The sequence below is a fragment of the Phodopus roborovskii genome, unplaced genomic scaffold (genome assembly GCF_943737965.1).
Source record: "Phodopus roborovskii unplaced genomic scaffold, PHOROB, whole genome shotgun sequence".
In the NCBI taxonomy this organism is placed as follows: Eukaryota; Metazoa; Chordata; class Mammalia; order Rodentia; family Cricetidae; genus Phodopus; species Phodopus roborovskii.
Genome location: NW_026126559.1, coordinates 1,237,116 through 1,291,873, shown reverse-complemented (window position 1 = coordinate 1,291,873; position 54,758 = coordinate 1,237,116). Strand labels below are relative to the sequence as shown.

The window sequence follows — 54,758 nt, the reverse complement described above, 5'->3', positions numbered from 1 at the left end:
TATAAATATAATAAAAAGATAAACAAAAAATGTACAAATAGAAACCATCACAAAATGAAATTAGCCATTCTGAAGCTGAGGTGCTTTGTGCTAGAGTTTACACTTTCAGTATGGAATGTGTTTGTGTGCACTTACCCACCACCAAAACAAAAATAAAACAAAACAAACAAAATGAGGCAGCCACGGCAGGGTTAGAACTAACAAAGCAATTGGCTTTTATTATATATCTTTTTCTCTTAGCCATGGAGCTAAGCCCATATTGAAATACATTTTATAAAATCACCAACTGTTAAATTATACTGGATAGTTTTGAAATTCTTGTCATTGTCAAAACCACAAATACCAGTATGTCCAGTGTTGAGGTTCCTGAAAGTCCAGGGGAACCCAGACTGCTAAACACAACAAAGAAATGGATTCTCTGTATCCTCATCACCGACAGTTCCAGGAATTCTAAAATATTGTAGCTTAGTGTATAAAGCTATACCTAATGTATACAAATCTTTATTCTAACACAGTTAACAGTCTCTTAAAGGAATTGTGTATGTGCATAACCAGGCTTTCCTAGGAGTAAAGAGAACTGTCACTATCATGGGCACTCTCTCCCAGTTGGTATAAATCAAAATGTCTGAGAATCAATTTGCCCTCCAATGGCACAATTCGAACGACAGACAGAAGTGAGCTTATTTTGTCATTTTGTTTCAAATATCATATTGTATTAAAGAAAACATTCTTCTCAGTCATAGGTGTGATGGGGCGATGAGTGACATCTCACTGTCCTTCCTTTGATAAATCTGTTCCCTTGGCAGCTTCTAGTGTACCTTTAGAAAGAAACTTCAATTCATCGTTTACAGAGTCGATTTGTGTATCGGAGCCAGCACAGATGCATTTTAAGTGTGTGTCTATCTTGAGATTCTCAGAGGAGGTGAAAGCAAAGAACAGAATAATGTCCTGAATATTTGGAGAGCTCAGATGGGGTCCAAGACACAGAATGTAGCTGTCATCATCATGATCTCCTGAATTAAGTTTCCCAAGTATGTCTTTTATCTGTGTATTTATGTTTGCTCCAGTGTTGCTGACAAGTAGAGGCCTAATGAGGTGGAATGAAATGCTAAAGGTAAAGATACATATACAAGTTAGCTGACTTAAAAATTAAAAATGTGAAGTCCTTAAGGAGAGGCTCATGGGAGGTTCTCAATTTTAATCCATCTCCCCTGTTGTCTATGGCATGTATCTTTGCATGGATTGTTGAGCTACTACCAACCTACATTTTGAGGTCTTATTTTTTTCCTTGGTTTCTGTGATAATTTAGGCATACTACTGACTAAGAATTTATGTTAGGGACTGTAGGTCTTATCTTCCTGAAGCAAGGGACATTTTGATAGGAACTGTCTTTTTCTCCCCTCTTTTTATTGGATTTTTATATTTAAAACAATTTTTAAATTTAAACATGTTTTGATCATATTCTTTCCCTCCCCCAAGTCCTTCCAGATAATTTTCCCATACCCACCTAAATTTAAATTCTTTCTCAAAAAGCAAACAACCCCCCAATACAACAAACTCCTCCAAAACCAAGAAAACAAAATACACCCCCCAGAACAAAAGAAAGGAAAAATCAAACCTTAAGTCAAATTGGCTATTGGTTTGTTACTGCCATGAACTTTGTGCCACCATTGCACTGAAGGTAGTGAACCAATATAGATACAGGGTCTGTGGCTGGCTTGCTGTTTATGGTTCCTTTTTGGTAGCATGAAGTGTATCTTCATGTACTAAAGATGCTGGAATGGGGGGATGAAGGTTCTGTGTAGACACTAGCTTGACATCTCCATTTTCAATGCTTTGTGTAGACATTGTTGTTAGCAATGGAGTCTTGTCAGTTTGTAGAAAACAATCTATAGTCTTGTAATAGCCTGGGTTGTTTGTTTGGAGATTCCTGTGAGATCCCTTTGGCTAACAACTCAATTATATGCAACCCAGTTCCGATACTGGAAGTTTCACTGGGAGACAAAAGATGGCCAGCTGGAATGCTTGTCTCTTCCATTATTTGGTGATTTCTTTTAGATCACCATCATATATGTATCTATTTTAAGAAATTTCTACTGTATTAGGTTTTTATACTACCCCTCAAATGCCTCTTAACTTTATCTGTGTCTCCCTGTATTGCCTCCCACAACCCTTTTTGCTCTCCCCCTTCCTACTTTATCTCATTCCCTCTTAGTCCCTAACTCTATACTTACCTCTGTGGTTCTGTGGACTTGGTTATCACTGATTTCACAGCTAATATCTACATTTAAGTAAATATATACTATATTCATATTTTGAGTCTAGGATTCCTCACTCAGGATGTTTTTTTTCCTTAGTTCTATCCATTTGTCTGAAAATTTCATGATTTCATTTTTTTTTAATGGCTGAGTAATACTCCATTGTATAAATGTACCACATTTTTTTTACCCACCCATCTATCTATCCATCTATCTATCTATCTATCTATCTATCTATCTATCTATCTGTCTAGGAACATCTAGATTGTTTATAATTTCTGACTATAAAGAACAGAGCAACAATCAATATGGTTGAATAAATGTCTCTGTGGTAGAGATGAACATTCTTTGGGTATATGTCAAGAGTGGTATGGTTCTTGAGGTAGATCAATTTCCATCTTCACGAGGAACCACTACATTGATTTTCATAGTGACTGTATGGGTTTTAACTCCCACAAGGAGTGCATTAGTGATTCTGTTACTTCACTTCCTCACCAGAGTGAGCTGTCACTTGTTTTATTGACCCTAACCATTTTGACAGGTACAAGATGAAATTTCAAAGTAGTTTTTATTGCATTTCCCTGATGGTTAAGGTTGAGGAGCTGCCTTTTTCTTTTTTTTTTTTTTTAAACTGTCTGGGGGCCCATTAGCTCCTCCTTGTTCAGGTCAGCTGTCTCTGTGGGTTTCTGTAGCCTGGTCTTGTCCTCCCTCTCTGTATCTGGATTCCAGTTCAGCTCAGTGTTTAGCTGTGGGTGTTTGCTTCTGTTTCCAACAGGTACTAGATGAAGGCTCCATGATGGTGCATAAGTTAGTTGTGGATCTCATTATCAGGGAAGGGCATTTATGGTAGCCTTTCCACTGTTGTTCAAATTGTTAGTTGGGGTCAGTCTTGTAGGTCTCTAGACATTCTTTAGGTTCAGTTTTCTCTTAAACCCAATAATGGCTCCCTCTTTTATGTTCTCTCTCTCTCTCTGTCTCTCCCTCCCCCTCTCCCTCTCTCTTCTGTCTTCTATTCCTCCCCTGACTCAATCTTCCTAGTCCTATGTGCTTTCCTCTCCTCCCCTTCTCTTTCTCCTAGCTCCTTCTCCACTCCCTGCCCCCCCCACTCCCAATATGCTCAGGAGATCTTGTTCCTTTCCCCTTCTGTGAGGGAGCTTGTATGAATCTTTTAGATTCCTCCTTGTATCCTAGTTTCTCTGGCGGTGTGAATTATAGGCTGGTGATCCTTTGCTCTATGTCTAAAATCCATATATGAGTGAGTACATACCATATTCCTCTTTTTGTGACTGTGTTACCTCATTCAGGATGGCTTCTTCAAGTTCCATCCATTTGCTTGCGAATTTCAAGATTCCATTGTTTTTTTTCCTGTTTAATAAAATGTTTATTTAGGATGTTAAGACAAGATAGGTCATGCAAGAGCCCAGTTTAAAAAAGAATGTAAAAAGAAAGTAAGGAATGACAATTGATATTGCCAATTAAAAAAGATTGTCAATCATTTTATCACCGAAAGTTATATATATATATATATATATATATATATATATATACACACACACACACACACACACACACACACACACACACACACACTTGAATCTGACATGGTTGTAGTGATCCTTGGAATTTGTGACTAAAAGTGACAGATAGCCATTTGTTTTTCATTCCTCTGGAGTTGAATCCTCTGTCCAAAATAGCTTTCACACCCACCCTCTTCACAGTCAGAAGGAAGGAGGCTCAGAGCCTCCAGGTGTGGGGGCTCTCTACACCATATGGAGAAACTTTAGCTGCCTCTTCTCAGCAGGGATGAAAGGAGAGCATTTGGCGAGCATAGGCTGACACTGTTTGCAGTGGGAAGCTCAAGTTTTGATAATGAAAACTGTAGGACTTGCCAGCCATCCTCCCAGACCTGAAGTGTAGTGTTTTGACATCTGGGGAAGGATTTCCAGGGCAATGAGGACTGGTTTGGGCAGAAACACCAAATGGAACACAGCATCTCAGATTTCAGAGAAACATAACTCATCTTTTGGCAAAGAAATGAAATAAAATAAATAGCATGAAAATTTGACAGTTGTTTGAATAATCTACCAAGTGTTGAGGAGTATAATTTCATTGTAGGCACAAAGAATCGCCCGTCTCAACGAATTAAAAAAAAAAAAAAGAAAAGAAATAAAAAAGGCTTGTACAAATTGTCATTTTTGGAACTGCCCCAGTTCATCTACACATTGAATTTATTAACACAGCATTAAGTTTCTTTGTGTTAAAAACTCTTTGTACATAGTAATAAAAAAGATAAGGCAGGATGCAGTGGACTGAGCCTCCTGGTCCCTTCCTCTGTATCCCCGAAGAGCCACCAGGGAGTGGCTGCCGCAGAAGGAGCCATCTCTGCTTCTCTGCACTGAGCATCCCACACCTGCACTGTAGTGAGAATCCTGTCCGAGCACCCTGAAGGACAGAGGCTGCTGATGGTCTTTGGCATTTACCACTGGCAGACTGAACTTCTTTCCCTTGAGTACTTTTGTAATGTATAAGTAACAGAAGTCGCAGTAGAGAACGGTCTGGACAACACCAGCTACCACAGCAATGAGGTCAAAGAAACCCTCAAAGTAGAAGCGCCAGATCCAGTTGACGAGGTACAGAGCACGGTAGAGACCCAGGAAGAAGAGGTAGTGAGTGGTGATGGTCTCAGCCTCACCGGTCTTGCTGATCATAAAGAGCTATGGAAGGATGGCCACTGACTCCCGGTAGATGGAGAAGATCCATAAGATCTCAAGAGGAGAGACGTCATGGTTGACTAGAAATGAGAGGCCTCCCTCAGGAACCACCAGAAACTCCACTCCAAAGGTATCATGATTTCCATCATAGGTGGCCTTAAATTTCATGTTGATCAGGTACACCGTGGCATAGGAGCAGGCAATCATAGATTTATAGCAAGTTTCATAGATTTATTATATAGTGAAATGAACGAAGTAAAAAGATCCAGGTAATGCGTTGTGATGACCAGTGCAAACAGAATCTGGCTTTTCCCAGAAATGCCTGCACAGGCGCGCGTCTTCCAGATCTTCAGCAATAGGATGACGATGGCCGCCAGGTGGGACAGGTCCCCAGTCAATCGGAAGATGTTCAAGGCGGTGGCGGTCCGCAGGTTGCAGTGGCCCCAGGGCTCCGCAGCGACTCGGTGACAGCCCCTGAGAGAGAAAGCAGTGAAGGATGGCAATTCCATTTTTTTCCCCGGCAGAGTAGTATTCCATTGTGTAAATGTGCCACATCTTCTTTATTCATTCTTCAGATGAGGGGCATCTAGGTTGCTTCCAGGTTCTTGCTACTACAAATAATGCTGCTACGAACATAGTTGAACATATGTCTTTGTTGCATGGATATGGATCATTTGGGTATATGTCTAAGAATGGGATTGCTGGGTCCTGTGGTAGACTGATTCCTATTTGAGAAACTGCCTTCTTAAGATCTCTTTTTTAACTTTCCCTCCATGGAGGAAGTTCTTAAAAGGAAGGGAGTCCCTGGGAAAGATGAGAGTACTGTCAAGGAGAACTCATGGGATTGTTGGCACTTATACAGCAGCCACATCTTTGGGAATTGTGATACTAGAAACCATTATAGAATCTATACAGAACACATTGAACACTGAGATCAAATAAAGTAACTTTAACTCTGTATGTAGCCTCAAAAAGGGATTATTTAACTAAACATAAGAACCATACTTTCTTAGTAAACTATAGGATGAATACTTGTTGAATTGGTTGAGTTGTTTGAGTTTAAAAGTTTAACCAGTCAGAAGTATAACATTCCATTTGGAGTTACTTCTTCCTTGTACATAGCATAGACCTGCCTTTGGGAAATCAAGAATGGCTGGGAAAGTACTCCAGGAAACATATCTTTTTCTATTCCAGTAATGAAGACATAATGTATAGTCTTTTAATGCGTGAATGGGGATCCTTGATGTTTTGTTGTGTCATCTTACCTCTCCTTTTTCTTACCTCCCTCTTCCTATTCTCCTTTTCTCTTTCTTTTTTTTGTAAAATTTTCTTTTTTTTTTCTTTCACCTTTTTTCTTTTTCTTTTATATAACCAAGTCCATTTAAATGAAAACAAACATTTATAGACAATATTTGGGAATTTGGGCGTTGTTCTTTCCAAATTACTTCCTGCTGGTAAGGGGCGCTATCAAGGGGATTCGAAGAAGATGCAGAAATCCTGGCTGTAGTCTGTAAGGCTGCTTTGTCCAGCTGTTTTGAATGTAGGATCACCTGGTACTCTGTTTCAGGCAGTCTGGCTTGATCAAACCACATTAGTCTGGAAGGAATCCACATCTTTTCATTATCTGTGGAAACAAAAATAGAAATCCTTTTCCCCAGTAACTTGTCCTTGAACTTAAATTTTTGGAGTCGAAGCATTTATTTATTTATTTATTTATTTATTTATTATTTTACATGTCGATCCCAGTTCCCTCTCCCTCTCTCCTTCCTTCCCTCCATCCCTCCCTTCCTCCTTCCATCCTTCCCTCCCTCCCTTCCTCCCTCCCTCCTTCCCTCCCTTTTACCCTCTCTGCCCTCTCACATGCACTCTAACCACCCTCCCCTCCCATCCCCCACCCCAATTCCATATGTAGGGGAATGCCATCCAGTTGGAGTCATGTAGATCTGACAGGTCATGTGAAGTAGGGACTAGGGCTTCTCTCCTGTCTCTAGGTTAAGGCAGTTATCCCTCCATGGGGGATGTGTTCACAAAGTACTTTTGTACACCAGGGATACATCCTGGCTCCACTGTCTGAGGTCCCTTAGACTGCTCAGTCCTTCAGGGGGGCCTAAGTCAGTCCCATGCTGGCTTCCCAGCTATCAGTCTGGTGGCCCGTTAGCTCCTCCTTGTTCAGGTAAGCTGTCTCTATGTGTTTCTGCCACCTGGTCTTGTCCTCTCCATCTGCATCTGGGTTCTACTTCGACTCAGTGTTTATGTATGGGTGTTTGCTCCTGTTTCCATCAGGCATTAGTTGAGGGCTCCATGGATAAGTTAGTTTTTCTTCTCCTATTATACTTACTTTTTTTTAAACTGACAAAATGACACATCTCTTGGACATTCCTCCTGGCCACCTGAAACTTTGTTTTCTTTGACTGACATCTCAGTACAACTTCTTTCTTCCCCAAGACCATTCTATTCTCTACTTCAAGACCATTCTATTCTCTACTTCCGTGAATTCTAGTTGTCAAGATTTTGTATACACTTGTAACGAGTAAGGTTTTTCTGCCTGCCGCTGGTCTTGTCCTGCCGTGCCAGCCCCAAATAATACACAGAGACTCTGTATTTGATACAATACTGTTGGCTCGGTTACTTGTTTCTTATCGGCTAGCTCTGCCTTTAATTATTAACCCATTTCTGCTGATCTATGTATTTTCACATGGCCTTCTCTTACTGGGGAGGCGGCTGGCGTCCAGCTCTCTCCAGACTCTCCATCTTGACTCCTCCTTCCTACTTCCTATTTCCTCCTTGTCTCCTAGTCCCTCCTATCTTCCTTTCCTATTGGCCAACAGTGCTTTATTATTAACCAGTATGAGAAACATATACAGAATGACATCTCCTATCATACACTTAAGTGAGATCATGTGGAAATTTTCTTTCTATGCCAGGCTTGTTTCACTTAGTACAGTATTCCCCAAGTTCATCCATACTGAAATGGCAGGGTTTTTCTTTTTTAGAAACATTTCAGCAATAGCCCATCATATGTATTCCCATTGGTTGGTACCATGCCTTGCTATTGTGAGTATGAATAATGTTGTTATGAGCTGAGAAATGAAGCCTGGTCTTGTTTTTTTGTTAATTTCATAGGCACTTATTTAGTAGTGGGAGTGCTGAACACAAACTGAATTTGAAGGAACCTCAGTACTGTCTTCTTTAATTTCCATCAGTAATATGAAAATATTTTTTTCTCAATTGTCACCTGTACTTATTATCACTTATCTTTTTGATGATAGCCTCTCTTACCAGCCTGAGGTAGTATATCCCTGTCATTTTGATTTTCATTCAGTTAGTGATTTAGTGATGTTGAACCTGTTGCGTATTTATCCTATTTTCATTTTTTAATGTTTTTAATTGATTCTTTGGAAATTTCACATCATGCACCCCAGTTCCACTCATTTTCCAGTCCCTGTGTATCTGCTCTTCATTCTCTATGGCATTCCCCCACAGAGGAATGCTTAAAAAGAAATAATAAAAATAAAATCAAAATAAGAAAAAAATAAATACAAGTAAGAATATTAACTAAAAACAATCAAATGAACAAGCAGAGAAAAACAAAAACAAAAAATCAAAACCAAAACAAAGAACAAAAATCCAAACACAAGCTATCAAACAAAAGTGTAAACCCCCCCACCACACTTCACTCCTCTGTCTTTCCTGCCTTTTCATTCATCTTAGTGGCATTGGGAACTGCTGTGTATCATGCAATATAACCCTTTGTCCAAACAGCTTTACTTGCAAATGTTCATTATATAATGTGTTGTTGGTCAGGTTCAAGGCCTCTGGCTTTTGGTTCACCATCAACACTGGATACTCACTGAATCTCCTCTCAGATATTCTGCTATTGCTCTGAATCATGGAGATCTTGCTACCATAGTTCTACAGGATGAGTCCCTTCTTGCTCTCCATCAGGTCATAAGTGAGGTAGATGTTGGGAAATGCCAACTCAAAGCCCTGGATATGTGCCTGGGTGACATCTGAGTTGATCAGTGCTGGCTGCTTGGACCACCTCCCCTCAGGTGAGGGGCAGAACCAGCTCTTGCACATTCATTGTGACACCAGCTTTCCCAAGTGCTGGGGACAAGCTCTCCTATGAGGGTTGATGCTAGCTCTCCTGTGCAGTGGTCATCAAGTCTTCTATTAGGGGGTAGGTGACTCTCTTTAGGCCAATGCTGAAATGGCCCTCATACTTCAATACATGGTTCACATGGGCCCCTGTGCTAACACAGGCAATGGGCACCAACACAGATCCCAGCTTTATCAGGACCGTGGACCATCAGAAGTAGCTTGGAGCCCCAGGTGGCAGCACAGGCTTTCCAGATCTGCATGGGCCCAGAAGAAGTATAGTCCCTGGACTCCAACATGGCCCCAGGTGGTGGCCTGGACTCTGGGTAATCCTTTGGACTTTGATGGTAACAGGAGCCATGGACAACAACACAGATCCTAGCTTCAGTAGGGCCACAGACCCAGATATGACCCTCTGCAGCAGACACCAGAGACACCATAACTCCAGGTGTCAGCACAGGCGACTCAGATTGTCATTGCTCCAGCATTGGCTTGCCTCTCAGACCCTAACATGGCCATGGGTATTGGCCCAGAACCAGGCATCTATGTGACCTTTGGTAGCAACACAGACTATGGTTGTCAACACAAACCCCAGCTATAGTAGGAACACAGACCCAGACATGGTCCTTGGCAGAAGCCTAGGCCTGGATGTCACCATGGCCCTGGGTGGCAGCATAGATCACTCAGATAGGCATTGCCCACCCCAGCTGCAGGGTGGCCCTCAGACACTAATATGTCCCCAGGTGGCAGCCCAGGCCCCAGGCATCCTCATGGCCTTCAATGGTAATTGGTTCCATGGATGCCAACACAGACACTGACCAGTAAGGCATGTGTTTATCTTCTTTTAAGAAATATCTTATTTATATTTTTTCCCTTTTAGGAAGTCAGGTGTTTTCTTGTTACTGAGTTTTTGAGTTCTAAAGAATGTATTTTGTACACTAAGCCTTTATTTGATATAACTGTTTTCTCCTGTCTTGTAAGTTGCCTCTTGTTTAATTGTTTCCTTGGATGTGCAGAACACTTAAAATTTGTTGTAATCACATATGTCTATTTTTGTTTTCATTACTTATGACCATGAGTACACACATAAAAGCCCTTCCACAAACAAAACAAACAAACAAACAAAAACCCTTAAACAAAACTATTGCTCAGGTTCAGAGTCATCGAGCACCCTTCTGTTTGTTTTACTACAGTAATTTTGCCTTTTCAGGCGTTACATTAAAATCTTTAACCTATTTAAGTTAGGTGTGATCAATCTGGAAAACAATGGTCTGGTTTCCTTCTACATGTAGCTATTCAGTTGTCCTGCATTTTATAATTATACTGATGGAGCTTTTCTAACAGGAGGGATAGTTTAGACCTCTCTGGCCGCAGGTCGTTGGTGATTTCAGTAGGTCATCTTTATCATTATAGATGGTTGTAGGTCACCACGTGGTTGCTTTTAATTGAACTCAGGACATCTAGAAGAGCAGAGCAGTCAGTGCTCTTAACCTCTGGACCATCTGTCCCAGGTCACCTTTGTCAAGTGATCTTGGCTGTGCCTTACTGATAACCAGGCTTCTGTGTTACTTCCTGTCAACTCTCTCAGCTTTGTTCTTATTGTTGATTCTCTGAAGTATAGTCTATCCTTCTAAGAAGTTCTTCTCAAAGTGTAATTTAGAATGGATTCTTGCTGCATGCAATCAGGAGAACTGACTGGACTGAATAATAGTAGGTTCTGGATGTTACCATCTGTCTATCCTTATTTGACCTAGTCTACAAGGGCTAGTCTCTATTCTAGCTCTTGATTGGAACTCTCCCAGGCTAATTCATTTCTGCAGTGATTTTGTGCTCTGAGTGTGTGTATGGCCTTATACTTCACATTTTGTCATGTCATAACTGGTAATTTAAAAAATTCAGAATTAAGCTAATTTATTTCAAATTCCTAATTTTATCAAAAGCTCCTCAAGGGGGTAATCTTTTTCTCTATCCTTTCTCCCTTTCCTCTCTTTTGTACAACTTTGTATAAGACTTGGTACAGCAACAACCATAAGGTTGGAAAATGCCTGCTTTAAAAAAAATAGCTCTGTGTCCTCGTGCTTTGTGGATTAACTAACAATTGTATTAAGCTGATGTCCCCCTGCGTTGGAATTGTCTGTTTGGGTTTACAGCTGAACAAAGACACTGATATAAACAGATAAGATTGAGTGTGACCACCCGAGCTAATGGACTTGGATTTGACCTTGGAAAATGTTCCTTGGGTTAGCTGTATGAGCAAGGTCAGCTTACCATGCTCATTAATCAGCGAATAGAACAAAAATGAACAAACAAAACAATAGCAGGGACCTTTTCTTCACAGTTGATCACAAGCTAATTCATGCTGTTACTTTTCCTACAGCTGAGAGAATGCTGGGGCACCTGGACAGACCAATGTGGTACTAGAGAGAGGATCTGGCAGATGCTGCCTGGGTTATTTTCATCATGAACTCAGGAGTTACACAGAGATTCTGTCTATATTATTTGCTACTTTCAAAAAAGAACATGAAGCCACATTGTGATTGATATAGACTTTTATTGTTCATGTGGGATTCAGGCATCCATGGGCCCATGCAACATTTTGGAAATTCTTTACTTTGTAAGCACAGTGGCTTTGTAAGCACTATTGTGTTAGGGTTTTTTTTTTTTTTTTTTTTTTTTTTTTTTTTTTAACCACCGTGCTAAAGACTAGAGAGAATTATCTTGGTTCATAGTTTCAGAGGTTTCTGTCATGTTTGTCTAACTCTTTTTGTTTCAGGTGCTGTGAGACAGAACTTTGTGCAGAGTTCATGGTGAGGGAAAGCTGATCATGTCACGGTATCCAAGAAGAGGGGATCCAGAAGTTGTTAGGGGAAAACATGTCTCTCAAGAGCAGTCCCCCAATGACCTACTTTCTCTAACTAGGCTCCCAAGTTTCTACCACTTCCTGTCAGCCCATTAAGCCACAAATCCATGCATGGAGTGATCCACTCATAAGAACAGAGCTCTTACAATTGAGTGTTTCAAGTGTGAAACTTCTAGTCACAGAACTTTTGGGACATCATCTGAGATCCAAACAGTAACACCTTTGGATGCTGAAAACACCAGAATTGCGATTGTTCTAAATGTCTTTGATCTGGACTCAAGTGACTCAGATTTGAGTTAAAAAGCCATGATAGTTAAAAAAAAAAAAAAAAAAAAAAAAAGGAGACGCCTACAAAGAATGCCTTCTAGTAATGAGTGCTATGGGGACAGTCTTAGCATGACCCAGCTTCTGCAGGGCTGTTGGTTCTAGAGGGCAGCCTCAGTGTGGTCCACCATCTGCAGGGCTATTGGTTCTAGGGGGCAGCCTCAGCATAGCCCAGTGTCTATAGGCCATGTTAGTTCTAGAGGGAAGCCTCAGTGTGGTCCAGTGTCTGCAGGGCTGTAGGTTTTTCAGCAACAGTGCTGAGGATATCAGCAGTTTAAAAAAGGTTTTTTTTTTTTTTTAAATTCATCCATTTTGATTTTATGTGTGTGAGTGTTTTGTCTGCATGTGCGTCTGTACACCATGTGTGTGCAGAGCCTGCAGAGGTTAGAAGGGAGTCATATCCTCTATAACTTGAATTACAGTTCATTGTGAGACCCCATGTGAGTGCTAGGAATTGAACCTGGGTCCCATGAAATAGAACTTGGTGTTCTTACCTGTTGAGCCATCCCTCCATCTTCATTAGAAGTTATTTTAATGAGATTCAGTTTTACCGAACTTAGAGGATTTTCTTTTGGTGCTCTATGTAAAACGTTTTTTTTTTTTTTTTTTTTTTTTTTTTTTTGCCTACTCTAAGAATTACTAGTCTTCCGTGTTTTATTCTATAAGTTTTATCATTTTGTCTTTAACATTTGTGTCTGCAACCTTCCTTAAATTAATATTGTCTATTGTATAAAATATGAGTCAATGTGCATTTTTTTCTTGTTTTAGTATGAACATTCAATTGACCATATTCAATAGTTTTCCTCCTATGGAATGGCTGTGGTCTCCTGGTCCATGTGTGTATAGGTTAGTTATGTTGAAATCTCTCTATTCTGTTGCATTTGTCTTTTTGTCTACCCTTCAACCAATGTCCCTCTGACTGTTATAGGTCTCACTGTCCAATTGTGCATGTTTTTAAGCTCTGTTGTCTTCATATCCAAAATCTTCTAATAAACTAGTTTTGTGATCATACTATACAGATCCATTTTACTTGCCACTGACAATCTTGGCAAAGGAATTAAGTATTTCCTAAACCCAATCTATACTTAACCATGATCTCAAATTCACGTATTTGTCTGAATAATCATTAAAATTAGATGAGTTAAACCTAATGAAAGAGATGGTTGTTTCTAAGAAAGCTTGTGGGTCATCATTGTTGGATAAAGTGTTGTGTGCATGTGTGTGCACGCGTGTATGCATGTGTATGTGTGTGTGTGCGTGTGTGTGCATTTTCAAATCCATTTCATTTGACTGTTGAGAAAACAGTGAAATTATTATGATGCTGAATTCAGTGGATGATTGATATTACCCTTATCTAGATGATGAGAAGGCTATATCAATAGAATATTCTCATACATTAGGTGTTTGAAATGATCAATTACTGCTTCTTTATTTGCACTCACCCCTATAACTCTACGTATCTGATGTAACACTACAAAGTCAGTTAAACCAGGGGGTCAAGGTCAAAGGCAATAGAAACTAATGGTTTAGTTGTTGAAGACAGGTGAAATATTTTCAGCCAATTGGAATTGGGTACTCATGTGCAGAGTCTGATTAGGACTAATAGAAAGTGAAACCTGTCATGCACATTGGGATAAGAGTGAAGTACTTGAAAATTATGCCCAAGATAAGTGATTTTCAAAACATTCTAGAGAGTACTAACATTATTTTGAGTGCTACCAGTGGATTCATTCACCAAAGTCAATTTCTTTTATTACTCATTTGTGAAAATCAGGGCTTCTTTCTCCCAAGTACCATGTATGTTGTTCTTTGAAAGGAGCTGTGATGAATATAGTCATTGATGCCCTGACCATGGGCAAGTTGATACCTTCCCTTATTCTGGTCTGTATTGACTTATAAGGACACCCTCTTTTTTTCCTCCCAGTTTGGTTTTGCATTTCTCTCTCTGCAGAACTGGGGGCTGGCACCTCATAGGAGCTTACATGTGATTTATCTCAAATAATCAGAGAGGCAAGAAAGACTAATAACTTAATCTTTGGTGAAATATGTTTTTTCCCTGTATATAATTGTCTTTGTATTTTCTGCTTATCCCCAGCTGACAGCATTTTAATTAAAAGTTAAGGTGAGAGAACATGGGGAAGTCTGTGGAGGAGCATGCTAGCTTTGTGTTTAATCCTATTGTGTCACACAATGCTTTAAGCCTTGTGGTAAGCAAGTAGAGAATTAGAAGTGTGTGTGAGAGAGAAAAAAAAGTCAGAAACAAAGTGGGTTAAAAAACACACAGAATAGCTTGCATATTCTTGCATTTTCAGAAAAGACTCAGAATTTGTGAACAAAATCTTAAGATGGCTCAGTGGGTAAAGGCACTTGCAACCAACATGTTGATCCCCAGAATGCACTTAGAGGTGGAAGATGAGAACTGACCCCACTAGGTAACTTTCTGATCTCCACACTCTGTACCACGGCACACACACCCTATCCACTTGCGTGCACACAATGATATTAAATGCATTAAAATATTTTTTGAAAAAGGAGTGAAAAAAGACTATCACAATCGTATTGAAATAGAGTATATACATATACACATATATGTATGTCACCACACATAAACATACATGCGTGTATGTATTTACTCCACATTGATAGTTATAATTATATAGTTCCTTGTATAAATCAAATATAAATTCCAAATGTGAATGCCATTGAGTAAAATAAAAACATAGCAAAAGCTCAGTTCCACTAACCACTCTGTCTTGTTCTAGAGTTCTCATTCTGGAAATCATTTCCTAGGAGTCCTTACACACAGGTGTTTGCAGGACTCCAGCTGGAGAAGAATGTTTATCTGTATTTTTTCATCATGTGGATCTCTCTGTTCAGTGTTACAGAAAAACAGACACCAGGATAGCTAGAGGAATCCATTCCTATCTCTGCCCCCACAACTCACCCACTTTTATCTGTTTCTTAACTGTGCCCCTGGTGCAGATCTTCTAGGATCATGTTTGGTGGAGTTTTCCCATCTTTTCTCTTTTTCACACTACAGGCTCACTACAACCTTCTGTACACCAAAGCTTATTTTCCAGGTTGGCTCAGTTCATAAACAGACACAAGGTAGAAGAAATGAGTATTTTCTCTCTTATCTGATATGGTGTCACCAAAGGCTTCCCTGGACCTGACAATTCTCTGTGTTGGTCAGTCTATTGTTTGCAAGAACTCATGCTTTTTGTATTTTCTCATCCTCGTTATAGTTCAGATACTTGATCTTGATAGCCAACAAGAAAAGTTTGCTTTTTTTTTTTTCTGGAAAAAGTTCAGCAATAAAAAGAAAAGAGGTAAGGTTTACAGAATGTGTTTTGTTTAAAACCTTCACAAATTCTATTTTTAAAAATAAATTGTATTTTGTTATTATGATTTGCTTATGTGTATTATGCCCACATGCATGTTTGTGCACCACATGTGTACAGTGTGTCCAGAAGCCAGACGAGGGCATTGGATCCCCTGGGACTAGTGTCACTGATGGTTATGCATTGCCATGTGGGTGTTGGGGATTGACCCTGGGTTCTCAGGAAGAGCAGCCAGTGCTCTTAACTCATAATCCATTGCTCCAGTCTCCTCGTGGATTTCAAATGCTTATAAATTGGCATAGATTCTCAGAAGATGTTCTTGAATTTATGTGTCACCTAAATATATGGGATACAGAGTTGAGCTGATTGGTAATTATGGGCTTCTCTGTTTTGACTAATAGGTGAACATTTGATTTTTGTGAGAAGTACTTGAGAGAAGGCACAGGAAGAAGTTCTACGTTGAAATCTGCAAGCATTCATTGCTACATCTAAATCCTGGAAAGGACACTGGATAGCAGTATAAGATGTACTCTGTAATGCCTTAGAACCCCTAATCTCTGAATTTTCTATTTATTAACATCAAACTGATTTCAAAGTTTTGTGAAAAATCTAGAATCCCGAATTTTCCTCATTGGTATACAAGTTTAGGTAGGGGGCTAATAATCTACTGCTTCACAAATTCCTTGCCATTGCTGATGCCAGTGAATCAAAAGAGGGGAAACACACGTGCACTCATGCACACATACACACACCACTACCACCACTACCACCACCACCACCACCACACAACACCATTAGCAACAACAACAAACAAAAGAAAAACAAAGTAACAGAACCTACTACAAACACTACTCTTTGCTGTCTCTCATTAATGGTCTCAATTCCCTGGTAAAAAGACTTATATGAACAGAATCGATGTGAAAACAGGATCAGTCCTCCTGCTTCATCCAAGAAACATATTTTAACATTAAGGATGAACATCATTTCAGGGTAACAGGATAGAAAAAGGTATTTCAAGCAAGAGGATCTAAGAAGAGAACTAGTGTAGATAATCTGACAAAATAGTATTCAAACCAAAAGTAATCAGAAGTTATAGGGAAGAACACTAATACTCATTAAAGGAAAAATGTACCAAGAAGATTATTAATACATATGTACCTAAAACAAGAGCTCCCCAATTCATAAAAGAAAGACTACTATAGCTTAAATTCATATATTGACCCACATATAATGATTTTAATGCTCCAGTCTTTCCAATAAATAGAGCATCCAGAAAAAACTAAATGGAGAAATACTGGAGCTAACTGACATTATAAACCAAATGGACCCAATAGATATTTACAGAATATATCACCCAAACACAAAGGAATATACCTTATTTTCAGCACTTTATGGAACTTTCTCCCAAACTGACCACATATTCAGTCAAAAATCAAATCTCAATAGATAAAAGAAAATTTAAATAACACCCCACTGATGGGAGATGTCATTCTGTATATGTTTCTCATACTGGTTAATGAATAAAGCACTGTTGGCCAATAGGAAAGGAAGATAGGAGGGACTAGGAGACAAGGAGGAAAGAGGAAGTAGGAAGGAGGAGTCAAGATGGAGAGACTGGGGAGATGAGATGCTGGCCCCTTTCCCCAGTAAGAAGACCATGTGGAAATAGTAGATTAACAGAAATGGGTTAATACTTAAGACAGAACTAGCTGATAAGAAACAAGAAACAGGCCAACAGAATTATATCAAATACAGAGTCTCTGTGTGTTATTTGGGGCTGGCGCGGCGGCGGGACAAGACCAGGCGGCAGGCGGAGAAAACCCTACTCCTTACACCCCACATCCTGTTTGATTACCACATATTAAATCTGGATACCAACAACAACAGAAGTAACAGAAAGCTTACAAATCTATGGAAACTGAACAATTCTCTACTGAAAAAAATGGGTCAAGACAGAAATTAGGAAATTGAAGACTTTCTAGAACTGAATGAAAATGAATACACAACATACCCCAAATTATGGGACAAAATGAAGGCTGTTCTAAGAGCCAGTTCATAGCACTGTTTACATAAAAAATTGAAGTGTTCTCATACTAGTAACTTAACAGCACCCCTGAAAGGTCCATAACAGAAAGGAAAAAAAAAAAAAAAAAAAACATACCCAAGAGGAGCAGAAGGAAAGAAATAAACCCAGAACCAAAATCAATAAAATAGAAGAAACAAAACAAAACAAAAATACAACACAAACAAACATTGAAACAGAGTTGATTCTTTGAGAAAAATCAGTTATTGACAAGCCCTTATCCAATTAACTAAAATGCAGAGAAAGAAGATCTAAATTAACAAAATTGTAAATGAATAGTGGGGCATAATAAGAGGCACCAAGGAAATCCAGAGAATCATAAGGACATAATTTAAAATCCTACATTCTATCAAAGTGGAGGATCTAAAGGAAATGTAGAATTTTCTTGAATCCAAGAATACATCAAAAAGATCATCCAACATGATCAAATAAGTTTCATTCCAGAGATGCAGGGAGGGCTCAACTTATGTAAATCAATAAATGTAACCCACAATATAAACAAACTAAAAGAAAAACAAAACAAAGCAAAACACATGATTATCCTATTAGATGCAAAAAAGGGCCTTTGACAAAAATCTAACACCCCTTCATGATAAAAGTCCTGGAAAGATTAGGGATACAAGAGACATACCTGAATATAATAAAGACAACATACAGCAAGTTCATAGCCAACATCAACTTAAATAGAAAGAAACTCAAAAGCAATTTCACTAACATCAGGAGCAATACCAGGTTGTTCACTCTTTCCATGCCTATTCAATATAGCACTTGAAGTCTTAGACCGATAAGGCAACTGAAGGCTATCAAGGAGATACAAATAGGAAAGGAAGAAATCCAACTGTCTTTATTTGCAGATGATATGATAATACACGTAAGTGATGCTTGGTAAATTCCTACAGCTGATAAACACTTTCAGTAAAGTAGCTGGTTACAAAATTAATTCACAAAAATTAGTAACCTTCCTATAATAAAAATGACAAATGGTCTGAGAAGGAAATCATGAAAACTGGTCTGAGAAAGAAATCAAGCTTTCACAATAGCCTTAAACAATATAAAATATTCTGGGGTAACTATAACCAAGCAAGTGAAAGACTTGTACAATAAAAACTTCAAATGATTGAAGGAAAATACTGAAGAATATGTCAGAATATGGAAATCTCTACCATGCTTATGGATTGATAGGATTAACATAGTAAAAATGGCCATCCTACGAAAAGCAACCTATATATTCAATGAGATTTCTATCAAAATTCTAGTACAATTCTTCATGGATCTTGAAATTTTCAGCTTCATTTGTAAACACATGGAACCCAAGATAACTAAAACTATCCTGTACAATAAAAGAACTTCTGGAGCTGTAACTATACCTGATTTCAAGCTGTACTACAGCATAGTATTGGCACAAAAACAGTTGACCAATAGATTCAAATTGAAGACCCAGACACAAATCCACACGCCTACGGACACCTGATTTTTGATAAAGAGGCCAGAAACACATGGAAAATAGATAGCATGTAAGAGCCAGAGGGGATGGGGGGACCATGAAAACAAGGTCCTGTAAATCAATATGACTGATGAATATATGAATTTCTTGAGACTGAAGCTGCATGTATAGGTTCTACAAGGGTCTGCATCAGTTGGGGTCCTGAGATGAAAAAGAGAAGTAGATACATGTTGCCTTCCCTAACCCAGAAGCAATCTGCAATTGATAGCCACTTTATTTCCTCCACGGGAGTATTACCAGAAAGACATATTACCCTTTCATGTAGGCTGCATTTCCAGCGGTAGATAGCCAATAGAAAATGAACTCAATGGTGTCTTCAGATGTTCCTTGTCTTATGTCAGGGCTCTTCTTTTGTTTTTGTTAATTTTATCTACTTTTTTTTTAAAAAAAAAACATTATTTACTTACATTTTTCTACATATTATGGCTTCCAGTTTACTGCATCTACTGGATTCCTGAGTGTGAGAATTAGTGGGTCTCTATTTCATGTGTTTTCTTTTGGACTCATTTCTTTCTGTTTGTTTAATCCAATTCTGATGTTTTAAGTTTTTTTTTATTTTACTATTTTCCCACAGAAGCATGTTTGTTTACTAATGGAAGACAGAAAGGGAGTGAATCCAGATGGGATGGGAGATGGAAAGGAGCTGGGAAGAGAATAGGTAGGGGAAACCAAAATCAGGGTATATTATGTGAGAAAAAAAAATCTATTTTCAATAAAAGGAAAAAAGAAAATTGAGAATAAAGAAGAAGACTAATACATTTTAAGTAAAACATTCACAATTATGATTGCTGACTTGGACTTTTTAGGCTAATATTTCTTCTACTGTTTGGCATGATTATTATAATGACAAATATTTGTTTCTTTTATTAATATATCCATCCATTTGTGCATGTGTCATACATGGTGCCAAGACAATATTGAGGTAAGGGTTAGAGTTGATGCAATCAGCATTCATTGATTTAAAAAGGGAAGGGGAAAAAGCAAGTGAGCCAAGAACAGATAGATGGAAGGCCTTCACAGCAAGGTGAGCATTGCTTCATAGTAAGCCACAGTGCCAAAGATAGTTTATAAACACTAAACTTTTATGTGTCAGTTCTGGAGCTGACAGATCAGACAGAGCTCCAGATCAGAGCAGCTGATAGACACAGTGTATGGTGAGGACTGTTTCAGTTCTTTCTTTAAAAAAAGGATTTTGTTTTTAATTATGTATGCACATCTATGTGTGACTATGTCACTTGACTGTGGGTGCCTGCAGGGGTCAGAGGAGGGAATAGGATCCCTGGAGGTAGAAGTGGTTGTGAGCTTCTCTACATGACAAGAAATAAAAATCAAGTTCTTTGCAACAAGTATTCAAAACCACTGAGTTGGCTCTCCAGCACCAGATTTTCTTAAAGTTTAATCCCCCTCCTGTGTGTGTGTGTGTGTGTGTGTTCGTGCGTGCGTGCGTGCGTGTGTGTGTGTGTTTACATGTGGGTGCCCACAGAGGCCATAAGTAAGGCATTTCACACACTGAAGCTGGAGTTAAAGGCAATTGTGAACCACCTCATAAGGATGTTGGAGACAGAACTCCAGTGCTCTGCAAGAGCGTCAAGCATTCCAGTCCCAGAACCCTGTCTTTTTTTGTTTCGCTGTTTTTAAAAATTTAAACCTTATTTTATACATCAATCCCAGTTCCTTCTCCCTCCCATCCTCCCATGCTCCCAAACAGACCCCAATCCCATCCCTCTTCTACTCCACAGAAGGGTGAATGAGGTCTCCCATAAGGGATCTTCAAAGTTTGCACATCATTTGGGGCAGGGCCTAGGCCCTGTGTCTAGGCAGAGAGAGTATCCTTCTATGTGGAATGGTCTCCCAGTGTCCATTTGTACACTAGGGATAAATGTGCCACTACCGGAGGCCCCATAGACTGCCCAGGCCTCCTAACTGACACCCATGTTCAGGGGGCCTGATTCCATCCTATGCTGGTTTTTGAGCTGTCGATCTGGGGTCCCAGGACTCTTACTTATAGACTATATCTTTACTTGGTGGAGGAAGAAACAAGCTCCCTCTGCTTTTTTTTGGGGGGGGGAGTTGACACTTTTCATTACTCGATCACATCTTAAAGCCTCACTTTTAAGGAGATATATTTAGACAATAGCATTGGTATTAGAAGGATATTTTAGCATTTCTCATGTAATATGAAGATATTTATATGAAAATATATTAAATATGAGACATTACCTTTTTGAAAGTGATTACCCTAAGAAGGCCAACTTTGTCTTTAAATTGTTAAGTGTATTATTTTTGAGATAATGAAAAGGTTGACACGTTTCCTAAGTGCACTTTCCATTGATTAAAAATGACCCCAGGTTTTGCCCTTCATTTTATTTTCTTAATTTGGTGACTCACAGTGGGTTTCAGTGCTAATGAATCTTGTTTATTTAGAAGAAATATGATTTGGCTGTAAAGTAGTTTTTTACATATTAATGAATTTTATTATTTTTAGAATTTTATGTTAGTATTTATAAAATATAGATTTTTGTTGTCATCAAGTCTGTAGTAAGCTAGTGCTGGCATAATATGGTATCTTCCTTTCTGTGAAAGATACTATAGAATAATAGGGTTCTTTTTTCTTTACTACTTTGAAGACTTCACCAAGAAAGTCATCACCTGAGTTGGAATATTGCTTCGGAGATTTTATTAATTTTATTTAGTAATGAGTTTAAATTTTAAAATAGTCAAATTTTATTTACCTAAATTTTTCATTTCGGGAGCCTCCTGAGGACTGGGGAGTGCATGCAGCAGAGCCTGCCCTGGTCTGCCAGCAATCTGGTCCCACCTCCAACCATGATAGGAGGAGGTAAGCTTGGGCCTGTTTCTACCTGCCTTCCAGGGGCCCTGCTTGGCTGATCCTCCTGAGGACTGGGGACTGAATGCAGTGGAGCCCATCCCGGGGAACTGGCCCCGTGTTCAGTATTGGAGCACTGTTTTTGTTGATCACTCTTTTCTTTTATTTTTGAGATTATAATGTAAAAATTATATGTAATAAATCCTTTACATCTCTTCGCTCTAAACTAGTGGTTCTCAACCTGTGGGTCACGATCCCTTGAAAGACCTTTTCACCGGGGTTGCCTAAGACTATCAGAAAACACAGATATTTACATTACATTATGGATATTATTATCCATAACAGTAGCAAAATCACAGATATGAAGTAGCAATAAAAATAATTTTATGGTCAGGGGTCATTACAACATGAGGAACTGTAGTAAAAGGTCACAGCATTAAGAAGGTTGATAACCACTGCACAACCTCCTTTATAACTCTGTTCTCTTTCTAAATCATGGCCTCTTTTTTCGTCAATTGTTATGTGTACATATTTATATGTATCTACATATATATTTCCAAAGATAACCAGTTCAGTATAATGCTACTTGCATGTTCATTTTCAGGTCTATTTGTTACTGGATAACCAGTTGATGTGCTTTTTCCTGGGGAAGACTATTTCTCTCACTAAGCATTCCTTAGTTGCCTGTAGTTCTTTGTGTAGGCTTGAAGCCTCATGGGATTTCTCACATCCTCTTTGACATGACTATTGGTGTCATCCATGTTCAGCTCATGTTTAGGCAGTCATGTTGGTGAGATGAGACTCATGGGCGCAGTTTTTGACATTACTAAGAGCAAACTCCCTGATCCTCTGGGAGTTTATAATCTCCATTCCTGCCCTTTCACTACACCTCCACCCAAGTCTTTTTCAATGTTCCCTGAACCTTGGGTGAGAGAATTGTTTTATGTTGTATCCAATGGGTCTGGGTGCCACAATCTTCATTTTGATTGGTTGTGGTTTTCTGTAATAGTCTGTTGCAAAAAGAAATTCCTTTAATGTGGGGTTAGGTCTACATTTATTTATAGGTATAAGGACGAATATTCTGAATTTAGTTAGACATTATGCTGGTTTAGTAAAGTGGTGATTGTAGGTTCTCTTCCAAGATCCATGAGTTTATTAACTCCAGGTAGTTGTTTAGATTTTTTTAGACCAGAAGTGATTTACCTCTTGTTGAGCTGGTCTGAAGTTCAATTAGGGAGCTTTTGGTTACCACCAAGGTATGCATGCCATTACCATACCCTTAGGGTTATGGTGACATACTTGTTATTGTTGTGGTTCATGTCATCATAGCTGTGTAAGACTTTTGGTTGCTTCCCTCCTTTGGAAGCTTGTATCAGATCAGTGCTTGGCTATAGGTCACTGCAGCTGCTTCCATCAGTTACTGGATGACAATTAGGGAAGTCACTAATTTGATTGGGGGAAATGCAAGTTCAGGCACCCTCACCACTATTGCTAGGTGTCATCCTTGTGGGTTCCTGGGAATTTCCCTAATACTAGGTTTCTCCTTAATACCATAATGGCTCCCTCTATCAAGATCTCGTTCACAGCAACTTTGGAAATTAGTATGACTGTTTCTGAAAAAAATGGGAAGCAATCTACTCAAGACACAGTAATACCACTTTTGGGGATTTACCCAAAGGATGCAGTCATACCACAAAGACACTTGCTCAACTATGTTCATAGTGGCATTATTTGTAATAGCCATAACTTTGAAACAATCTAAATGCCCCCAACTATAAACTAGAATATGTTCCTCTCTGTTGGTCTCAGTGGCTAGTGTTGTTATTATTATTTTCTTCTTAGGTGATGTTTCCCAGTGAAGCCCTATTTTGAATGTGAAATAACATTTATCCCATTCTGTTCTTTGATACTACTCATAGAGCTGTAGTATTAGGGACAGGCATCCCTGCTGTTCAAATCTGTGTTAGCAAACTCCCCTTCCACATCCATCACAAACTAATATCAGGCTTCTCCCCTCTGGCTTTGTTTGTCATGAGAAATTTATAAACACAGCTGCTGTCTCAGGTCTGAATACTGGACGATGGAATATGTGTGAAGAACTCGATAGACTCACCAAAGCCAGATTTCATTTCTATTATAAAGCAAGTGTTGTCTATTTAGGTTTATTATATACAATTAAGAGCTCACTGAAGCCCAAGGAACACTGCCTGAATATTACATCTGCTGCCAAAATGTATTCTTGACAATCTGTGTTTTGTGTAGCATACCATTTAATTTTGTGTGTTAGAGAGGTTTTGGTATTCAGGGATTGTCAGCCCTTTGGTTTAAGGAAGTTTGATGGGGTTACTGTGGACTTCATTGTTCAAATGAAAAGTTCAGAATAGAGAGTATAATGGGATTTGGAATCTATTCTATCTGCTTTTGAATACAGTCTAACCATTATATTAAATCCAAGGTGGACAGAACAGAGCTGGCGCTGTGTGCAATTTTTCTTACTTTGAAGCCAGCTACAGTTTAGAATTTTTATGTTTTGTTTTTTTGAAAAGTAGGTAGATTATATTCTTGGTTCATCTTTGTTTTGCAGAGGTAAAATTAGAGGCCTCAGCCTCCTGCTGGCACAACAGGCTCTCAATTTCTCACTGTCGAAATCCAATCTGATTTCTCTCTTTTTCACTAAAAAGCTGTCAAGAGCAAATAAGCATGCCCCATCAAAGAACCCACTCATTTCTGAGGTATACAAATTCCTCTTGTGGGAAAGCATTCAAATAACTCAAATTGTTTCTGACTTTTAATTTCTTTCTCAGGAAATGGGAAATTATATTAGCATGGCCTCTAACTGCAGGCCTGAACGGAAGAAGAAAAGATGTGCACAGTACTCCCAAGTGTGACAACCCCAGGACCTTTGAGCCTCATCATGGCATGTTTACAACATCCCAAACAGAGCTTCCATCCACAGTTTTGTCTATAGCTAGCCTACTGATCAGAACTATAGCCTCCTCCTCCAAAGATGAGCCAATAAAAGGAAACTCCTTTCAAATGCATCCTTGGTTTGGGGGGTGTATATTGCTAGCATAAAAAGGAGAACTGCCTTGGAAATTAAGTATGTTTTTCCTTCTTAGAATTCCTTGGAGCTTTGTTTGGGGAATGGCCTTTTCTTTGGAGACAGATAAAATTGTAGTTGCTTTTCTATGCTACAAAAAGCCATTTAACATGGTGTCTCCTTTCTATCTCACTTTAATTTTCCTGGGTTTGTTTGTTCAAGGGAAGTGTTTAATAGTGTATATTGTTTTATAGCTCTGCTGTTATGATGAGCATATGAGTTGCTTTGATTTCAGAACCTCTTTAAATAGACTTGTAAAATTGTGAGCCTTTTGCCTTTAAACTGTAAATTGCACTATCTTTCATTCTCTCCTGCCAGTTCGTGCAAGCATTCAGAATCTCAAAATCTCGAGATTTGGATTAGGAGTGGTAGGCATGGTGCACACATGCATATGGATGAGCCACCTATCGCTATGAAAAGTGTCTCCCCGTCTGTGCAAATGCATTTGACAGCATTAAAAAAAAAGTAGCTCTTGAGTAGATTTGGAGTCAGCCAGAAGCCTATCACGATAGTTGTCAGAGGACTTCCAGGATTTAAAAAGTTCTCATACTCCTCTTAGCAGTACTACGATTAGTCAAGGTCCCCCTTAAACTGGAACTACTTAAAAATTTTACTGGAAATTGAAAACGTTGTCTCATCAGCATACACATCTAACAGAATAAGATGCAACCTCATGCTCCTATTTGACTGTGCACATGTGATGAGTTAATTTTCTATTTATTCAATATAAATTTTTTCTAGACAGTGTCTTACTATGTAGCTCTAGATGTTTTGAAATTTACTATGTAGACCAGTTTATTAAAGTGTAGTTAGTATACAGAAACTGTATACAATGTATGTAACTTGATGTGTTTGGACTTATGATATCATCACTATAATCAGGATAAAACAATGCAAATATTCATCGTATCTCTTCTCTTCTTTTCTTCCTCCTTCCTTCCTTCCTTCCTTTCTTTCTTCCTTTTTTTTTTTTTTTTTTTTTTTTTTTTGTTGAGGCAAGGTCTCTCTTCCTGGCTGGCTTGGAATTTCCTATGTAGACCAGGTTGACCTTGAACTTTCAAGGATCCACCTGTCTCTGCCTTCCAAGTGCTGGGATTCAAGACACATGCCACTATGCCTGGCTCAATGTAATTTTTGAAGACTTAGTTCGTAGGTTCCTGCTAGTGTGTTAAATATTATACATGAAATAATCCTGAATTTTATCCACATTATTGGACTGTTGGACTGTGGAAGACACCATTACAGTTGTGATCTCTCCTCTCTCTCTCTCTCTCTCTCTCTCTCTCTCTCTCTATATATATATATATATATATATATATATATCTTATATGTGTGTGTATATACATATATATGTGTGTATGTATTAATTTATTTTTGAGTTTATACCATGATTACATCATTTCTCCTTTCACTCTCCTCCCTTCGAGCCTTCTCATGTATCACTCTTTTCCAAATTCATGGCCTTTGTTTTCATTAATCGTTGTCACATGCACACACACACACACACACACACACACACACACACACAATTTTTTTCCTAACTATAACCTGCTCAGTCTGCATAATGTTAAAATATATGTATGTTTTAGGGGATGACCATTTGGCATCGGACAACTCTTCCATGGTGTGCTCTTCCATAGGGGAGATCATTTCTTTTGCTCTCAGCATACCTTAGTTGCCTGCAGTTCTCTGTATAGGGCAGAGACCTTAATTTTTTTTTTCTTTTCAAAAATGGGAAAAAAGTTTTCCCCATTTGAGTCTGTTGGTGTTGACTTTGTTCAGCTCATGGCAGAGAGAGTTATGTTGGTGAGGCTTTATGGATATAGCTTCTGATATTACTAGGAGCAGATAAACCCTCTGATCCTTCAGTTCTTACAGTTTTTCTATGTCCTCTACTGCAATGTTGCCTGAGCCTTACATGTGGGAACTGTTTTGTGGTTGCACCCACTGGGACAGGGTTCCATAAATCTGCATTTTGATGAGCTGTGGTTTTCTGAAATGCAACCATGGAGCAGGGAGACACATTAAAGCAGTGCATAAAAAGTATAGCCAACTCTCAGTGGGCTTCAGTCATGTGATCAGACTATCCACATGAAGTCCTCAGGTGGACAACTGGGATGAAACATGGGGTAGTTGCAGGAGAGTTGAGTGGAGGGGCAGGAAGGACAGTGAAGGAAGAAGGAAGCTCTCTTCTTTCTTGGCACTGATATGCAACTGCATGCTCCCCTGAAAATAATGGAGGTCTTGCAGTTAACAGGCAGTTTAGTGGCCCCTGATCTCTTTCTCTCTCTCTTTTAAAATTTAAATGAGAAACAATCTTGTTTTACATATCAATCCCAGTTCCCTCTCCCTCCTATACCCCCACTGATGCCCCAATCCCATCCCCTTTATGCTCCTCAAGGAGAACAAGGCTTTCCATGGGGGATTATCAAAGTCTGTCACATAATTTGGAGCAGGGCTTAGGCCCTCCCCCATGTATCTAGGCTGAGAGAGGATTCCTTTATGTCGAATGGGCTCTCAAAGTCCATTTGTACACTATGGATAAATACTGATTCACTTTCAGAGTGGCCCCTGGTTTTAACTGATGAGTGCATTGGGATTTCATCCACAAACTAGTACCTTTCAGGAGGACTTTGGAAAATTCAATTTGTCTCTGTGTCATCTCGTTTTGGGGGATATTGCATTAGACATTATAGATCACAACTCCGAAATTGGAGTCCCCAGCAGTGTCCTTCAGAGATGGTATTTAAGTCCTTTGCAGAAGAAGAGAAGTTCCACACATGAAGAGGGACATGTGAGTAAACTTGAGGAAGCAGCAGCAGTATAAAGACTCTGAGAAAAAAATGGCAGAAAAACAGCTCAACTTCACTGTGTTCATTTGTACTTCTAACTCTAAAGTTCACCCAGAGCATCTATTTTGGATGGCTTTTGTCAGTGAGATGCTCTGGAAATGTACAGAAATGTGCTATTTCTGAGTCTTTTTGGGCTTGATGATCTAAGCCCAGCTAGAATTTCATCCTGCCAGTTCCTCTGGATACCCCTCCTCTGTAACTTCAGCTCTCATGGAGTACCTAGAACATCCCAGCTATCAATACCTTCATATTATTGTAATTTCTCATTGCCCTATTTTCTTTGATCTGTTCCTAACATACTGCTTATGCCACCACCAGGGGCCCTTAAATTAAAGAATGGTCTCTGTAACATATGGGATAGTTTCTACTTCAGCAGGGAGTATGGCTCAGTCATGTGGGTGCTAAAGTTTTATAGCTGAGGATGTATCTTTTATGTTTAATAAAAGTATTACCTTTCTTTCTCTCTCTGTGTCTCTCTTTCCCCACCCTTCCTTCCTACCTCCTCCCCTCCCTTCCTTTTGTGGAGTTGGATTTAATAAAGATATTCTAATATACACTTTAAGCATAAGCGTCAAGAGATAGAAGCATCTCAGGCCATGGATATGGGATTCTCAAGGGGGGGCAGGGGCGGGAATCTCCCTTCACTGTCTTTACAGTTGTCGTATATTATAGTTTTTTCCTTTAAAAATTTATTTATTCATTCTTCTTTCATATATTACATCCTCTCTTTTCTTCCCAGTCCCTCGCACGCAGATCTTTTGCCTCCTTTTGGGATCCTTTTTATCCTACGGGGTTGCTTTTTAGAGCCTTGATATGAGGGGATGTGCCTAGACTTATTGTAACTTGCTATGCCATATTTGGTTCACATCCCTGGGAGGCCTGCTTTTTCTAAAGAGGAATGGAGAAGTACTACCTTTCTTAACACACCCAAGATTTTTGATTGTTCTATATCACGGTTAAATAAGGATCAGGATAAACAAATAGGCCAAATAGATGTTTATTCAGGGAGAAATAACTTACAACCTAGACAGATGAACACCAGGAAATTCAACCCAATCCTCTCCTGTCCGAGTCACGCCAGCAAGAGAGCTTCTCCTGGCTTTCCCTCCGACCTCCTTCTACAGGTCACTTCCGCCCATGGCTCCACCCCCCAATGGGCGTGGTCAGTGCCACAGAAGGACTATCTCACTATAGTTCTGTGCTTTGGATTAGATAGAGAAAGAGGAAAGTTGGAGAGCCTTAGCAGCCTGGCCAAAGGCAGGCCTGCAAGGTCAGAGGAAGATTTTCCACACCTCCTGATTCTTGGATCCCCTTCCTAATTGGAATGCCATTTCTGACTCACACATTGCTACTGTGGGTAAAATGAAGGATTTAAACAACTTACACTGGAAGTTGCATTCATTTCTAGGCTAGTATCCAGCACATTTAATGCATAGTTCCATGATAGAGTATATACGGGTTATGATAAATTAGAAAGTTAATCCTTTCCCCAGGGCAGAAATCTCATAAAACAAGATCCCATCTGATAATAAGTTTACTAGGATATAGTATTTCAATATCTACCTCTCTCTTGTGAGATGTGTCACAAGAAATTTGTTGCCATTCCTAGGTAAACTATTGAAGTTTGCAAATAATTACCTATGGATTCATGGTTATCCTATAATAACAACAGAATACTTTCTTGCATTCTGCTCTGCTCTCCTGAGAAAAAGAAAAAGCAATTAAGATACAGCTGACGTGCAGGGAATTGTAGAAAGCCCAGCCTGCTCTGGCTGTGTTTCAGAAGTGCAAGGGGGATGAGTGGTGAGTCAGGTTAAACAGCTAGCACCTTGGAATAAAAAAGCAAAGAAATCTGTGACTATAGATGTTGTTTCTTGTTTAGGATTTGTAAAGGGCTTTATTTTCTCTCAGTGTGTATGTGTGGGGCAGTAGAGGCCAAGGGATACAAGTGTGAGGGTATTCATGTGTGTGTTTTAAAGATTTGTATTTTATTTTGTCATTTTTACTTTTTTATGTTCATGTACATGTGTGTAGGTGCCTGTGGAATTCAGAAGGGGGTGTTGGGTGCCCTGGAGCTAGAGTTACAGGTGATTATGAGCAGCCTGACATGGGTGTTGTGAACCAGATTTGGATCTTCTGCAAAAGACACAAGTGTTCTTACGATGGTGAGTCTACACCATCAACTGATTGGATTGAGACATGCCTAAATGATTAATAAACCAGCCTCTGGTGTGAGGGTGTGTCTAGAGGGGAAGACTGACTGTGAATGTGGACAATGCCACCCACAGACTGGGTCCCAGATGGAGTCAGGGCAGCAAAGGAGAAATCCCACGGCTAGCACAGGCTCTTCTCTAGCTTCCTCTCCTCCTACTTCTCTTCCCCAACTCATCCTTTCCTGCTTGCCACCAAGGACACACACACACCCCTCTTCAGAAGGACACACCCCTCCTCAGAAGGGCACACCCCTCTTCACCCTCTCCTCTGGATTAGCATCTCTGAAAACAAACCTAAATAACAGTTCACTTTGTCCATCACTTTCTTTAGGTGTTGGTGGCAGTGATGAAGCCTGAGAACAGTTTACATGTAGAAAGAAACTTTCAAGTGGGGGACCCCAGTGAGTATCTGGTGTCTGGCATACAACAGATGCTTGGCATGGATTCACGGAAAGAGGAAAAATTGGCCATCCATTTTCTTTAGGACACTCACAAGCACTTCCCCTTCAACCTCTTTATCTCTGCAGCGTGGCAGGGGGATAAGAGGTCCCCCATCTGTCTTGCTCCTGTGTTCCATCGCATGTGATTTAACTGACATTGCGTTCATCAATTTCACTTAGTCTTCTGTTAAACAAAGTGCTAGTATTTACATGAGAGTGTTGGAAGAGTCCAATAATATGTGGTATATAGAAATACAGGCAAGAAACATAAAAAATGATGTGTTATTCTTGTCTTTAAGAGAGATAGTCCATGTTAAAGTTGCATTGTACTCTGTATTAGGAGAAATTAGTAAACATTTCTCTATATCTGGAAGAACTGATTTACTGTTCAGACTACCCCCAAGACTATGAACTCTTCTCACTTAAATTTTAACAAATACAAATTAAATCTAGCTTTAAAGTTTATTTTGTGTGTTCGTGTGTCCCATTACAAATGTATGGAGGTCAGAGGGGAGCCTTTGGGAGTTGAGTTCATGTTATCAGCCTTGGTGCGAAGTGTCTTTACTGGATGAGTCATTTAAGCAGTGTCAAATATGAGTTTAAGTTGGCTTTGATGAAATGAAATAAAATTTTAGTAGTTTGATTGAAATAACTTTTTATTTCATGAACAAAAATTTCAAGCCAATTTTATGAAATGATTCACAACTGACTGGAAAACACCCAAGAATGAGGTGCTGAAGCCTCCACGCCCTAATGCTTCATTAAATGTTCCCATCCCTAAAATGGGTACATGCTTTTATAGGGCTACTTGGGGGGACTATGACCCTGCAGATTTCGCGTGGTCCTTTGGGAAATTCCTGACTGTTGTGGGGGTTTGATTGTTTTTTGTTTTTGGTGTTTTGTGTTTTTTTTTTTTTTTTGGGATTATTTTTTTAAATGTTGTTGTTTAGTGTTTGGGGTGTTTGTGGGTTTTGGGTGTGTTTGTGTGTTTTTTTGGTTGGGGGTTGGTTTTGGGGGTGGGTGTTGTGGTTTGTTGGGGGGGTTTGTGTTTGGTTGGTTGGGTTTGGGTGGTTACTATGTTAAACTTGTTACAGATTGAAATACTTCTTCTGTCCTGGGGGGGGGGGGGGGGGGGGGGGGGGGGGGGGGGGGGGGGGGGGGGGGGGGGGGGGGGGGGGGGGGGGGGGGGGGGGGGGGGGGGGGGGGGGGGGGGGGGGGGGGGGCGGGGGGGGGGGGGAGGGCGGGGGGCGGGCCGGACACCCCACACCCCATCAACTGTGGGGACTCTACATGTGTCATAGAGATTACAATCCACACTCTCCTCAAATTTGATTTGATTAATTGGTATATCCAAGTGGATAATTCTGGTAAAGTCTTGTAAGTGAGGATATGGGATTCAGTGTACACATGGTACCATCTTTTTTTTTTTTTCTTTTCTCATTATAGCTTTTCAGCCCATAGATGATGCTTCCAATTGCTTATCTGAGAAACCATGAGAACATACATCTAAGGAAAGGTGGGGTGCCTTCCCCTAGAAAAATTCCTGAGATATCCAGAGCTCTTAGGCTGAAAGCATAAGAGATAAACACTATTGCTCACATAGAAGTCAATACCCAGCCATTGTTCTGTCCTCAAGAATGAGACTGCTCTGTTCTGAGGGGAGAAGTGTGATCATATGATAGTTTGCGCTGCACCTCATCTGGCCAGCAATTGTGAAGGAAGCAACTTGATTACTCCAGGTGACCATGATAATGAAACTTACCAGGGACTTGAAAATGAGAATGTCAGTACATTGCTTCTATTTTATTTTTAAAGACAGAGGTAGAAAAGGTTTAAAGAAAATATTGTCCTGAAATGATCGGATGTTTTCAAAATCCATTCTTTTGCTGCTTAGTAAGTCTAAGACTTGGGTCTGCCTGACACACTGGGGTTTCAAACACTTCTGGACTATTGGGTTATGTATGGATCAGAAATGCCCCATAAGTGATACCGATAATGATGGACCTATTCCATTAGAAGGGAATAGCAACAGTTAGGTTGGTCCCTGGCTGTACTGTTTCCCCAATTATTTTTGTAATAAGTCTCTCCAAAGTAGGGGGTGGGGCAGCCTGACATGACTGAAAGGGAATGGGTCAAAGTAACTTGTCCAAAGTCCAGCATCTGAGAGGTTGTTAGGGAAAGAGAGCAGTCCCAGTTTCCGCTTAGATGAGTTTCCATTGAGAGTCACTGGTTCTGTCATGACTGAATGGGTCACTCCCATGTCAGCCAGGAATTTGGCAGATTTGCCCCCTTCCTTTAATGTTGCTCTGGGATCCCAGGGTCTCAGTGGAATGGAACCCCATCTCTGTCAATCCTCACCCAAGTGAAGAACCAGGCATCCTTCTTTCCTCTTCCAATCTGGCATCTATTTTTCCAATGTCCTATGTGCTTACAATTAACCCATCTGTTTCTTTCTAATCTCTTCTTTTCCCAGTGTTTTTTTTTTTTTTTTTTTTTTTTTTGCACCCACTCTGGGATCTCTGTTACGAGTCTCCCTGAGTATCACCACTACTGTTAGGGTCAATCTTTTGTTTTGCATTTCTTCTACAGTCATGGTTACTGTAAACGTTTTGAACAATCTCTGATAATTGTGACCTACTCATACCCCCAAACCCTTCTAATTTCTGAAGTTTTTTTTCTAATGTTGGGGGGCAGACTAAGCAACAAAAGCAGTATTGTTCTAGTTTTCTGGTTCATTTGGTCTATGGGGGTAAATACCTGGTAAGCCTCACAGGGGAACTCAAAGGGGCATTTTGGGGGCTCTTGTATAACCTCATTCATCTTAGACAGATTGGTAAGTTTTCTAGAAGCTGTCTTCAATCATTCTAAAGTGGTCCAGTCAAAATTGTGCAGTTATCTTGGTCATTGTTGGGGTCCTGGTCAGGTTGGGCAGAGGGGAAAATCCATTCTATTTGGGCCACATTGTCCTTCAGTGATTCTGCACTGGGTCCCAGGGTGGCCCTTCCTGTTTTCAGGCTGAATCCTGTTCCTTTTCTCAGCCATGAAGAGGGTGGTCAGGAGCTGTTGGCAGTCTTCCTAGGTCAGTTGGTGGGTGTAAATGACAGTCTCAAAGAAACAAATGGAAGCTTAAGTCTGTTTTCCTGAGAATTATGGGTTCTGAGTTTCCCAGTTATACAGGTTGTTGTGTGAAAAGAAGACATAAACCATGAAAGGGGCATGGTTTTGGGTTTCAGGCTGGCAGGGGGCTCCTCCCTTAGAGGAAGGGTGTGTGTCTGCCTCTGCCCCTAAGAAATTCTTCCTAGAGCACCCAGAGCCAGGACCACTCCACTGTATGTAGAGGGAGAGGAAACCTGAGGTAGAAGAGACCATTCTCCTTCCTCCCTGCTCCTAGTATGGCTGGGAAAAGTATTTCCTCATCCCTGGCTGTGACCAGGGACCACCCTGGGGCATGTGGAAGGGAAAAGTAAAATTTCTCCAGTGGGACTGAATGAACAGGTGGAGGTTTGGGTTTCTTTGGGCGACCTGGCCAATCCAAGAGGATTTGTGCTCCCAATAAATGGGCATGGGTCTTAAGCCAGGGGTTAGGTCTTTCACCAGAGAAAGCCACTAATCAACATGGGGAAACTGGTCAGAGTGACCAGTATCTCCAGTCACCATATTCCAGATAGCCTGAACTGTCTGGGGGCCCCGAGATTCTTCACTGGGCCACCTGACTCCTAAAGAGGGACAATTGTTTCATAGAAGGTCTGGCACTTGGTGGGTGAGAAATGGGCAGCATATCTCTCTTCATCCACTTCAGTCTGTACTTCAACTGTGTCTTGGGACTGCTTACTCTCCCTCTCATTTTAGATCTGTTTTTCCAACTGTTAGAGCTGACAGAAACATATAGAAAGACACACAGACAGGCAAAGAATAAAGACAGCTAGGTGTGGCCACCACACAGAATTAACCAGGGGTAAGGTGACATCTCATGTGCATCTTGGACACAAAAATTAGGCTATGTCCAGTCTTTCCTAAGTGTCCTACTCAGAAGGTGTCATAAACAGACTTAACATTGGAGTTGACAGACTCAGGTGACTTTCTATAATTTCCCACTTTAGGGTGGGAACATCTGAGGACTAGAAGAACAGAGGTTTGTGAAACCCTGGAATATGACAGGGTGCACACTCCCTAAAAGCTATCTGTTTTCTGTACTATTGATCCAGAATGAATCCAAGACCCCCAGAGCCCTAGTGTGTCATTCTCCTGGGGATCTTACTGGAGTCTCCAGAATGTTGCAAGGTGAGTCCACCAGAGGCTCGCACAAGGACACCTTTAAAGCTGAAAGGACAGTCTTTATTGCTGGGGAACTTGCCCAAATAATGCAGTCCTGGGCCTCACAGGTTTTTTTTTTTTTTTTTTTTTTTTTTTTGCCTTTTATGTACAAAACCCACATCCTGGATGGCATACTTTAGTTAGCAAGAACTATAACTATAAAAGCCAAAAACAAGGTTAGCACATTTACGGACTTTTTCTTGGCTACTGCTTTGGCAAGTGTTGGGATCTGCACTGGCTGGTTTTATGTGTCAACTTGACACAAGCTAGAGTTATCAGAGAGAAAGGAACTTCAGTTGAGGAAATGTCCCCATGAGATCCAGCTATAAATGCATTTTGTTGGGATAATCTTTTTGTATACTGTGTGAAGATGTGTCTCTTTCCTTCATTGCCTGCCTAAGGCACCATCTGACTGGTTTAATAAAGAGCTGATTGGCTAATAGCTAGGCAGGAGAGGATAGATGGGACTTCCAGAGAGAGAGAGAGAGAGATAGTAACTCTGGGAAAGAATTGGAGATGTGGGAGATTTGTCAGTCAGACATGGAGGAAGTCAGATGTACAGTACTGAAAAGAGGTAATAAGACAACTGGCAGAATGTAGATTAATATAAATGTGTTAATTTAAAGAGCTAGTTGGGAACAAGTCTAAGTTAGGGCTAAGCTTTCATATTTAATAAGAAATCCCCTGTCATTATCTGGGAGCTGGTGGTCCAAAGAAAAACCTGCTACAGCGTTTTCTCAATTAGTGATCAATGGGGAAGGGCCCAGCCCATGGTGTGTGGTGTCATCTCTGGTTGGTAGTCCTGAGTTCTATAAGAAAGCAGGCTGAGCAAGCCATGAGGAGCAAGCCAGTAAGGAGCACACCTCCATGGCCTCTGCATCACCTCCTGTCCTGTTTGAGTTCCTGTCTTGACTTCCTTTGCTGATTAACAGGGATGTGAAAATATAAGCCAAGTAAACCCTGTCCTCCCCAACTTGGGTTTTAGTCATGGTGTTTCTTTATGACAATAGAAACCCTATGTGCTGAGTTTTAAGATCAGAATGATGCCTCTAACACAGCATCAGTTATGCTATGATCTAAGGCCCTGTTATACTCTTCTAGCCTCCAAGAGTACCTACACACACACACACACACACACACACACACGCACGCACACACGCACGCACGCACGCACACACAAAATCTTTTTAAAAGAACCCATTTTCTAGTTGGGAGAAATAAGTAATCTTCTGTTTTGTCATTGCAACAATGTTGTGTATATGGAGTGTTACAATGTGTCACCACTTGCTATTTGTCAGGTTTCTCAACAACTATGTTTTTTAGTTTTGCCATGTGTGATGGATTGAATGAAAAATGTTCCCCATAGACTTTCTGAACACTTGGTCACAAGTTTGTGGTGCTGTTTGGGGAGGCTTCAGTAGTGCATCCTTGCAGGAGAAAGTACACCACTCTGGGTAGTCTTTGAGATTAAAAGCCTTCTTACTTCCAGTTTGCTCTCTCTGCTCTGTACTGTGGTTAAGGACTTGAGCTCTCATCTTCTTGTTCCCGTTACTATGCCAGCTGCTTGTTGTTGTGCTTTCCACCATAATAGGTTTTATCTCTCTGGAACTGCAAGCTCAAATAAACTCTTGTATAAGTTGCTTTCATTCTAGTATTTTATCACAGTAACAGAAAAGTTAACTAATACACTATGCACCAACAACTTGTTTCTTTTTATCCATGGGTATTCTTGGTTGTCCACTTGACTATGTCTGAAATGAACTAAAACCCGAGCAGTTGGGCACACCTGTGAGATATTTCTTTTTCTTTTTTTTTTAATTTAATTTATTATATTACATGTTGATCCCAGTTCCCCCTCCCTCCCTCCCTCCATCTTACCCTCTCCCCCCTCACATGCACCCTGACCACCCTCCCCTCCCATCCGCCCACCCCAATTCCACATGTAGGGCAATGCCATCCAGGTGGGGTCATGTAGATCTGTCATGTCATTTGAAGTAGGGAGTAGGACTTCTCTCCTGTCTCTAGGTTAAGGCAGTTATCCCTCCATGGGGAATGTGTTTGCAAGGTCCTTTTGTGCACCAGGGATACATCCTGGCTCCACTGTCTGAGGTCCCTTAGACTGCTCAGTCCTTCTGGCTGAGACCCATATTCAGGGTCTCAGCCAGCTATCAATCTGGGGACCCGTTTGCTCCTCCTTGTTGGGTGGCTGTCTCTATGTGTTTCTGCAACCTGGTCTTATTCTCTCCGTCTGAGATATTTATCTTTCTTAATTAAATAATTTGAAGTGGAAGGACCCGTTATTTTCATTTAAAAATTTATTTTTTCATTTCACATACCTCAGTTCCCCATACCTCTCCTTCACCCCACCCATCCACTTCTCAGAGGGCATAAGGCCTCCCTTGGAAAGTCAACAAAGTCTGGCATAACAAGTTGAGGTTGGACCAAGCCTCTACCCCTGTATCAAGGTTGAGCAAGGTATCTTTTCATAGGGAATGGGCTCCAAAATCTAGTTCATGTCCCTGGGATAGGTCCTGGTGCCACTGCTAGGCCCCCCCCATAACAGATCAAGCCACATAACTATTACCCACATTCATAGGGTCTAGTTTGGTCCCATACAGGTTCCCCACCTGACAGTTCATAGTCTTTGAGCTCCCACTAGCTCAGGTCAGCTGTCTCTGTGGTTTTTCCCATCACGGTCTTAACTCTTCTTGTTCATATGATTCCTTCTCCTTCTCTTCAACTGAAGAACTCTAGGAGCTCAGCCCAGTGCTTGGATGTGGATCACTGCACTTGCTTCCATGAGTTACTGGATGGAGGTTCATGTTTGGGGAAGACCTACTTTTAATCTGAACCTTTTAAGGTGGGAAGAGCCACATTAGTCTGGACTACACCTTCTGGTAGCAGCCTATATAAAGAACAAAGAAGAAGAAGTTCTCCATCTTGGTCTTTCTCCTTCCATTACCACTAGCAAGTCCATTTCTTCACTGGTATTAGATTCTGGCACCTACTGAAGACCAGTTCTGACATCCAACCTCATGAACAGAACAACTACTGAATTCTTGGCCCTTTTGTTGGTAGACAGCCATTGCTGAATTTGCTTGGCCATGTCTTTAAACCATTATAATCAACCCACTTTCTATATATAGGTAGACTCATTATATAAATTCTGTTCCTCTAGAGGACCCCAAGTAATACTCTGGGGGTAGCAATAATCACTGTCGTTACACCATGGAGTTGTTTCCAGTGTTGGGTATTGGTGCTCAGGCATGGCACCACATACACAGGAACAACAAAAATGGACTTAGCAGGCTGTATTGTGTGTATGCATATGTATCAAAGAGGCTATCAACTTGAGAATGGGGGATGCATCAGAAACTGGACAGAATACATTCTGGGAGGGGCTAGAGGGAGAAATGATCTAATTCTATTTCAATTAAAGAATATTGATCAAATCAAATCAAGTAAAAGTTCTGAAGAAAAAAGGCCCACATGGTGAATTTCTTAACAGATTCTTATCTTTCCAAAGCTTTCTTGAGAGTGAAGCCTGGTGCAGGATTGCTTGTGTCCACCTTGCCAGGTTTACACCCCTTGTGCTATTCTGTCTGCTGCAGAACCCTGCCTGGACACATCTTTAATACTTGTGTTATAAAAGGATTCTGGGTTTTATGGACAATGAAACAATAACTGCAGCTGGTTGGAGATAGTAATCTAGTTAGTCACACGGCAGTGAACTCAAGTGAATGGAAAATGGAACCTGGAATCGGTGTACATGCTGACAGCCTCAAGGGCACTGTCACTGAGAACTTGTCAGATTCCTTCTCATTTCTGGGTATTAGAGAGCTAATTGGCAACGTAGGAAGCAGGGAACAGAGTATGCATCCAATGTGCACACTCTTTGTACCTTTCCTTTTATTTAATCCTTCATGTCATTCAACACAGGAGGGAGATGTCTCCCTATTTTACATATGCAAAGATGAGGTCCAGAGAAATAAAAGAATTCAGTCAACACTAATGGTGACACTAGTCATTAGAAGAATCAGGATTTAAATGGGTTCTGTGTGCAACTTATTCTTTCCTGTTTTTCCCACATGCCATGTAGATTTTCCATTTTTGACCTTTAATCTTACTGTCTTGTCTGCATTGTGATGATCAGGTCCCTTCTGGTCTCAGAAAGAAACTCAACTTTAAATGAAAAAGGAACTTAAGGTATGGTGAAATATTAGTCTCAGATGTAGCTGTCACAGAAGTAAGCTTCTAGCATCCCTAAATGGTGCAGATCCATTTCCAGGCAGGTTTGTGGACTCGGGGTGCTTCTGAACACTGTTGACCCACCCCACTCACTTTCCAAGTATGTATTGCTCCTGAAAAGATGTGGGAATGTTTTTTGGGGTGATGTGAGCCTGTCCCAATCCAAAAACAATCCCCATCCAAAAGTGGATCCTAAAGTGACCATTGGGGCCTGTGATATGCCTAGCTGAAATCAGGAAATACATTAAACCACTTCAAATACCAAGTGGAAAAGAAATGACCCCTTGAGAAAAGTATTAAGGTGTTGCTAACTTAAATGTGAGATGCACACCAAATAGGAAGACACTAGAGACCACTACAATTAGCAATAATCAATAAGGTATGTGATATCACAAGAAAACCCACAGAATCAACTAACCTGGGCTCATAGGCACTCACAGAGACTGAACCAACAACCAGTTAGCCTGAATGGGACTTAGCTAGGCCCTCTGCATGTATGTGACAATTGTATAGCTTGGTCTTCTTGTGGGTTTTCTAACAGTGGGAGTAAGGCTGTCTTTAATGTCTTTAACACTTTTACTGGCTTTTGGGACCCAATTTGTTATACTGGGTTGCCTTGCCCAGCCTTAATACAAGAGGTACTTAGTCTTACCACACCTTGATATGCCATGGTTTGTTGATATCCATGGGGGACTTGCCCTTTTCTGAACAGAAACAGAGGAGGAGTGGATTGGGGTTGGTGATAGCGGTGATGAGCTTGGAGGAGAGGAGTGAAGGGAAACTTTGGTTAGAGTATAAAACAAATAAATACTAAAAATAGATAAGTGATGAGAGACCTTCACTATCAACTCAATGTAATTACTTATTTAAATTGAGTTTAAACTGCTTTATGAATATGAATATTTTCCCTGCATATTTGTCTGTATACTTTGTATATGCCTGAAGCCCACAAGAGCCAGAATAAGGTATTGGATCCTATCCTGTGACTGTGAGTTGCCATGTGGGTGCTTGGAAATGAACCCAGGTCCTCTGGAAGAGCTGCAAGGCCTTTTAACCACAAGAACTATCTCTTCAACCCCAACTTGATGTGATTTGGAGTCATCATGGAAGTGAATCTCTGGGTGTGTCTGTAAGGGATTACCTACACTGGGTTAACTGATGTGGGAAGATTCGCCTTAAATGTGGGGACACCAATCAATGGACTGGGCCCTACAGTGAACTAAAAGGAGAAAATGAGCTGAGCACAAACATTCATCACTCTCTGCTTAGCTACTGGGACACAGGGTGACCTGCTGCTTCAAGTGTCTTCTGCAATGCACCCTTCTTTTCTCAGATTGCTTTTGTCAGTTATTTTGTTGTTCAGTGAGAAAGGTTAGTCAGTGTACCATCCACCCATCCCTCCCTTTACCTCTTCTTCCTCCCTGCTCTGCTTCGGTTCAGTGCATCCCTGTCTTCTCCCCTTCTTGTCTCTATAATATATGCCTACATTCTTAGAAATTCTTTCCTTAGCTTCTTCTTTGTTTGTATTAGTTACTTTTCTCACGTCAGTGACAAAGTATGCAATGGAAACAACTTCAGGGAAGAAGGCTTAATTTAGTTTATGGTTTCATAGGGATTCAGTCAATTAAGGTGGGGAAGGAGTAATGACAGGAACTGTTTCATTTATGGCAGCTGGCAAGTGTGCTAAGGACAGCTGCTCATACTGTGGCTGATCAGGAAACCAGTCAGAACCGGAAGCAGGCAGAAACCTTGAAGGTCACCCTAGTGACCCTTTTCTGCCAGCCAAGCCCCAGTCTCCTAAAGACTTCAAAATATTGTCACAAGTATTGAAAATATGAGCCTGGGGACTCTACCAGACTCAAATCCTAGAAGTGTATGGTGAAAGGTAAGTAATAAGAGTTCATTACCCTCATTTTATAGAGGAGTGCGTTGAGAACCAGGCAATGAAATGATTGCTTCTTTTCTCTACAAGGATTTGTTCAGGAGAGAAAAATAGTCAGTAATAGCAAGGTTCAGAGATATTTATAAGTCTAAACAAGAGAGGGATTTTCATTTGTCCTCATGAGAAATCAAACCTGGGACTTTGACCTCATTAGCACTGAGCTACTAGCTCTTTGGAACTACAAGGCAGTGAGTGGAAGAGAGAATTAATGTAAACCTCAAATATCTAATGTGTTTCTAGATTGAGAAGGCCCAGGGGCAGATGAGGTTTATTCCGTGAGCTATGTGTCATTAGGAGCCCTTGGAGAGGATTTATAAAGAAACACACTCTAGTTTGAAGGAAGACCCTGTGTTTTATTCGTTGTCAACTGTTGAGAAAATTGATACTTAGACTTAAAAAGCTATAAATGTGGTTGAGGCAGAGTAGAATGGGACCTGTGGTCATTGAGAGGATTGATAAATCACAGGCACCATTAACCTGGCTCTCCTTGACAAAAAGGTGTGTCATGCTGAGCTCAGGTAACAAGTCACTATGACCTAGCGTGATTATGAATTTGGAGTTTAACAAGCTTTACGGAATTATCTGCAGCTTTAAGAGATGTCTCTGTCCAAGGCCCAAGCTACAACAAATGCAGAATCACATAAAAATGTTAAAAATGTGGTTATTTTTTTATTGATTTACTATTACATTTAACCTCTCAAAAGGAGGCTGCCCACTCTGAATAAGTATCTAAGATACATTCTACGTCTACAGCCATTCTACCCCAAATGTGCCTGCTCTCAGAAGACAAGTTGCATAAAAAACACAATTCAAGAATTACTTACTGTGTGCCTGTGTTTGTCAAGTACTCTGGTACCGTGTGCCTGAACTAGGTTGGGTGAGACAGTGGCACAGTAAGCTAGGCAACAGGCTGACTCTGTAGTATATCAGCTGCAGTGCTGCCTAAAGTCTGGCCTTGGTTTTCTTACTTTTAAGTAGCAGAAAGTTGCTTTCTGTAGAATAAAACTGAGAAGGTAATTCCTTTACTTTTTGCAATGTGGCAAAAATGGGGAAAATCATATAATTTAGCAAGTTTTCTGGAAACATCATTTTGTTTTGACTTCTTCCTTCTTCCTTCCAGCCATCAAGAGCTGAATGCAAAGCTTGCCTCTTGGGAAGAGCTTCCCTCTCTAGATTCTTCTGTGTTTTCTCTCTACCAGGACTCACCAATGAGTGGGGGATTCTGAGTGCAATGCAAACATACCCACTTTAAACAAATATTTTTTTCTGTAAAGGTTAAGAATCAACTTAAAGTCAGGAAGCATTGGTACGTGTGTGTGTGTGTGTGTGTGTGTGTGTGTGCAGGTGCTTGTGCACATGTGTGCACATACACATATGTGGAGACCACAAGACAACCTCAACTGTCTATCAAGTGTCACCCACTTTGTTCTTATGAGGCAGGGTCTCTCACTGATCTAGAATTCACCAAGTAGGTAGGCTATATCACCAGTTCACAAGCCTCAGAGATCCACTTCTCCCTCCCTACCTCTCTGGAACTCGGGTTACAAGCATGCATTATCATATTTGATTTTAAGATGTGGATTCTGGGGGTCAAATTCTAGCTCTCATGTTTGCAATGCAATCACTGTACTGACTAAAGCACCCACTGAGACCCTGATATGCATGCTTTTAAGTTCAGGCAAAATGCTGGAACCTTGAAAATCTACATAGCAGAGATACATAGTAGAACTACACCCAGGAGCTTGTTAAAAAAGAGCAAAATCTCATGCAAGAATCTGAGTTGGTCTTTGTTTCACATTTATTTGTGTGTGTGCGCACATGTGTGAGTGCGTGAATATGTGTGTGTGTGTGTGTGTGTGTGTGTGTGTGTGTCTACCTGTGGATATCAGAAGAAGGCATTGGGGTCCTCTGGGACTGGAGTTGAAGAAAGCTGTGAGCTGCTTTGTGTATGTTGGGAACTGAACCTAGGTCTTTTGCAAGAGTATCACATGCTTTTTTTTTTTTTTAAATGAAATATTTTTTTTCTATTTAAATTTGAAACAAGCTTGTTTTACATGTCAATCCCTCACCCTCCCATCCTCCCCTGTCCCCCTCCCAGCCCCCATCCCATCCCCTTTCTGCTCCCCAGGAAGGGTAAGGCCTTCCATGGGGTGTCTTCAAAGTCTGTCTTTTGGATCAGGGCCTAGGCCCTCTCCCATGTGTCAAGGCTGAGGGAGTATCCCTCTATGTGGAATGGGCTCCCACAGTCCATTCATATACTAGGGATAAATACTGATCCACTACCAGGGGCCCCATAGACTGCCCAATCCTCCTAACCAACACCTACTTTCAGGGAGTCTGAGTCGGTCCTATGCTGGTTTCCCAGCTATCAGACTAGAGTCCATGAGCTTTCCCTTGTTTACATCAGCAGTTTCTGTGGGTTTCTCCAGCCTGGACTTGACCCCTTTGCTCATCATTCCTCCCTTTTTGCAACTGGATTCTAGGAGTCCAGGTCAGTGTTTAGCTGTGGGTCTCTGCTTCTGCTTCCACCAGCTACTGGATGAAGGCTCTAGGAAGGCATATAAGGTAATCATCAATCTCATTATCAGGGAAGGGCATTTAAGGTAGTCTCTCCACTATTGCTTAGATTGTTAGTTGGGGTCATCCTTGTAGATCTCTGGACATTTCCCTAGTGCCAGATTTCTCTTTAAACCTGTAATGGCTCCCTGATTTTATGGTATCTCTTTTCTTGCTCTCCTCTATTCTTTCCCAAACTCAATCCTCCTGCTCCCTCAGTAACAAACAAATGCTCTTAATGGCTGAACTGTCTCTCCAGACCCCTTACATTATTTTGTTTTTTAATTTTTTATTTAAAATATTTTTCCTCTACAATATATTCTGATCATGGTTCCTACCACTCCTGTCCTCCTAGATCCTCCCCATTTCCTCTTCTGTCCAAGCCAGGCCTTCTTTCTTTCCTATTTAGAAAACAAACAGGTAAATATAATATTAAACCAGAATAAGACAAAGCAAGCAAACAAACAACAACAAAAAGAAAAAACAGGAGAAACACACAAAAAGACGCACAAAGGCATACACATGTGCATACCAACCCCCCCCCCAACCATATAATTGGAAACCATACAAGCAAAAGACCTATAAGGTAAAAAATGCTCAAACAAAGCATGATGAGACAACACATCTCTCAAATACTACAGGTTCATTTTCTGTTGGTTATCTGCTGCTGGAAATGGGACCAACCCTTAAGTGTGCTTTGTATACCTAGTGCTTTAATTAAGGGTTAAATTGCTATGGAGAGACAACATGACCATGACAACTGTTATAAAGGGAAATATTTAGTTGGAGATGGCTTATAGGTTTAGAGGTTTAGTCCATTAACACCAAGGCAGGAAACAGTGGCTTGCAGGCAGGCAGACATGGTGCTGGAGAAGTAGCAGAGAGTTCTTCATCTGGATTAGCAGGCAGGAGGAGAGAGTGATACTGGGCCTGGCTTGAGCATTTGAAACTTTAAAGCCCATCCCCAGTGACACACTTACTCTACCAAGGCCACATTTACTCCAACAAAGCCACAACTACTAATCTTTTCAAATAATGTAATTTTCTACAATCAAACTACCATACCCACTAAGACTCCATTAGAGAAAACTGATTTTTTTTTCTTTTCAAGTTGTTGTCAGATGGAAGTAGCTTCTGAGTTAGAGATGGGGGCTTGTGCTCAGTTTTTCTCTCAGTGTTGGGTCCCCATCTGTTCCAGACTTGGGCAGGCTTTGTGTATGCTACCATGGTCTCTTTCAGGTCATATGGGCATCAGTCCTCTTGTGTCTGGTATCTTCCAGCCTCACTGGCTCTTAAAATCTTTCTGCCTCCTCTTTGGCATAGCTCCTTGAACTTTGAGGGGAGGGATTTAATGAAGACTCCCATTTAAGACTGAGTGCCTCTCTCTCACTCTCTGCACATTTTGAAGTTTCTCTGATGATGCCTGAGAAAGACACTGATGATCTATGGTTATAGAAGAATGTTGTTAGGAGTAATTTTATTTATATATTCCTTTAGCAAAACAACAGTGCTTGGGTTTCCCCCTAGGTTCATGCCTGTTGAGTCTTAGATTCTTAGCCACCTGATCAGTGTCTGACATGGGTTCCATTTCATGGAGTGTGCCTTAAACTGATCATACAGCATATGGGCTTTGGGGAGATGGTTATGATCCAAATGCTAACAGGTCATGATCATCATGATCACGAGACTTACCACCACTTTGTCCTCAGAGACCCATCTTCTAGACATTAGAAGCCAGCATCCTCTCTGCATGCCTAAAAGGTCTAGTTTGTGGTTCAGGGGAAGTTCTTGATACATCTCAAAATTCATGGAACAAGGAGTTTGCAGAGTCCATTGAGGAATTTATTTCAGGACATGTGGCTCTGCCAGCTCATGGCATTCAAAGCAGCAAGTCAGGCCCTTGGACTGAGCACGCTGCTGAAGTCTGAAGTATGGGTCAGTTTCAGTCAGGGCAGAGGTGAGTGGGCACACCAGCTGGCATAGTACCTGACATTCGTATTCACTTGGATGGTTATTAAATGCACTGCCCTTTACATTTGAATTTTTCTCCCCTTTACCACAGAAGAGGGATATTTATCTCCTAATAAGATTTTAAAGCTGAGTGTCAGGTTTCGAGTTTTGAAATGTCACTCCAGTGTCAACATCATAAACTGCCTTATATTTCAATGTATGTGTGAGAAAAGCAAAGCTTCCTGGAGACTTAGACTCAAGAGTTAAGGCCTTGGGAGATGGCTGTCACTAACATGTCTTTCTCTTTCACTTTGTAGTTATCGGGGCAAGGAAAAATATAGATTCAGAGGGTGAGGGAAAGGCCAGATGAAGAGAAGTTGGCAGTTATTCATGGAAAAATCAGTGATGTGGCACCATAAAAGTATAATTTGTAAATTAGATTTTCCATAGCATTTAGTTAGAATAGGGAAGGGAATGAGGGAGCATAAGATTAGTGAGAGATAGTACAACCAAAGTATGCCATATGATGGTATAAATGGTACCCACTACTTCTACAATTAATGTACAAAGGTGACTATTGGAGTTATATGTCTATCTATGCTCTTCCATCTGCCAGCTTTGTGACTTTACAACTGTAAAACTGAACTATCTCCAGGATTTAGTGGGGTGAGGCAGGTGACATTCTTAAACGTAGCACTTTGAAACAGAATATTCTAGTTTCTCCTTTCCCAGTTTCACCGCTCCAGGCTGATGCCTGTGAATAAGGTACAAATAACCATCATTTTTATTTCTGTTGAGATTTCTTAATTGTCAGAAGGACACACAGATGTGGGAATATACTGATGAGAAAATTTGTGGTTAGTAGGTCCCATCAAACAGAGACTGGAGAAACTATGTGATTTGGGGACATGTGAGACATGATAAGTGGAACACTTGGAGGGAAGCAGAAGCTTGAGATGAGAGGGAAGAATGATGAAGGAGGCTGACAGAAGAAAATATGGATTGAAGGATCCTTTATGGGCTTTTGTGTAGTTGTCTGGGATGGTGCTCATGAAGAACTGTTGAAGGGTGTGGGAAAATGATCTGCTCCTCCCTAAAGAAGTTGGACTAAATATCTTCAGCTGTTTGATCTTCATTCCTCAGAAGGTACATGGAATACTCTTGTTTCATGTCTGGCTTGGATGTGGATGTCCCTGGAGTCTATGCTTTGTTTACCTAATTTTTCGGGTCTCATCCATGACCTCTGGAATAAATCACTCCCTTTCCTTCTTAGTAGCTCTGCTCTTGTTCTTCCTGGATGTGGCATGGTCATGTCTTCCCTGGATGCTCTAGTGAATGGGAAGCAACATACATGCTTCCTCGCACTGGGATCCCTCAATGAAATTAACTCAGCACCATGTAAAAAACACTTTATTTTAGAAGCCAAGAAATTTTTTGTTGTGATCATTGAGTTTTATAATCAAAATCAACTAAAAGGGTCCCAGCTTGTTTCTAGTGGTAAAAATACTTGAAATCCATGAACACAAATTTGCGTTTGTGTCTTTATTCATGTTACCAATACTGAAAAGAAACAGGTTAACTTAGGGGAAATAAAATGAAATAATTGAACAGTTGCAGGATTGACTAAGATAAAACCAAGCAGGCCCACAGAGATTATTGTTATTTGTTTGCAATAAACACAGAGGGAGAATAATTCATGACTTGCTGTCACATTTAACTAAAAGGAAGCAAATCAGATGCCTAAGAGGCCAGGGGAGGACCACAAACTTTGCAGGTCCAGGCAGTAGAGAGGGAGACTGGGAGATTGGTTTTATCTGTATCAGGTAAGTGAAATAGTAGTTATGAATGTTAGGAATTTGAAGTAGAAAGTGCTCCAGAGAACAATGCAAAGGCCATTAGGATCTGGTGGTCGGGCCCTAGAGAATTGCTGGAGCAGGCCTATTCTGTGCAGCATGAATTCACATAAGAGATCTCACTTAAGCTTTTGAAACCTTGCAAAGCATGACACTTCAGTATGTAAAGTCTAAGTATTTATACCAGTTTATAGTTGAGTACAGGCATGGTTTGCCTGATGTGAAAGGTTTGTCCTTCACGTACACCACACTGCCTCAGAACTGCTCTTCAATGACACACTCTTGAGACCCAGGAGTGTAAGAAATGACACAGATGGCTGGGCAAGTGAGGCAGGTGAATTTCTTAGTACTTCTATATTTACTTTTCTTCTGAGACAGGGTTCCATGTACTGTTCTGGTCTCAAATGCATTCTGTAGCCAAAGACGACCTTGAATCCCTGATCCTACTGCAATCTCCCAAGTGCTGACATTACATGCATGTGATTCTGGGGATTGAACCTATGGCTTCATGTATGCTAGGCAAGTGTTCTACCCACTTGCCTACACATCTCCAGCCCTCCCCACTTCTCTGTATCTCACCCCTTACTGTTTCCTTTTCCCCGTCTTAGACTCACTTGAGTTGCTAACTCTATATTCAGTTCAGGGCCATATAAACATATGAGTCAATATGTCTAGAAATCATAGAGGTGTTCTCCTCCAGTTGTCATGCTTTTTATCTTTAATCTTTTCTTTCCAAATTAGAAACCCGGGCCTTCTCTAATTTTCCTACCCCTTTATTCTAAATATTTCTATGTTCTAATATTTTCTAAATATTCTCAGTGCCAACTCCAAAATGCAAATTCATTTTATTTCAGCTTCAGTTCAGGTTAATGTTCCTTACCATCACCCAGACTTATGAAAGCTTCATTCACCCAATGCATATTTGTGTGTGAATACCCACCATGGTCAGTGGCTAGACCTTCATATACCACACTTGATCAGTATGTGGCTTGGGTGAGAGGGCTGTTTTTCATCAAAGCTTTCTTGGACAAGGGCTGATAGCCATGGCAGCCTGCTACTAGATGTACAACAGCTGGGGAATTAGTCATTCATTTCTGAAGGGAGATTTTAAGTTGCCTATAATCTTTGTTTTAATATAATTTATTTAATTGTAACTTTATGCAATTTAATTTATAATTAGAGTAGTATTTAACAATCTGCTCCACAAACATTCGACAATCTAATAGTTAGTTCTTAGTAGTAGTGAGGCAGCTCCTTCAGACTGGGTGTGTCTACTAAGTTGTTTGTACTCCAGTGATTTCTATTTCATGTGTGAACACAGTAAGAAGATTGCTTTGACCATGGTATTGGATTACATTCCAATATTTATTTGCAGTATTACTGTAAAAAAACAAAATGATTTTTCCCTTATGTAGTACTTAAATATTTTTAAAAATACTGCCTTTCATTCTTGAAAGGTGATATGCATGGACATAGTGCATCTCATTGTGTATTACAGGTACGTCTCTCAGCAAGCACACATTCTAGGCCACTAGCTTCACTACAATTGTAAAATTGTTTCAACTCTTCTAAAATAGTCTGTCCCTTTTATGTTCTCTGCAGAAGGAGTTGTGGAGTTGTGGCATCACTTTAATCAGAAATCCTGTGAGGCCAGAAAGAGACTATACAGACATTTTAGTGGGAATAGCCATCATAGCAAGCCATGTAGTAATTTACTCTATGTCCACCCATTGCCCGCGCTAGCTCCCATCCATCTGCTTTACAGGAGTTTAGGTCTGAAGGAAAAAGACTTATATTAGACAGGTGCAATAGTCACTGTGGCACAGAATTTCATGACTAATGGAGATAGTATGTAAACAGCACAAACCTAGCTTCTGTATGTCTCCTAGGGACATACATAGTTGGGAATCTCAGTATTCATGGAATCCCAAAGCCATGACTTCCCACTAGATTTCTTTATTTAATTCATATCATTTCATGCCACATGCAACTTGTCTACCATGAGGCATTTTAAACTGTAGTAATGGAGATGACAATATAAATGAAATTATGTTTTTAGGAAAAGGAGCAAGGAGGCTAACCTAAGGTGATGCTTGCCTTTAGAAATGGAGAAGAGGGTTTGTGTTTGCCTTTCTCCACAACCTGTCTGCTTTCCATCACTCTGTAGAAAGTAGCCATACCACATGTTGATGATCATGTGATTTCCATTATACTGTAGAATGTAGCCATACCACATGTTGATGATCATGTGATTTCCATCACACTGTAGAAAGTAGCCATACCACATGTTAATGATAATGTGATTTCCATTACACTGTAGAAAGTAGCCATAGTACACGTTGATGATCATGCTTGAGTGGGTAAACACCTGGTCAGCTGTTTTCTGCCTGGCTCACTTCTTCTTTTCATCTTTCTAAATATAAAGGAGATCTAACAATTGACCTGTTCCTGAAGGCTACTCTGGCACCTTGAACATAGAAGATACTAATCAGAAAAATTTATCTGGTTAGCTAAAAGGAAAAAAAATCAAACACCCAAAATTCCAGCATACATATGTCTATATTTGCACTAGTTAAATATAATAGTTATAAATATTTTAGCACATCTTCATTTTTTTTCCTAAAGGCACAAGATTAAGAGTTGGGATGTAATAATATTGTACCTTAAGTTTCTTACCTTTTTATATAGAAAATTTGAGAGCAAGGAGATTGTTAAATTATTGGGATATTGGTCCTGCCTTAACTTAGTGACTTAAATACAAATAGTCTGGAAAAGTTTGGGTGACAAAATGTTCAACACTTACTAAATATACAGCATCTGGTAGACCATGTAGTGGGGACACAGGGAAGGGCCAAACATAAAATTTAATCATTTGCAGAGTACCTATGTATCCTTTATGGAGAATGAAGATTCCTGTTCATATTTTATTTCCTATGAAATGACTAGTTGTCTAAAACTTGTCCTGTTTAGTTAAGATTATATTTTTAAAGGATGAAAGAGAAAGGCTCATGTAAATAGTTCTAGCCAAGGTTTCAGCTAATAAAATATAAACAGGAAAATAATCCCTAAAGATTGTCCAGTCTGGGCAAAGTAATCTTAACACAATATCCAGCTGATCAATTAGGAAGGAAGCACGTCAGCAAGTCAGGGGTGAACATTAGTGGCTTGGTTGTCATGGAAACTTTTCTTACGGTCCAGGAAAAAGGCATTCATGAGGAAACATGCCATGTGGATAAATAGCCCATTTCTCCACGATCTTTTCTCTCTGTTGATCATAAGTCAACATCCTACTGGGACTGGGAGTAGGGAGAAATGCAGGCATCCTACTCATGCAGAGGAAGGAAACAGTCCCCTCCGAGCAGAGAAAGACTCAAGGGACATAGTTTGAATAAGAAGTGTGCTGATAAAAGTTGGAAAGTCAAGGTTATAAATTTATTTTATTTTTATCCCTTAAAAAACTTTCTTTAAAAAAATAATCCCTTGCATGATGTTGAAAAGGCTTATTTTCAGTTGCCCATATTTGCTGCATAGGGAGGATTGCTGTTGATGTGAAACCTTGGACGGTATTTGAAGTGCCAGCTCCAGGCACAACACAACACATCTTGAAAGAAATGGAGTATGTGGCCTCCTTAACCTTATTAGAAAAAGGCAGCATTTTTCAGTGACAAGTAAGATGATCAGATTTTCAAAGTGTCTCTAGATAGTACACAGGTGTAAGGTTAAGGCTTGTTCTAGTTTGGTTATTAAGTTTATATTTGTGCCTTATTTATATTTTTCCAAAGCAAATGCATTTACATAGTAATAAACAAGAGAGTTAAAAAGACAAACATTGCAATAATATATGTCAATTCTCTGTCCTTCATAATTCATTCTTGATATTTATATTTTAAATATTTCTTCTAAATTGGGAGTTCTTTATTGCTCTGTATGACACCTTGTTCACCATTGAGAGAAGTACTATGATGGTGCTCAGTTCATAAATGTTATTGATGAAAATTTTATTTATTAGAGTCTGTTACATTTGGGGAAATTATTGTTCAATGAATAGCTGGGTTGATGGACAGCTATTTGTTTGGAGATGTAAACAATTATTTTATAAGAACAAGACCTATTATGCAGTTTTCCTCCTGGTAGTAGATTTTCAAGATGCAGGAATAATCAAGATGGAACTTCATTAGTGATAAATCAACATAGAATGGGGTGATGGTTAATATTAGTTATCAATTTAATAGTATCTAGAATGCCTGAAGACAAGATCTATGGGCATGTCTGTTAGGAATTGTCTAGATTAGGTTAATTTACAAGAGTTATGTATGTGTGGTATCATTTAAGGGTGTGTTTCCAAATTGGATAAAAAGATAAAGTATAGTGTTGAATACAAGCATTCTCTCTACTTCTTGACTGTGGATGCAATGTGATTAGCTACCACCTGCTCCTGCTACTATATTTCTATCACCCTGTTAGACTGTACGTACCTACTTATGAAGTAAGCCAAAATATGCTTTCTTTATCTGTTTTGCTCATATATTTTGCTACAGCAACAAGAAAAGTTTCTTATTCAGAAAAGTGGTACCATAAGTGGGGTCCCTGGTGATAAACCTCACCATGTGGTACTTAAGCCATTTACTGGTTTACAGGAAGACCGTAGAAGAATTTGCAACTTTGGACTAGAATAGCCTCAGAATGTAGAGTTTAAAGGGCTGTTCTGATGGGAGTTTGGAAGACCAATAGGCTGAGAGAAATGTAGACAAAGGGTATAGGGATTCTCATCTTTCAATGCTCTTGAAGTATCTTAAAAATCCATTAAGTAATAGTGTGGGGGGGGGAGTGGTAAAGAGATGGTAAAGAGTGGTAAGAATACTTTCTGCTCTTCTAGAGGACCCTAGAAGTTTGGTTGCTAGCACCTAAGGTGAGTGGCACACTGATGTGTATAACTCTAATTTCAGAGGCTTCAATGTTTTCTGTAGCCTCTAGAAGCATCCTCACACATGTAGCATACACACACACACACACACACACACACACACACACACACACACAACCACTAGTAGCACTGCCACACAAATAAATCTTAAAAATCCATTAAGAATTAAATGATCATCTATCAAATTCTTGCTTTAGGGGATAAGTTAAGAATTCTGATAATTAGAGTTTTGTGGGTTCTACAAAGGAAATTGTTTTATTTTGTTTACTTGTGTGCTTCTAGAATGTCTAAGAATGTTTAACACTTCTTAGGTTTCAGTATTTGTTGAAGGCATGCATGGCTGTTATGTTCACAATTGTGTTACTTTTTTTTAGTTGATAAAAATTAATTCAATTATATTGTTTTTGTTTGTGACTCACAATTTGAAAAATGGGCAACCATAATTTTAATATCTATCTATTGGCTTTCATGACTCAAGTTATACAATAGGTTTCTGAAAAATGACTCCCAGGGAGAGGTAATACAACACAGATATCAAGGTAACATAGAGGGAAATGGATGAAGAAAGTAATTGTCTTAGGGTTACTATTGCTCTGACTAGACGCCATGACCAGAAACAATCTGGGAAGGAAAGGGTTTATTCTGCTCCTAGTTCATCTAATAGTTCATCATCAAAATCAGTGAGGGCAGGAACCTGGAGGCAAGAGCTGATGCAGAGGTCATGGAAGGATGCTGCTTTACTGGCTTGCTCCTCTTGACTTGCTCAGACCTCTTTCTTATAAAACTCAGGTCCACTAGCTCAGGGATGGTACCACCCACAATGGTCTGTGCTCTACCCCATCAAGCATAATTTAAAAAGCACATTACAGCAGGATTTTATGTAACATTTTCTCAATTGAGTTTCCCTCCTTTCAAATGCCTTTAGCATGTATCAAGTTGACATGAAACTATCCAGCACAATATTGATCTTAGTAAGAACAGATGTGAGTGGGGATGACAAACCTATGAGATTCTACAGAGAAAAAAATTACTTCTCTAAGATTTACTAAAGGATTATTGGCAAACAAAAATTACATTTATTCAAGGAGTATAAAATGATGATTTAGTATTTTATACTGGGTGATTCTCACAATCAAAATAATTGGCACATCCACATAATTACTGTGTGTGTGTGATGAAAACAATAGCACTCAGATTTCAAGCTCAAAATATAGCATTAAATATAGTCACAATGTTGTACATTAGACCCCCAGTATTTATTTATTAAAGGTTGACATATCTAGTATAAATACAATGCTGAAATATTTTTACTCCTACATAAAGAAAAACAAGCAACTAACTGAACACTATATTAAATTGTGAGAGGGTGAGAGTTTGAGGAAATATGTGTATTAGAAAACTCCTTTTGGTTTTAGGACACCAAAAGTACTCTTATGGTCACTAGAAATATTTTTCTTGTTTATTAAGTATGTGCTTTGAGATTGCTTATTGGTATGTAGAAAATCTATTCTCTATCAGCGTGATTAACAATATACTTAGTTATATTGATAGTATTTGAATTAACACCCAACTACTGACTTTCTATAATGAAAGATTTATCCAGAGAGGATAGTAAATGACAATTCCTGACAGCAATGGCAGAGATGGTGAGTATAAGTTAACATAGTTTACATTTTATTTTTGCATATCCAAAGAAGAAATGCCTTTGTAGATAACAAGCCCATCAAGGCCAGTCATTATTGGAAATCCTTATGAAGAATGCTGATGTATTATTCTGTGGGGAGAGAAAGTTGCTTCTACAGCGGCATATTTTGGCTGCTTTGGTAACTTTTTTTTTAAAATCATCTTGATAAAGCCCCTTTTGGAATCAAACTCATTTTCTCATTATGCATTATATCTATGCTATTTTAAAAAAATACAATTTGTTTTTTCAATTACTAAAGAAACACTTGCTCATTATAAAAAGGGAAAAACATGATTCGAAGCACCTGGGGGGCAATCGCTGCTTTCATGTTTCTAAACTTTAATTTATCTTGATCTTATAAGTTAGATATGTTATTTAGTTTTTCTTATTTTACATATTGATCCCACTTTCCTTTCTCTCCTTCCCTCCCATCCCCCCCCAACTACCTTTCCATCCCACCCACCCCTACTCCACATGTAGGGTGATGCCCTCCAGGAGGGGTCAACAATTCAGCCCTTAAAGTTCAACTTTTATTTTTATTGTATGTTTTTGTATGAGTGTATATATTCATTTGTGTGTGCTTGCAGAGAGGCCAGAGAAGGACCCCACGTGTTATTCCTCAGAAGATAGACATCATTTTTTGAGTCAGAAAGTAGGTGATGCTGGCTATCCAGTG

The 54,758-nt window shown here is 39.9% G+C and overlaps 1 pseudogene; it reads right to left on the bottom strand.

Moving 5' to 3' along the window:
* Window positions 1–4,489: 4,489 nt before the first annotated feature.
* Window positions 4,490–49,824, bottom strand: LOC127234849 (ER lumen protein-retaining receptor 2-like; annotated as a pseudogene).
* Window positions 49,825–54,758: the final 4,934 nt, after the last annotated feature.